This window comes from Melanerpes formicivorus, unplaced genomic scaffold (genome assembly GCF_026170545.1).
Source record: "Melanerpes formicivorus ecotype bairdi unplaced genomic scaffold, bMelFor1.0.p_v2 SCAF_12, whole genome shotgun sequence".
In the NCBI taxonomy this organism is placed as follows: Eukaryota; Metazoa; Chordata; class Aves; order Piciformes; family Picidae; genus Melanerpes; species Melanerpes formicivorus.
The window spans coordinates 13,947,873-14,019,961 of record NW_027142364.1 but is presented as its reverse complement, the minus strand read 5'-3'; the positions used below and the strand labels follow the sequence as shown (position 1 = coordinate 14,019,961).

The window sequence follows — 72,089 nt, the reverse complement described above, 5'->3', positions numbered from 1 at the left end:
TGTGAGTATTTTCATCATAATTGTTTTTCCCTTTTCTGTTGTCTCTTAAAATGGTTGCATTTCATCCTGTTGCTGCTGCTGAAACAGCTAGTGGTTTGCACAAGCCTAAGAATATCATTTTGACAACCTAATCATGTCAACCCTGATTTTTATGTCTGTGTCATTACATTCAAGAACACACATGTCATTATGATTGCATGTTTGGAGTTTTCTTATTACAAACATTTCAGAGATTAGCATAAGCAGTCCTTAGAGGAAACAGTATAGTTGCTCAGCAAAACAAAAGGAAACTGAAGCTGAAAAGAATACAGGTGATGAAGACAGGTAGAAACAGAAAGCTCAGTAAAAAGACTTGGGCAAGTTGCAAGCAAAGTGGGAGTTGAGCTAAGGAGAAAGAATAGTAGGAACCACCACGTTAGAATATTGCACTGGTTCAACAGAGTATATCTAGGTATATTCAGGCTCTTATGGTCTCCTGGTAACAGTTTTGTTCAGGGGCACAACTCAAATAACCACTTTCCTCAAGACTTAAACAGGAAAAAAAACCCTATGAATATATTGCATTAAGGTGGAGTAGTAACTGGTCACATCTTTCTCTCCCCTCCAAACAGAGGTACCAAAACTAGGGTAAGCATGAGGGCACATTTTTCCACAAACATCTGAGCTACCTCAGGACTTCCTCCAGGACTTAATCAATTTGTCAGAGGAGCTGTATATTGTCTTTCCTTTCTAGAATCCTATTTATGAGAAAGCTTTTGCTTTTGTATCTCCCCCCAAAACTCCTTTAATATAAGAGATAATCTTTGTCTGAAATACACGAGGCAGATGGAGGCTTATTCCAAGGTTTATACCTACACCTACAAAAACATAAGCAAAGAAATCTCATAAAGGAGCCTTCCCTGCATACCACGATAACTTCATATTCCAGAGAGTTCTCACCATACTCTGATCACATCATTAATCCTAAAGGCCCCATAAGTAACAAAATATCCTCCTCTTTGGAAAGAACAAAACAATACTGAAAGGTCAATGGTAGTAACAGCATGAATCATAACAGCAGGCAATTACATCCACTGTGGTATCAACACAGTACTCAAAAAATGGTATCAGGAGATCTTTGATCAATGACTGCACCAGAAGGATAAATGAGCTCATCATAGCTGACTGACAGCTACAGCAAATGCCCTGACTACAGGAGCTTCAAGATGATTATTATTATTATTAATAGCAGGTTCCCACTTGAAGGACTCAGTTACAGAATCCCTCATGGAACAAATAGTCAGCAACAAAGATAATACTTCTCAAAGTTTTGTTTGAACATTGATGCATTGGGAGTTAAGATTTAATGGCACATTATATGGTGAAGATTTGGACTGGTAATTTTAACTACACTCATTCACTATTTGTTAAAATCCTTTGTTAAAAAGACTACTGCATTTCAGTTAACTTCAAGAAGTCATCACAAAGCATCATGCTATTTCAGCCAGGTGTTTTAAACAGCTAAGACCTAAGCATTTCACAACATGGAGAGAAACATGGTACACCACCTTTTACACAACCATGGCGTGTTCTCTGAATGTGTTTTACTACAGTAAAAGCATTAGCTACTTGGAGATATGTTTAAGGAGCTTATGAAGAAATGGCAACCCATGTCTTTTGCTAACTTTCCTTCTGTTTTTACGTACCAAGTAACTCAGCTAAGAATTTGTTGCATATAACCATACAAATCATTCTTGTCCTAAGTGTCTTTCACAACACAACCACCGTGCAGTGAGGGTCAGCATTTTTATGAGAATACTCTAACAGATTACAGAATGAAAAACTAATTTTAGCATTAAAAATCTTGCAGAAACTTCCAGAAGCAAAGGTATCTCAGAAAGCAATGCAAGGACAGTCTTCACTTCAGAACTTTTGCAACTGAATTCCTGGACTTTCATACAGACAGATTAGCTTACATTTGTCATCTCATTAGCCAAGAAATTCTTGCAATATCTTACAAAGTTGTGCAATTTCTATGCAGTTTCTTCTTTACATATATATATTTAACATTGAAAAAAAAAGTTACTTTAGAGGCATTTTTAAATGCCACAGATAAGGAATTTTTTTTTCTAGAACATGAAAATATACAAAGTAATATCTTGGTTAACAGTAACCATAATTACACTTAATGCAACTGGGAATAACAATCTGCTAAATCCCACTTGAAGTGATACAGCCAGCCTGACACACTGCTTTGTTGATTTAAATGGTGTCTTGAAACATACTGCAATAAATCTGCAGTTTGCCTAACATTAATCAGAAACATGCACTTGACCAGTGATCCAATGTATTAATCATGGCTACAACTGCAGTAAAATAATGAGCAGCCACAGACTAGATAATGTTTACAGTTTGTTGACAATGTCAAATGTCATCTGTCAATTGCCAAACACTGTCCCCCCCACCCCTCCCCGAATAAAATCTTCACCACAGACTTAGTGGAATGAGCAATATTTAAAGCCTCACAGAGGTGACATTCATGAGATGTTTTCCTCATCATTCAGCAAAAACTTACTCACTTCTTCCATTTTATTCAACCAAATTGCTAGAAGAACAGCTGCCAGGATATTTACATTGTAACATTTACCTTCACATGTGCTTCCCAAAACCATTATTTCTCCACAAAATGGAACACAGAATATTGGATAGACTATGTCTTGAAAATAACATTTACTGCTGTATTTTTAGGTTTGTACATAGAATAAGATTTCAAAATTAGGTCCCTGGGAAAGTAAATGAAGTACAGTAAGCCTACTCCTTGTACAGCAGAAGCAGTATCTCATTTTAATCCCACGTTAATATAATTTTGCCAAGATTTTCTTTTTTAAACTTACTGATTCTGTTCCATTCTGGTGCAAGTTATGCACCCTACACACATTCTGAGCATGCCTCGATAACCACATATTCCATTATGTGTTGAATAATTGACTATTCAATAGACCATTGATGCATTTTTGTCTGGAACTAATTCACCTTTGTCAGTGTATCACCATGAATGTACAGCGAATTACAGATATGGGCTTGAAATGTGAAGGCCACATGCTTTATTCAGCTCAGGTGTTTTTAACTACATATTCATGACAGGCACTGCTTGGAAATTAATATCCTAACTGGTACATGCTAGTATACACATACAATGATTTATTAGAGCAATGATTCATTGAAAAGCACTCTGAATCTTTATCTGGAAAACAGCACCTTCTTTAAGAGGTCTGACCTCAAACACAGAATTACTCCTTGCCGTGTTTGCAGAGATGTGGGTGCGTTAGCAAATAAAAACAGTGGCTGGAGTATTTAGAATGTTGGTTTTAAAAAAAAAAACACATTTGTGGGGAAAAAATGCTTGTCATTTTGCCAAATAAGGGCTACTTTTTTGTCTAACACGTTCCTAAAGCTCTGAGGGAAAAATAAATAATCACGAAGTGAGGGAAAAAAGTCTGATATGGTTTGAAGTGCACATATTAAGAGTAAAAACAACTGGGATGGGTGGAGGGATGGATGGATGGATGACAAAACTAAAAGGTAATCTTGACATCAAGTAACCCTTCATAGCTTTGATTCCATCACTCGAATCTAGTCAAAGTTTCATAGTATCATTCAGGGTTGGAAGGGACCACAAGGATCATCCAGTTCCAACTCCCCTGCCATGGGCAGGGACACCCCACACTAGATCAGGCTGGCCAGAGCCTCATCCAGTTTGGTTCTGTCTAACAATTTTATCTGCTATACTACATTAGAACATACACAGGCTAACATAAATCATGTTATAATATATGCTATACGAGTAATAACATGAGATTTAACATTTTAAGGTATTGCAGCTACAGAATGTGCATTAGTTCACCATTGTTATTAGGGAGCATTTGTTCTCAGACAACTGCAGAGTATGCTTCTGTTTTCAAAACCTCCCATCAAGAATACCTTTAGGTTTTGTCATCCATCCACGCCAGTTGTTTTTAATCTTGCTATGTGCACTTCAAACTGTATCAGACTTTCTTCCCTTACTTTGCAATTATTTAGTTTCCCCTCAGAGTTTTAGGAGTGTGTTAGACAACAAAGTGGCCCCTATTTGGCAAAATGACAAAGGGTATGACAAGCATTTTTTTCCCACAAATGCACTTCCACAGTTCAAGAGGTATTTCATTAAACTAGATCACAGTTTTGCCAAAGCAAAAGCTACTTACAGATGTCCTCCACGTCCAGCTGGATAAACAACCTATCCTTGCTATTACCAAACCAACAAAGCAGAGCTGCTGCGGTCTGTTAAGTAACTGCTGTTTGTCACTCACCTGTGGCTACTGCTGAATAGGGTAATTCCTTCACATGCATGGAAAGGAATGAAAGTCTCATCAGCTGTGAACTATTGGATGGGCTGAGCAGTGGGGCCCTTGCATGTACCCCACTATCTTTCAGGTCTGGATGCTGTGTAGAGAAGAAAAGAAAAAAAAACAATGAAAAGGCCTGACCAGGATTTTTAGGAATCCATGTTCATTGACTTTTAACACATTTGCAATGTCTAAATTTCATTTCCCTCAGGGTTGCTGGTTTGACTACAGAACTATCCAAGTGTTAAACAACTTTATTCTTGATTGGATACTTGCCTGTGATTGCGTCTTATCTGCTGTTCATGGAGCCCTCAACAGGAAAACTCAATTTAGCAATTCTCTGAAGCAAACAGTATCTTATAAGATGTGGACTCAATTCACAGTCCAGTTAAAGTATCAGGAATGTCCCCAGAGATTTTTCTAGATGTTTAATATGGTCCTGGTGTATTTGAAAATATCTCCACTCTTTCATACTTTTCTTTGTGAAGAATACCTTTGAGAGATACCATTGATTCCCAGTGATCTATTTTACTTCATGTTTATTTAACAAGATACGCTCTTTACCTATTTATGTGGTGTTACAACCCTGATATATTGCACTTAAACATCTGTATTTCTGGGTTTGTTGGACTCTGTTATTACAGATGTGTGGGTAACAAAGATACGGAACATTAGGATCTTAGTTACATAGCCTCTTTGTCCTTGGTTTTAATTCAGGACAACTAATGCCCATGTATAACACAGAAAGCTGGTTTGTTTTTTTCTGTTTGCACATAACTCTGTTAAGCTGTCACTGCATTTAGCAAAATTTATCTAGGGAAAATGTTTTAGTCTGAAGATATTGGGAGATGATGCAGGTTCTGCATTAGCTGAAAATTACTGACATTTCACTGCATGAGGGATGCTGTTTTCTAAGTGGAGAGTCACCTTTTAAAGACTTACCACAAGGTTGGCTACAGACTGTACCATTACACACAGATTTTGCCTTTCATCAACAACAGTGGCAAGCAACAACACTGTCCTAAAGCTCTAGAGCCATTTCAGTTGATGATGGCTTCTAGGTAGTGAAAATAAACCAGCAGTTTCTCATTCATGAATTGTTTTATGCTTTTCATAGTTGGCTTGCTTGATTCTCTGTATGTTGTCTAAATATCCCAACCAGGAGTAAAATGAAAATGCACTCAGAAATATGTGGGAAAAGACAGTCTCTATCAAAATATTCATACCCTTAATGAAAAATAGACCAAGACCTACTTATCATAGTTTTCTGTCACTTTCTTAACACATATATATTGTCAATTGTTAGCACATCAGAGTCAGCTCCTCTGTTTTGCAATAATAACTAACAATGACAGTTATGCAAGATTTTAGGGCTCTCCTAAAGGAAAAAACCTTGACACAGCAGTAATTGAAAGCAAAAAAAAAAAACCCCTTAGGTCTGCTTTTCACAGAGCTTCATATAAAATATACTTCTCGGTGAGGGTTTATTTCACCAGTGATCTCTGCAGGAAGAACAGAGCTACAGATAAGTTAGGCACTGCTGTCAAATTCTGAATGGCCTGAGTACCGACAAGCCAATTAGTGAGTAGCAGTAAGTCATCAGGTGCAATTGAAAGGAATATGCAATCTGGCTTTCCCTTCCTCAAGAGGCACTTATCTTCTCATCTACTGCAGCCATAACTTGAAACTCCTCTGCATTTGCCATCTGGCATGGAAGCGTGGATCTGGGCCTAAATGAGAAACAACAAAGATGGATGAAAGCCTTGATACTTTGTGCTGCACAATACTGTTTTGTAAAAGATCCTTTATATTAAATTATACTTAAATCAGGATTTTGAGCATTATATTTATGCCTTATCATATAATTTCAAAGTTTATATAAAACAGGTTAAATAATATTCTAGGCAAGTCATTAAAAACTAGATTGGTGAGGGCTGAGAGAGAAATCCCCTAGCTGACAAATGTAACAGAAACCAAGAAAGATAAATACGTTCTAAAAAAGGTACAATGTAATATTTACCTTAAATGTAATTGTTATGCCTTAAAGTAAAATACTGCATGGTTTTTTTAAGTGTATAGATAGAAGAAGAAATGGCAGTATCAGCTGCAGAGGAAAAGCAGCATCTGCCTGACATGAAAGGGCTGGAGCTGACCATTGCCTGAGGAACACTTTCCACTGCCTGCTGAAATTGTACAGCTTTTGAAAAGCACGAGTACCATCACCATGTGCGCACAGAGGCAACTCACTTGTGGGAAGACTGGAAATGCTATGCCTCCTCAAAACACAAACCCCACACTACTGACCACTTTGTCCACAATAATCCTGACGTACTAACTGTGGGGTCAGTTATGATCAAGCAAAACCTTCCTCAATTTCTTCCTGATATCACTAGGAGAGAAGAAAATGAGGTCGCCTGGGGAAACCCTCCCAAACTGTAGTTTGCTCTCAGAAAATGGCAACAAACGAGCATTTCAGCAAGCCTGTGTGGCTATGGCAGCAGGAATCAAAGCCTGGATTACCTACATTACTTAGAGTGGGGAAATGATGAGCCTTTACAGGAATTCCTCTCAGATAGGCAATAATGAAACCCACGTATTATACCCATTTTTCTATGTTACATAACTATTATGAAGAAGCTGTTCTAAAAATTACAGAGCTCTCTGAAAGATAATAGCTCTGTTTCACAACAAGCCTTCCAGGTTTTGAAATCAATCTTTGTTCTGCATTGAAATAACAAAAAATCCTCTCAGTATCTTTGTGGAATGGAATTGTGGCAGATAGCAAATTTTATGAAAACCCACACATTTTCCAGCATGACACTTGTTTCTTTTTTCTCCCTGCCTTATCTGTATAATAGATAGCAAGTACTATACGGTCACAACCTTATCAGAACAAATATGTCACCATGATACATTTGACTAGTGCTATATTTTAACATAAAGTGTTTTAATTATTCCAACAATTATAGGACTGTTCCCTGCACTTTAAATAGACTCCTAATGCTGAAAGCTTTGTTGTTCCTCTCACATACAGGAGTGTAATGTTAGAAAGGTTCTGTTCAGGCTAAGAAGGCAAAAAAGGAAGCTACTGTGATCTATCAGCAGAATCCAGTATTTCTTTTCAATCCAATTACATTCTTGGTAGCAAGATGTAAAGTTTGTACTGTCTGTACTGTCCTCTCATAACAATCTTTTTTATGACTGCAGTTTTTGCTCTGGAGGTTTTGCTGACTTGACCCTCCTTGTGGAGTGCTGTGCTTCCAACACTGGTCCTGCCACCGTTTCTCTCACCAGGCCACTGTCCCACTCAGCACTGGAACATATGTCTGACCACACCAGCACGCAGAGATCCAATGAGTGCCAATACTGGATCACATCAATGAGAGAAGTTTTAACCTTTCTGACTTACCCATGAGGAAATTACAGAACCTTTGCTGTACAGAAACATATTAAAGTACCAGTAATCTTTGTCCCAGTCCTTTCAGAATTGGAATAGAGCCATACCAGAAGAGGAATGGTTTCCTTTTGATAACAGTATTACTCCCAGTTTCATCTCAGCAGAACTATTAAGCCTGTAACTCCCAGTGATGCAGAGGCTTTAGGTACAGGAAAGCAGAAGTTTCACAAAAATGATGCTGCAGTTTCCATTTAAAAAAACCCTGTGGGTAAAATTCTGTAGATTCCCTGGGAAGAATACAGTTGCATGCTCACATCCATCAAAAGATATCCCAAAGAGTTTTAAGAATTAAAAGCACGGTACCAAATACTTTTACAAAATTCACTTGGAAAAAAAAGTCACTGCCATGATTCTGGTATTTAAAAAATTGATTTTTAAATGATCTTACAAAAATTCTCTCAGACTGCATCTATGGTGTTGGTACTTCCAGATACACTGCACAACTTTTTAAGGAGCCATTGAATTACCAAACATAACCTTAATACTGAGATTTAATCAACCAATAATGCCACTCACTATGCTGGAAAGATAATATGGAGTGTTATCTGAAAAATGGTAACAGAATGAGCTGTTGCAACTTCACTAAAAATCAAAATACAATCACTTAAGATCAATGACCAAAAGGAAGAGACAAAGTGATGGGAAGCCAATGCCTCCCAAGACACAAGTGATGCATAGTAATAGAATTTTACAATGAAGGAGAAGCACACACACACACACACAATTAAAAATGCATGTGTGACAGACTCTCTAATAAAAAGAAACACATGAACCATTCCATTCTGTTCACCTGTGACAAAAGTCTGCTCTGATCATCAGGGAAATTAAAACAAGCCAGAAATCTTTATTTATCTGCCTTTCAGTGTTTATCTTCTAGATAAGTCATCCTCGCAGCCAAGTTTAAAAGTTTTATGATTGTTATTTGAGCCCTTTTGAGTTAGAGCTTTTTTCCTTAGCTTTCAAAACCAGCTTTGTATTCTGTCCTGTCTCTGCCTCTGCTCATTTATCTTCAGAGGAATATAGCCCACTGGAGCCTGCTCTGCCTTGTTTCTGTACTGCAGTTTATCCTTTTGTTTTCCACTGCTCACCACAGTAATAACAGATTTTCTAATTGAGTGATTTTCATTTGCCAGAAACTAACATTTTCTTATCCACCCATATTTGATTTAATGTTCGAACTAACTGTAACTGCAACAGTTAAGTAATTAAAAAACAAAAGCTTGTGCATTTACTTAATAGATTAAGCTGAGTGAATGATCACCCTGTTGTTCAGGCCAAGACGTCAAGCTAATGCTCTCTGATTCTGTTATGGAGGGCAAAGGTTAACAAACACTTCCCTTATGTTTCTCTTCTCTATCTCCTCCCAACAGGATTTTTTTCAGATCTGAATTACACATCAGTAAAGGCCAGATGCCAAGAACACAAAGATTATGCTGACTTGCTGAGTTTCTCTTTTGGCAGATTTTACAACTACAATACCTAATTCTAGAGCCTTGATGCACATAACTTATGTAAGACCCTGGGAGCTCTGGGTCTCAAGAACTGCAGTGAATGCCAAAGTTTTGTACAGCTATTGATTCACAGCAGCTGGAACAACTCTGGCTTGGAATTTCATACTCATAGTTTAACACCTGGACATGGGCATTCTAATTAATGTTTTATTTAATAGCAATAGAAGGGTAACACAAAGGTATTGCTGCTTCAAACTCCCACTGGAACTACTCCAGAATTGAAACCCAAGGAAATAAGGCTAGTGCGATAAAGAGCAGAAGCTGGTCCAGTGATTACCATTATCTTTAGGCAATTTTCAGGACGTTACATGATTTCGCAGAGGTAACTTTGTCTTAATTGCTGGAAGGCAGGTTTTAATTAGTTCATCTTTCATAATCATCTTGGAACTTTCTGTGGTCATTTGTTCCTGCCTTACAGTATGGCATCTCAGAGCTCCAGTTCTTGCACACTTCCGTCCCAGATCTTGCACACTTTGGTCCCAGATCTTGCACATCTCTTCCCAAACTCTCTCTTTTGTATTGCTGTACTTCAGGCACCATTTGCAATTTCACCCACTTCAAGAGTGCTCAATAGAGAACACAGTTTAGGACCAGACCTACTGCTCTATTATTTTTACCATTAGCAAATTATTCTAGATACAACTGAGTTCAAAGAGCATTTCATCTATTAAACAGTTTCTTTAAAGCTCTACTTTTAAACGGAAAGCTTATGGTTAAAGGCAACGACAACAAATGCTTATTAGTACAACTATGATTCCGTTTACAACAAAAATAGCAAGGGACAGAACCTCAGCTAGCGTAGAACAGTAGCCACTGAAATTAGTGAAACCATATTAATTTGTGTTAGCTTAAATGCTCACCCTTAGTTTTCAAGCTGATGCACAAGATTCACTCTTTGAATTGATGATTTGATTTTGTAAATGATGCATAATGTTTCCTTTTATAGAGAATTTTATTTACTTCCAAAACACATAACAGTAATTCCAAATCTACAAAGAGGAGGTTTTAATTCTAGATACTCCTTTCTGAGAAAGCTTTATATGTCAGTAAGATTGCTCAGCAAAAATAACCAATCCATTATGCACTATGATATCAGCTTTGTGCTTTTTTTCAAAGGGGATTTTTACCTCTCAGAGGGAGTTGAGTCCAGTTCTTAACTCCCCAGTTCAAGAGAGACAGGAAACCACTGAAGAGTTCAATGAGGAGGCCACAAAGATGCTGAGGGGACTGAAGCATCTCTCTGACAAGGAAAGGCTGAGAGACTGGAGCCGTTTAGCCTGGAGAAGAGCAGCCTGAGAGGGGATCTTCTCAATGTTTAACAATATCTAAAGGGCAGTGTGGGCAAAAGAAGGGGGCTTGTCTGTGATGCCCAGTGACAGGACAAGGGACAACAGGCACAAACTGGAACACAGAAAGCTCTGCTTAAATGTAAGACAAAAACCTCTGTCCTGTGAGGGTGCTGGAGCCCTGGAACAGACTGCCCAGAGAGGCTGTGGAGTGTCCTCTGAAGAATTTCCAAACCCACCTGGACATGGTGGTCTTGCTGTAGGTGATTCTGCTTTAGCAGGGGGCTTGGACTGGATGATCTCCAGAAGTCCCTTGCAACCCCCCAGTATAATGTAATTCTGTAATTATTGTTTCTATAACACTGTAGATTGCTTGGTAAGAAACATTATTTATACATACACATTAGGTAATTTTAAAACTGGCTTTTCATCGTTACGTAAACCCAGAGCATTTTAAAGCCTGAACACCTATAGCCTAGGCTGCTTATATGTAAGGATTTGTTTGCATAGTTCTTTTGGCCAACATTTTTCCTGTATTAAACGATTTTTTACAAAATTACTCCACTACTAACAATACTATTTCCCTAACATCATAAATTGTAAATTAAATTCTAAATTAAAACTTCATAACAACAGGCCAGGACCCAAGAAGCACAAGGCAAACACCAGTTTTGTCACTGCCTACACTGCCACTTTACTCATCCCACAGTTGCAACTCCAGGGATCATCTGCTTGTGTGAGAAATTTAGCATCAGGGAGAAAGACCCAAACCCACATTCATGTATGCTTAAGAGCAGAAGACCTGATACTTTATACGCTTTTTTTAAAGCATGTATGTTGCCTTGGGAGTCTAATTTATGATTTCAAACTTGGTAAAGTTATGCCTAGAAAGCACATACCCTGCTTCCAGTCATACAGCAAAGACCCAAATGCTGAAATAATCCTTTAGTCAGCCTTCAGCAAGGCCAACCAGAAGTCTGAAGGACAGATCCTATCTCCGTGGAGCAGGGCAGATTTGCTTTGTGTATGCATATTTCACACAGGAAGGCTTAAAAATACAATGCACTATTTTATAGTTTTCACCACAATGTCAGACCAGAAAAGTTGATGTGCTTTAAAATTATTAAAACAGGACATAGCAGGTAGATTCTAAAAACTTAACTGGTGACATTCTGACATCTCATGAACCTGGATTCTGCAATCCTAAGAATTAGAGCAAATGAGCACATTATTTAAAACTCTCTGGACTTTACTTTTTGCTATAATCTATTTAATACACATTTTATGACATTTGTGTATTTTGCAGATTTTCAATAGCAGGTGGAGAAGGTGGTGATGCCAAGGCATACAGTTTAGTGGTGGAATTGGTAGTGCTGGGTTAATGGTCAGACTCGATGATGTTAAAGGTCTTTGCCAACTTAGAGGATTCCATGAGTCTGTTAGCCCATGATGCTACTCATCAGAGAAAGCCGAGGTTCACTATTTCAAGCCTCTGAGAAAGCCACAGTAACTGAGAAACTTTCCGGCTGCAAATCGGGTGCTGCCTGGAAAGCACAACCCTGGAGTGGCAGGGCCCATCCTTAGAAATAGCAGCAGAGATAGAAGTTTGGAATGTGCCCCTGAGGTGAGTATGGGAGTTAAACTATCAACTGCCCTGCTTTCCCAGTGGGGCAGGACGCCTAACAGGTCTGGGGAATAGCGCTATATCCCAGGCGCTGAGCAGGTGGCAGTGCGGAGCTGGCACCAATGGCAGGTAGCACTAGGGGCGGGAGCGGGGGAGGCAACGGCAGTGCTACCCGGCGTGGCGTTTGCCGGCAAAGGCCGACTTGACTCGGCCCGGCCCGGCCCGGCCCGGCCCTGGCGTCCGGCTAGCGGTAAGGAAACGAGCAGGGGGGGGCGGCGTATGGCGGCAGCAGGAAGAAGCCACCGACGGGGGCACGGCACGGCACAGCGCGACCCTTCCTTTCCAGGCGCGGCCCGTCCTTGCGCGGAGGCCGGGCAAGGCCTGCCGGAGCCCCCGGTGCCGCTTGCGCTCGGGCTTCGTGCTCCCGCCCGCAGCCGGGGCTGGCGGGCAGAGCGGAGAGCGTCCGCTGGCGGCTCCGCACCGCCTCTCGGCCAGGCTCCGGGCCTGAGCTAGGCGGCCCGCACAGCGGGGCTGGTATCGCTGTTTCGCGGAGTGCTCGACCCATGTGCCCGGACGGGAGGGCAAACAAAACCCTAACGCGAGGTAGTCAGAGAGCAGAGCTTGGGCGTGCGGTGAAGAGACAGCAGTTTGCTGCGAGTCCATGAGTTCCCCTGTGTCGCCGGACTGGCCCGAGCTGAGCTGCGGGGCTGAAGCTGTCAATCGGCATGGCATCGGTACCGCTGTGTCCCGGCAGCACTGGGGAACCACAGGCACGGCCTGAGATCAGTAACTGCTCTGCTGTACTCTACTTCTCTAGTACACGATAAACATCTATCCAAGAACATAGATAGATAGCTAGATATAATAGCAAAGTAAAGCTTTTTTAAACTTCTTTTTTTCATAGAATGACAGAATTGTTTGGGTTAGTAGGGACCTTTAAAGCTTCTCTAGTGCATACCCCTGCAGCGTGCAGGGGCATCTGCAACTAGAGCACGTTGTTCAGAGCCCCGGAGAACCTAATGTTGAAAGTGTCCAGGGATGGGGCATCTGCCACTTCTGTGGGCAACCTGTGCCAGTGTCTCACCACCCTCACTATGAAAAATGTCTTCATTATACCTAGTCTAAATCTCCTAAGTTTAAAAATACCACCCCTGGGCCTATTACAACAGAGCCTACTAAAAAGTCTGTCCCCATCTTTTTTGTAGCCCCCTTCAAGTACTGAAAGGCCACTGGAAGGTCTGCCCAGAGCTGCCATTTACTCAGGCTGAATAACCCAAACTCTCTCAGCCTGGCCTCACAGCAGAGGCATTCCAGCCCTCGGATCATTCTTGTGTTTGGACCTTCTCCAACAGGTCCAGGTGTCCGTGCAGAGGACTCCAGAGCTGGACACAGTACTGCGGGTGGGGTTTCAGCAGAGCAGAGGGCACAATCTACTCCCTCAATCTGTTGCCCGTGCTGCTGGGGATGCAGTGCAGAATACAGCCAGTTCCCCCAGACACCTACTCAAGTGCCAATGAGAGGAGGATGCATGTTTCATTAAAAAATAACAACAAAATCTTTGTGGCTTTCATTGTGAAATTTACTCATCTTTCTTTCCTACCTCTAGGTTGTTTCCCCCCTTGTGCAACAGCTGTTTCCTGGTTTTATAAATGATCCCTGATGTTTGTTTTCTTTAAGCTCTGTAGCAATAAAGCATTTTCCAGGCATTATTATTATTTGCTTCTTAAGTCTAGTTACATGGTGTGATTCTAGTAGTAAATTGGCTTCATGCCTTTAACTGCAGAAATGCAGATTTTAGAATGTACCATAGCTATGATAAACTGATTAGCATTCAGATGATCTAAAAGATGTTTCAGAAGCCCAGAGATGTCTGGGGAGGGGCACTGAGGACACAATAGGCAACAATCCTGTCAAAGGGGAATTTTGAGTTACTTAACGTTCTGCCTTTTAAAATGATTTAATAAGACAAATCAGATTTCAAGGCAGTGATGATTTCTAAGGTCTTAATTTGCAAAATATTTAAGTAGCTACTGTTGCATGGGGCCTAGCAGGATAAATTGGCTGGGTAAAGCTGTTAACCCACAACTGCTAGCCCTGTCCATAGCAGGATGTATTTGTCCTGAAAGACCTCTGCCTGCATCTCAAGAATCAACTGTACAACTACGCTCTTTTTCCCCCTGTGGCAGTTTAGGCTGGGTCTCTCCTGTTACTGCCACATAAACTACACCTCCGGTGTCCTGAGTGTCCAGCCCAGTAGGTGGACACAGGAAACAGTGTATTTCATACCCATAATATTATGCACACTATAAATCCATCTGCAAAGTCATTCTTTTCCTCTTTCTTCCCTCTCTGCTCTTGGAGATGCTCCCAATTGGGTAATGGTGGGGGAGTTAGCTCAAGGCCTCTTCGGCCTGGCTAGGCCTAATGGTAGGAGGAGAAGGGGTTAGGGGCAGTCTCAGACCTGGCCAGCCTGAGACTAGCCTGGGAGGAGGGAGGGGGGTGAAGAAGGAGCCCTGGGGGTTTTGGGTGTACCCTCAGGTAGGGAGATGGGAAATGTTTGGGACCTCTGGGTATGCTGGAAGGGACTCTGTATACTTTGGGGTATCTTTGTCATATCTTTGTCACTGTGCTTTCAGCTTCTGTAAAACACTAATTGCTTTTCCATTTAAACTTTCCATCACTTCTGCAATCCATTTGTGTGTCATTCTTTTGCCCCTCAGGGGCAAGAGAGGAACTGCCTGGCCTCAAACCAGGGCATCCCCATATTGTTGGTTTAGTGCAATGCACCACTCAAAAAGTGCTGCAGAACCCCCTCTGCCCAGCAAATACTGTCTATTTTTTTAAATATCAAAAAGACACTAAGAAAGTAGCCTTTAGGCTTACAAACTAGAATGGATGTCTTCAAAAACATAAGAAATGCTATCCTGTGTCAGACTAATGGCTTGTGCAGCCCAGTGATCTCTCAGAAGTAGTGGAGAGAGAAAAAAAATGCAATTCAGGGAAAGTCACCCTGGCTGGTTATCTTTCCTTGTGTTCCCTGCCACCAGCCACAGCCGCTTCACTAGGGACACCAGACCCACATGTACTGACCCAGTCTATGCTTCTGCCTGTTGGTAAAATCCTTCAGTTTCAGTGACTGCCCCCTCACAATTGCAGGGAGAAGTTTTTCGTTCAAGTTACCTGGTGCCTTCATCACTTTGTAAAGCTCAGCTATAGCCTAATCTGGTTTCCTCCTCTTGAAACCGAAGTCCCTGATTTCCCCACCACCACCCCTTCAACAGTGGTAGCCCTATTCGCTTGACTATTTGAACTGCCCTTCCTGAGCTGAGACCAGATCTGCTCATAGTAGTCAAGACATGGGCATGTAGGTTTTCTGTAGTGCTAAAAAAAGAGCTCTATCTGGTAGGCTTGATACTTCTTTTCACAATGCCCAGAAATTTGTTGGCATTTTGTTGGCATTTTGTCTCCCACCAAACCCCCAGACTTTTTAAGATTATATAGGTCTATCATTGTTAATGTTTTTTCACTTATTAGAACAGCTTACAAACATTTAGAGTGATAGCTTCAACCACTGTAGTGGTTTCAGTAGCTCGCTTTTTCTTTGGATAGATGGAAATCACCACACAGAGGAGAGATCCTTCAAGAGCAAGCAAAACATTGTGGCTAATAGGGCACACATATGCTTGTATAATGTACTGGAATTCTTTGGTTGTACAAAATGAAGCAGAACTCTGATCATTTCATTAAAACATAAAGATAAGCAATATGAGCTCTTGAGCTTAGGAGCCATTTACTTAAACTGTCTCAATGCTATGAAAATCCTCAGTGGTAGAAGTTCATGTGTTAGTGTAAGAAATGCACATAATGCTTTTCACTTGGATTAAAAATTTAATTGTAAATAGCTGGCTCACTGTCAAGCATGCTACACTTAGGGACACCTGGATGCTGCTTAATTGGTGCAGGAGAACATGTGGTTTCAAACAGCAGCTTTATATATTCATTATTAACCTCAGCTGTTGAATGAGGTTCCCTCTGGCAGTAACTAATAGAGAATTTTCAGAGGGAAATGAGGAGACCTATCAAATACTTAACCTGAGCAGTTCTATATATTGCAGAATTGTAATTGTCTATTTAGAGGTGGTCATGTAAACATCAAAGCATAGAAAGATAGCTGTGTTAGTCAAGTTTGTAATTTTATTTGAATGCATTACTTTGGTAGAAGATCTTGCCTATAGAACTGTAGACTCAGTGAGCTTTCCTTTCCTAACTACACAGTGTCAGGAGATAGTCCTGATTAGCAAATAGTTACCCCTTTTTGAAACAGAAAAGTAAGTGGTGGGGTTATGGGTGTGGTTTTAACTTGGGGTTTTCTGGATGTTCTGGAAACCCTGCACTACCCCGTTGTTCCTGTATATGACTATTTTGCTTCTGACTGTTCAGCAGTAGTACTTTTAGGAGGTTCATTAGTTTGCTACCTTTTCAAGCCATCTTCATAAGAGCAGATTGTAGTGATTGAAGATGCTTTTGTCACTGCTTAGATATCTGCCATCTGTGTGCAAGCTGTATCTCTGTTGCTTAGATTTGTATTGGGTTCTGCTGAATGTAGTTTGCTAATTGTAAGAAAATTGCAGAAGTTGATAGAAGGAAAAATCACTTGGGTTTCTCAGAAGGAACACGTGAAGTTTTAGTAAGAATTTGTTTTGACAGATAAAATGGTATTTCCACTAAATCAACCCATTTTTGTTGTTTAAAAATAGGAACTCAAGGTTGCAGTTCTGCATGTGTTTTCCTTTCCTAGAAGTCTATTGTTCTTTGTGGATGACTGACTCATATATACCAATAGATGTATGTTGCTTACTTCAAATAGTTTATGCAATTGTAGAAGCAGCAGCTTGGATAGGTGTTTTGGTCAGTACCGTTTGCCTAGAAAATTGCTACATGGGCAAAGCTGGAGGAAAAATGGGAAGAACCCCAAAAGCAAGCTGAAAAGAAAAAGCAAGTAAAGAAAACAAAACAAACTGTGCATTACTGAAGACAGTACTGGTTGTGCATTGGGCCATTTTCACAACTATATATCAAAAAGTCCAGGTGATTCTCATAAGGTTCTGTAAGTGGCTCCTCTAGGGAAGACTGCAGTGACCTTGGAGGTGATTAGGTTTGGGGATTTCTTTGAGGCTGATTTAAGAAGTGTGATGGGACTTGCATTTTCTGACCAAAAGGCTAATGTAGGGATTGGAAGGGGCAACTTTATACTTCTGATGTGCAGAACCTGATAGAAAATATGTATCCTATCAGAGACTTTGCCCAATGGCTTTAGAGTGAAAGTCAAAGAAGTGAAGTGCACCTTAGTGACTGGAATTCAACAATGGTGTGATCCATCATGTGGCCCTGAGAAAGCTATTTTGGAGGACTAGGCTGTCATATTAGGCTATGTGTGATATTTATGTGCACCTTATAAAATTTTTCTTGACTGGAGTGAGTAACTTTCTGATGAACAAATAAAATATCACTCTAGTTTATACATTTTTCATTTTTTCTCTCACCCAGATATTTATGATGTGTATTATTAAAGTGGAAGGTGGGGACATAGAGGTAAGTATTTGTCACTCTTGCAGAGGATTGATTCCAGTGACAGCACGTGCTGGGAACTTACTGATTGGGGTACCTTTTATTGTGGCAGTGACTCTCATTAGTAACAGCAGAAGAAAATCTGATAGCCAGTCATATTTTTAAGCAATATTTGTGTACTATGGTTTGCTATGATTTGGGTTTGCCTCTAAAATGTGTTTTTTATTTTCTGACTTTGAAAATCTGTCTTACAACCATAACATCCTTAATGTCACCTGGTGTAACCCTGCTGGGCTCAGTGCAGCTACATGAATTTATATGAGGTAATGATGTGGCCAAGTGAAAGAATTTATGTGGGCAGCTTTGAACTTGCTCAAATCTAAATTTCATCTAAATTAGTCTAAATTCACCCTCACAGGAGGAGATAGCATTTCTATCCTGTGCCAGGATTCACTTTATTTCTGCTCTGTGCAGAAATTTTACCTCAAGGGTGAGTCTGCCTCATAGCATGTACATATCAGTGCCTTGTCCTCCAGTTTACTAATTTAACAGCTCATGAATCAGACTGCACCACTCAGCACTCCATTGTGCTTCTGATAATTAATCAGGTATGGTTCTAATTAGTGACTTTCAGCAGAAATTGACTGGTCATCTGTAATGTCACCTATTATTTGAATATTGTAGGAATATAGGCAATAGAAAAAGAAGTTACAGGAGTTTTCTAATTATAATGAATTTTCTGCCATAAGACTTCTACAGTGGCCTCCTTTGAGTATATCTACTTATGTATGTACAGCCATGTGATATACTCTGTTGATGCAAGCTTTCTAACCTGCAGATGCTCACCTCTAAGATAACAGGCCTTTATAAGCAGACTACTGCTCAGTCATGGCTGTTGGTGCATGTGCCCAGAGCAGAAACTTGGAAGTGCTCACCAGGAGCAGCCATACACAGTTATTACATGAAACAGGAACATCCTTTAATTTGTATTCTTCAAACCTTATTAAGTCATCTCTTTCATCATTAAAACTAATACCTATGATGTTCAAAAGCAAACCCTTCACAGTCTCTAGCCAGAGAGACTGATGTCTCTTTCTCCCAACATTTATGAATTTTAAAGACAGCCAGCCAAGGTTACCTTTTACTGATGAGAAATACAACGAAAGGCAGTGCCTGTCATGTTAGGAGAGAAGCTGAACTTAACAGGAAGTGTATTCATAAAGTTTACTGACTGTGCAGAAATCAAATGTGAGTTTTTTTCTTTTTAAAAGCAGAATTATGTTTTAAAACTTGAGTCAATTATTATACTGTGTTACACTGTTGTGTTAATCACATTAGCCAAAACCACTTTCATAGATCAGCCAGGCATCTATGTTTCTTGCTTTAACAAGCCTTTTTTCACTAACACTCTCTAAGTCTTTTCTTCACAATTCTGAAATACAGTTGGTGGTTTCACCTGGTGGGATTTCAAGTGCTTTGAATTTGGTTTGATCCTTTGAGGTGCACACACAGACATGATGCTGATGCAGCAAGCACTTGAATAGCTGAGCAACCATTGCTAAAATATTGCTGATTTTAAGCAAGGCAGGAGCAAATCAATTAAATCATATGAAGATTGTTCAGAGGTGCAGGCCTTATGGCAGATGGGCAGAGCCTCAGTACAGATGATTTTCTTTCCCTTGTCTCAAGACAACAAGGATTTGTGTGATTCTGTGAATTTAAACTCATTTGCCAGGTAGTGAAATGCCTAAACAGTTTAAAATGTTATTGTACAATTTACTATTTCTGCTTTTTGAATGAAAGTTTGGCAGTTGTGGGGGTTTGTCTCTTTCATTGCCAACATCTAAAAATCATTGGTTTGTACTAATGACAGTGACTGTAAACCAAAAATTACTGTTTTCCTATAGCATGCAATATACCAGTGCCACTTTATAAACTTAATAAGGGAACACTGAGCAAATTCATGTGAAACAAAGCCTGTTCTTGGCAGTTTTGGTTGCATTCCTTCCCTGGAGCCTGTGCTTAATCAGCGTTTAAATATAGTGGGAAGGGACACAGCACTGTTGGGTAGGACAGAAGAGGTCCTAAAATTTTATGTCCATAACAATGTCTTGTTCCCTGTAATGCATAAGGGATGTTTATTAAAATAGGGGGAATACTGGTATTGGAATTTCTTCCAAAGAAGTGCTGCATATTTCTATTTTTCCCTTTGTGGCAATCTCTGAGTTGGTAGAATATTTTAATGTAAGGGTATGTAAGTACAAAAGTGATTCCTTTATAGAATTAATCATCCTCTGAAGATTCTTGAGATCATCATTTACTGTTTATGGAGCATTTTTGTGTCTATAGCTTACACACAAAAGTTTGTCACAGATGTGATAAGGAGAACGAAGGAGAAGACATGATGAAGATGCCTACAAGTACGGTCATTTCAGTTAAGCTATGAGTAAAGTCAGGTCCAGCCTCTGGAATAGCTGAACAGCAGTTCCAGTTTCACAGTTGTGGAAGCATTTTTAATTCTCTTTTCCTGCTGGGGATCAAGATACACATTTGAGTTAATGGGAATTTCTTTATACAGCCTTGCAACAAAACTGGCCTTACAGCTGAGTCACATGTGTACAACCTCTTCAAAAGTACTTCAGATTTTAGCTTGACTTGGGAGCCGCAGTAGGAGGAAAGACTGAGGTTTTATGGGGCACCATTGATGGAATATGCTGGGAAACAAATTCATCACAGGTTATTTATTTAACTAAGTACCCCATTGATGTTACACTTGGGTGACTGTCTGCAATAATGTAGCAACTAATAGGTGCAAATTGATATTAGCATATTTAATTTGATACAGAAATGACTGTCTTGGTCCGTAGGACATCTGTCAGGAGAGACAACTTAGTGAAGTGTTCAGGGCTGTCTTAATGGCTCATTTTTAGGAAACAGATGAAATAGAAATGTACTCCCCTGGCACAATATGCACACTCAGTAAATGCCTGATAACAACGTTGCCACCTACTTTCTTATGGTTTGTATTCAGCTGGTGAAACTAATTAAGGACAATCTGCTTCGTGTGTGTAGGTAAAATGCATGTGACTTTGAATGGAATGTTTGTAGAAGCCTGTAACTGTAGGAATACAATGGAAGTGTGACTGTCTCTGCATCACATAAGATGAGCAGGTCAAGAGGCTTTCTCCTGTTTCAGGTTTTATCCTCTGATTTTCCAGGGAAGTTTAGCTTAACTCTTTTTCTGGTTTTTTTGGGTCTCTTATTTTGGGTGGTGTCTAATCATTTTTGCCTCTTAATTAATGCCAAGTGCGACAGTGGTGGAATCAAAAGGTATTGTTTGAAATCTTAAAAGTTCTAGCCATTGAATAAGTTTAGGATATATATTACAGTTGCAATAAAAATCCTGCTGTTTTGATGACATAGTTATTTTATATATGTGTGTGTAGGGTGTCTATATGTACGAAGATATCTTTAGACATGCCCCTCTACTCTGTACTTACTGTTAGTACATTTGTGGTTTGATTTTATTATTTTTTCCTCTTTTTGTGGTTTTGGTTTGAATTTTGAGTTTCTGTGTCTTGTTATTGTTGCAAATTACAGGTTCAAGTGTTCCCCTAGAGCCTCTGAAGCAAAGTATAAATGGCTATAAATGAGTAAGAACTTCAATCAAACCATTCAGCACATCTGGTTTAGGTAAGAAATAGAGACGTCTGTAGAATTAAAAACTTACTTTCATAAGACAAAATATCATTCCATTTATGACAATCATGATAGCAAAGGGAATGTAAACTACCCTTTCTCTGAATAAGGAATGTAACAGAGCTCTAAGAGCTGCAGCTGCCATTGACATGTGTAACAGGGAAGAAGGAGGGTGTATTTTCCTCCCTGAACACATATTTGAGTGAGGTGATGACTGATACTGCTTGGCAGTTGGCACTGTCATTGGGTTTAGGTTGTCAAATAGGATTGTGTAAGTGTGTTTGCAGGGCTGGATACTGAGGAATGTCATTGTATGAACTGTCATACGAGAGCTGTGGTTCTAAAACATTTCTGTTTCTTAGTCTGGAATGGATTGATTTATTGGGAGTTCTGCATCGACTGTGGGAACATCTAGCAAGAAATTGGGACTATTGAGAGCACTTCTGGCAATTACTTCTTTTTCAGTTCATCACAGACACTCATGTTTTGCTACCTGTTTCAAGGCAAAAAGGCCTATCCCCATACAATGAAGATGTATTTACAGCACTGCTTATATAGATCAAAAGAACACTTTGAGTTTGATCTTTCTGAATAAAGATGGTAGTGCATAAAACCCTTAATGGGAAGGTTGTGAGTTCAAGCCTGCAGTGGGCATAGTGTCCTCCCTACTCTAGTCATGAGGTCTGTGGTGACAGGTTGGACTCGATGATCTTTGAGGTCTCTTCCAGCCTTAGTGATACTGACGTGAAAAAGAACCTGTGAAATCTGCATACAGTTTTCACATATGAGTTTGTTAGTGTCTATGCAGGGATAGTAGATCAGAGAAGAAAGTACTGTGAAATGAAGAAGTCCTTCACCATGAGGGTGATGAGACACTGGAACAGGTTGCCCAGGGAGGTGTTAGAAGCCCTATGCCTACAGGTTTTCAAGGCCAGGCTGGATGGGGCTCAGAGCAACCTGATCTAGTGTGAGGTGTCCCTGCCCATGGCAGAGGGATTGGAAGTAGATGATTCTTGAGATCCCTTACAACCTTGACAATTCTATGATTCTATGATTTTTGCTAACTTTCAAGTGTCTGCACAGCCAGTGAGATTTTTCTGCCTGAGTATGGCTCCCTTAGTATGATGTGAGATAGGAAAAATAAAATGAAAATGTTATAAAAGAATCTTTACATTAAGTCAAGATTCATACAGCATGTATTCTTCAAATGTTTTTGTTTTTTTAATAAAAAGTTTGTAAGCTGCCAGCATGTCACAAGTGAAAATATAAAACTTGTTGCTAGATGCACTGAATGCTGTACAGTCCTAGGCTTCAGAGTTACACATCCTCTGGTGATGAACTGATGGAGTTGGCAGCTGTAAAACATCAGCTTGACATTGACTTAAACCATTACTGGTTTTTTTTTTTCCCCTTTTCTTACTTAGAAAAATAAATGAAGAAGAAAGGAAAAAAGGGTGTGTAAGAAATGGGAACAGTGACAAATAGTCTCTGCGAGACATTGTTTTGGTATACGTCAGGTGCAGAATAAGGTTTGACTAAACAGAGCACAGAATCCTTTGGATTCAGTCTGTTAACCTAGGACTGACTTCTGAAGTTTGGGATGCAAGTGTCTTCTGGAGGAAGACTGTTTTACTTGATGGAGAGGGCTGGAGGCCAGGAGAAAGGAAGAGAATTGTGTGTGTGCGATACATGAGTGTAAGCGTTGTAGAGACTTCATATCCTAGGAAAGAAGAGAGCCCCATCTGAAAATGGGATTCACAGATAATGTATGTAGGACGCAACTTTTTTTCTATCACACCAAATATATTCTGTATCAGCTCTAAAAAGAGCTATGCAAATAAGTGGCTCCAAGCACAGTGACTAATTTTAACTGATTTCTGCTGCTTTTTTTTTTTTAAATTGAGGTGACTGAGAGCTTAAATTCCCAAAGGATTGTTTGTAAAAGCACCTGCAAGGCTTTTAACAGCACTGCTCTTCCCCTGTTCGCCTTATTCATAGTTTCTTACTGTCCCTGGTGTTTTCACAGTATCACAGTATAACTAAGGTTGGAAATGACCTCGAAGATCATCGAGTCCAACCTATCAACACAGACCCCATGACTAGACCATGGCACCAAGTGCCACGTCCAATCCTCTCTTGAACACCTCAACCACCATCCTGGGCAGCATATTCCAATGACGAACGACTCACTCAGTGAAGAACTTCCTCCTCACCTCGAGTCTAAACCTCCCCTGGCACAGCTTGAGACTGTGTCCCCTTGTTCTGGTGCTGGTTGTCTGGGAGAAGAGACCAACCCCTTCCTGACTACAACCACCTTTCAGATAGTTGTAGAGGGCAATGAGGTTACCCCTGAGCCTCCTCTTCTCCAGGGTAAACAATCCCAGCTCCCTCAGCCTCTCCTCATAGGGCTTGTGTTCAAGGCCTCTCACCAGCTTTGTTGCCCTTCTCTGGACACGCTCAAGTGTTTCGATGTCCTTCTTAAACTGAGGGGCCCAGAACTGGACACAGTACTCAAGGTGCGGCCTGACCAAAGCAGAGTACAGGGGCACAAACGTAAGGGCTATAGTAAGGGCTATAGTTTGTCCTCCCTGCTCTTCCCTGTTGTTGATGAATCATTGCAGCTCAACTGGACAGGCAGTTGCTGATAATCTAGTTAGAAGTATTTCCTGGCTGGCTGATAGGCCACCAGCCCACCTAAGGAAGTCAGACTTAGCTTTCAGTGGTGCATGTGGGGGTTTGCAAATGTCCACTCTAAGAACTTATTTAAAAAAAAAATACAATCTAGCCTGTGGGATCCAAAGTTATTAATAGGGTTAACAGATAGAATGAAACTTTTCTTTTGGGGAAAAGCAGGTTAAAAATATAAAAACATGTGAAAAAGATGACAGCAGTTTGTAACAGTGACAATATGAATTTCTGGAAATGCTTTCTAGCCATCTCTGTATGCGGAGAAGCAGAACTTGTTGATGCTTTCCTAATGAAGATGAAAGAACACGTGTTTCTGAGGTAGTTCTTCCTGCTTGCTGCTCTACTTTCCCAGTGTTCAGGAGTAGGGAGTTCAGAACGCAGTGCTTTTAGATTGAGGAACAATAGGCAGGCTGCTCTTTATTGTGTTTGTATTTTATTTTAATAATTTTTTTTTTCTTTTTTAGGGTGGATTTTAATGTTTTGCTGTCAGAATGAAGAGCAGGATACCTGTCATTCTTCTAGCCTGTGGCTCCTTTAACCCCATCACAAACATGCATATGCGTTTATTTGAGCTGGCTAGAGATCACCTGCACCAAACAGGTCAGTAAGGTGTTAGGACCACTCACACACCACATTTTACTGAGAAAAAGGAAGAAAGCCTTTCTCCACTCACTGTAGATATGCTATCATTTTGCAGCTGGCTTAATCTTCATACTATTTACTGACCATTCAGTGTAAGATTTTTATGGCATATTCTGTATAGGAAGTCCATCATTACCCTTTCGTTTGACTCAGTACATGGTAATGAATATTGATGCAAATGAACTGAAAGTTTTTTCAGCAGTTTTAGGATTGTATTAATGGAACAGGCTGAGCTGTGAAGGGTATGCTTAGTAATTTTAAAACTGAGAAGAAACATTTGTGTTTGAGTTTCATGCTTTTATGATATAGTGTGTTTTAATCTGAAGAAGTGTTACAGTTAGTGGTTTTGATAGCTGAGTGAAACTGAAGAAAAGAAGAATCATCAATTATTCATCTTCCATCTTCACTAAGATGTACAAGTTATCTCCCATAGCAAAACAGTTCACTCATAAAGGAGATTAGAAAAGGTAAGTGTCAGTGTGCTGGAAAGTTTCTGTAGCAAAGGAGAAAAGTAGGTAACATCAGGCACCTAAGCAAGGATCAGAAAAGCTCCTGAGAATCACTGAACTCTAAGTTTGATCAGTTCCTTAGCTGCTGAGGTGTTTTTTTTTCCTTCCCTATCTGGCAGCTAAAATATACACATACGCTTCTGGGAGAGGTTGGAAGGGAATCCTAGTTTACTGGATCTTGGCAGGGAAATTCCTAAAGAGGCAGTTCAGTTGGAGTCTGAACAGAAAATTATACTGAAAGGAATTTGACTGTCAAAGGAGGGGGGTGAATCTGGTAACCCACTAATATTGAGCAGTAAAAGCAGCAGCTACATATTCTGTGGCTTTCATGAGGAAGAATTTACATAGCCAGCTCTGATGGCTGTCTCTATGAGTCTCTGCTGTAACTGCAAAAGGCTTTTGTGGCTCCCACAGGACTAGAAGTAAAGGGTTAAAAAGAAATTTGAACTGTCTTACTGTAATTTTGTAAATGCTTCTGCTATTTAAGTGTAGAGCAGAAAGGAAATGTGAGAGCAAAGTCATATGTTACAGTCCAATAACTTAGTTCTTTGCCTTGAAAGAAGGATTGAATTATGATTCTGTCTGAATCGCAGCATATTGTCTGTTCTGCTTTAGGGTCTGTGACAAGACACCACTCACAAGCATTTTACTTAAGTTTAGTGGAAATCAGATTAAAAATGAGAATTTGAAAGGCTGAAATGAAAGTTGTGTATTGCATTGCACCTCACAAACATGAGTGTTTCATTCTGGATAGGACTTGACTTGTTTTTTGACTTCTTGAAGTGTGGAGTCTTACTAGTGTAAGTACTTTGTGCATTAAAGAAAGGAATTTTGAGTCTGGGATGCCTGTGGTCTTGTCATTTCATGTTTTGAGTGCTTTACGCAGGATGTCTGCAAACCAGGAATTCTGAGTTTGCTTGTGGAAGCTTCACTTACCCCAGGTAGAAGCAGCTTTACTTGAAGCAACTGTAAATGTAGATATGTATGGGTACGTGGTCTGTCTTTCTATAGTGAACCCAGTTTCTCAAACAGAAAGGGTTGGCAACATCTATAAAAATGATCAATTCTAGGTGCCAGTTTTGTGGCAGAACCATTCCCACGCAGGAAATTGGTCATTCTCTCATGTTTTTAGTCCTCTTTCTGCATCTGCATTTATACAGGGCATGATAGGAGAAATTGAAGGTTATTTACTGAGAAGCAATAGTTGCAGACTTGGGCTGGAGGACAATGGTTATACATAACTAAAGCTTGTGTGACATGAGAACAAAGCCAATTCTGAGCTAACATAAATACTGAATGCCTGAAAAAGTAACTTAGTGAAGAATTATCACTAGTAATAGCATGGTGAAGAGCCTTAGGAGAATGGTCTGAGGGAACTGGGGTCATTTAGTCTGGAAAATAGGAGGCTCAGGGGAAACATTGTCTCTCTCTAAAACTACCTGAAAGGAGCTTGTAACAAGGTGGGAGGTTGAGTTCTTCTCTCAAGTAACAAGAGATGGGATGAGAGGAAATGGTCTCAAGTCGTACCAGAGGAGATTTAGATTGGACATCAGGAAAAACTTTTTAGTGAAAGAGTGGTTAAGTCTGCCAGGAAAGCATGCCCAGGAAGGTGGTGTCCACTATCCATGGATGCATTCAAAAAAACAGGTAGATGTGGTGTTGAGGGATGTGGTTTACTGGTGGACTTGGCAGTGTTAGGTTAATGGTCTTGGAGGTCTTTTCCAACCTTATATGACTCTATGAGGGTTGATGCTTCTTAGGCTATGAGAATTACTTATGGTGCCACTTCAGTATTTCTGCTCAATCACGTGTTGGACAGAAATGACAACTCGTGCAATAGCTTGGCAGGAGTTGGCTTCACAGTCAGGTTTTACTGTTATGAGTGACATGACTGTCCCTGATGTGCACACTGACTGACATCTCCAGTAATTGTGTCTGCCAGCTTTTTGCACATCACTTCAGTTTCAAATTCTGTCTAATCTTATTTTTCATACATCCCTATTTTAAGCAGGGCTTTTATTGACTGTCTGATACTTTAAGTAGTATCTGCAATTTCATTGCCACACGGCAAGTAATTCATCCTTTTGCTGTTAGTATCTGTCAACAAATCTTGTCATGCCACTTTAAATACCACAAATCTAACTACATGTGACTGAATAATGATTCTCTTTATCTGGCTTTTGTCTCTGCTCATGTGAATTTGACTCTTTACACATCCTTGCACAAAGTTAGAATTTTCTAAGATTCAATCCAGTGTTTTAAAATTGTTTCTTCAAACTTGCACTGACTGTGGCAAATGCCTTTCTAGTGTGTTAAGATCTAAAGCCAAATGCTTTTATTTGACTGTATTTCTTATCTGACCATAAAGTTCAAAGAAATAGTGTTAGAATCAGTCTGTGGAAGATGTTTAGAACCCTTTTTCCTAGGTATTGCCAGTGGACGATATTTACTCTAGATAAGACCAAAAGGTGAAGACGAAAGGGGAGATGTTTCTTTCTGACAAGACAGATGCAAGGGGGAAGTGAAGGAAAATGAGGTAACATCTTAAGGAAACTTGGGAAAAAAATGTGGCAAATCGATGGATTGTGTGAAATGCAGTGCTGGGCAGTACAGCCGAGAAGTCCAAGGACTAATTAGTCACTCACCAGCCTTGGGAATTTAGGATTTTATGTTGCTCAAGGGCTGCATCTGATTAAAATGAGGTAAAGGTTCAAGAAAAGGGTAGGAACAGGTTCTAACAGCAGCCAGTCAGCGTAAAGGCACAGACCACAGTCTCAGGCTGCATCACAGTCTCAGGCTGCGCCAGGGAAGGTTCAGGTTGGATGTTAGGAAGAAGTTCTATACAGAAAGAGTGATTGCCCATTGGAATGGGTTGCCCGGGGAGGTGGTGGAGTCGCCGTCATTGAAGGTGTTCAGAAGGAGACTTGATGGGGTGCTTGGTGCCATGGGTTAGCTGTTTGGGTGGGTTGGATTGGTTGATGGGTTGGACACGATGATCTTGAAGGTCTCTTCCAACCTGGTTTGGTTTATTCTAATGTTTATTCTACTTCAAGTTGTTTTCCTGCAACAACTCTGGTGTCAGGGATTTGAGAACAATGCAAAATAACCCTGGTTTGATACTACTCTTTGGTAGTGTGTATAGTAATACAGATCAGTCCTAGTTACTTACTATATATACACTAACTATTCACAGACAGGTAGTCAAAACTAACTGAACTTTAAAAATTAAACAAATGTTTGGTTTGCTGGCTCGTGGGGCTTTTTAATTACATGATTTACAGTAAAATTTTTAATTACATGATTGAAGCAAGCACTGCTTGCAAGAGCAGTACTTGGTTAACTATGTTAGGCTCTAACCTTGAAAGTCACATGAAGAGGGGTGCATGTGACCCTTTCAGAAAGAGTTAAAGCTATAGAGAGTGCTTGCAGAGGTGCAAATCAAAGAAGCAAAAGCATAAATGTTATCTCAAGGTATACCCCATCCCTAAAGAAAACACTTCTGTTGGATAAAACTTGGTTTTCTGAGTACAGTTAGCTGTGCATATAGTTTAGATCTTAGCCTTTTCCTGAATTTAAGGAGTGTTCTTCTGGGTGGAAGAAATGTAGGTATCTGTTCCCTAAGTTCTGTTGGTTTTCTCTGAAACCCAGCAGGTTAACAGGTGGGCATCCCCTGCTTGCAGCAGTGCTTGAGTTGTGCCCTGTATTGGACACTGGAATCCTAGTTGTCTGTTTTGTAGCATCCCTGAAGAGAGCCATTGCTTCCAGTCATGCTACGTGGCAGAATTCAGTTTGGATGACAGCATTTCAGAATAGGGTATCCTGTGAGTAGAGGTACAATACTTTGTTGTTCACATGGATACTCTCAGGGTGATGGATTTAACTTTCCTTTTCATGGCTGTCAAGAAACTGCCTTTCACTCTTGTTGTCCAAATCCAGTGAACGGTATAGAAATTGTATTTTGAGGTCTGGATATGGAATGTTTATTGTAGATGTGGTGTGTGGACATCAGTCACCATTTATCTGAGGACTGATCATTGTGTGTGCTCACTTAGCTGTTAAAGGAGAGTTCCTGAAGTTGCTGTGTATCTGAGTGGCTGGCCGACTGCAAAGGTAAATCTGCATCCTCAGCCCTTGTAGTTCACTGAGCCAGGTGGATATGATTTATGTATGTCTCAGTACTCATATGGCATCTGTCACTACAGTATTTGCACACCTCATCTAATTCAGTGAGTGCATCTTTCAGGCACTCTGAAGTGAAGGTGAAGTCATCCATCCTGTGGAGAGCTAGCCTAAAAGATTGTCCATTACTGCTCTGATGTATTTGTGTTTATGTTGACTTACAATGCAATGATTGCTGAATTGTTTACCCCTTTGATTTTCCTTCTGTTGAATTCTCCTCACAGAAGGTGACCATCCAGTTAAAGTCTTGCCTATTTTCTTTTCTTTTTCATGCTTGGCCATCTCTACATACATGTCATGGGAAGGTAAGCACAGGATGGTATCTTTTTTATATTTAGTTAGTAAATTGCTTTGAACTCAACTAGTTGGGATTACATGTATCTGGTCATTATGTGGTGCATTTGTTTTCATTTTGTCCCCTAGATAGCATCTGAACATCCCTCCACCCTACTTAATTATAATGGAGCAATGAAAAATCATTGCCTTTGTTTTCCTAGCATTGCTAGGCTGAGAGTTTTGGGAGGATTACTGTTGATTTCTTGTGGGTTCAAGGGAAATCATGACTATTGCTCCAATACAGAAGCTGTTTCAAGATACTAATACAATATTCCCCTATAATTTGAGTGATAAAGCTTGTATTTTGAGGTGGGAGGTTCCCATGCGCATCATATTTGCTTAGGGCTGGGTTACTCAGTTGCTGTGAAGTTTCTCAAATGTTTTTGTATTTGACTTTGGTACCTTAAGTAGTAGCAACCTTATTTTTTTTCCTCCATTTGGTTTCATTTCTGCTTTGGAACAAGCTAATAGAGCATCTGAAGCTGTTAGCTTATTCAGCATGTGTGGTGCTAGGCCAGACAAGAGACTGAAATCTTTACAGCTCACGAGGGTATGGGAGACTTGCAATCATTCTTGGCTAGCATGATCTCACAGTTTTCATTTTTTAATTTAATATATTAATTTAAAATAGAAACTGAAAGAATAACAAAAATTACTGGGTAAGAAAACCCTTTTAATAAAGGTAATACATTCATTTAAACTCTAATTTCATTCCCTTTAAATGAGAATTTGTTCTAGCATTGTATAATATCAAAGTATCAGAGAATAATTCTTGCTTATATGTCAAGTGATAATTTTTCCATATCAAGAAATGGACTTCATTGTTGCATGTTTCTGGAAAATTTTGTTTCTCTGTTGATCACTTTGCCTGTAACGAGAATGTTTTAAACAAGGAAGAGTTTGGACTGACGTTTTAACAGGCTTGTAAATCTCACAGAATTTTAATGCTGTTTTGTAAGTCCAATCCACTTAAGTTCTTTTGGAAACAAAAAAAATTACCTTGTAACACCAAAAGTGAAGTCACTAAATCATCATTTTATACTATTAAATGCTCATATGCCAGTATCAGAAATTATGGGTCTAGAAGTATCGTTTTCAGTACAAGGCAATAGAGGCAACTTGCTGCGTTCTTGAAGTGTCTCTGTTGAAACAACTGAATTAGAAAAAAAAAAGGAATAGGATTTTTTTCCTCCCTCAGTATCATATTTATCACAGTTCTTTAAAATGCAGGTGTTAACATTAGAAATCATTTTGTTTCATTTGTTTGTTTCAAACATTCTCTCTTTGTTTCTTGAGGGACACAGCTCATATTTCCTTGTTGATTTATTAAAATGAGAGATACATTTTTGTTTCCTGATTTGAGATCAGAACTGCAAAGTCTTAACAGAAAGAGCTTGTGGTGTTAATGATTACATTATATTAAAAGGGATGGAAAAATATGAGAGTCTTTTCAATCAGATTAACCTAATAAAATAGACAGGAAGGGTCATTAATATTTCTAAGCTGACATTTGGACCATAGTGCTGTAAGTCTCAATTTGGATTGCTTTAGCCCCATCGTTATTCTTCAGTCCTCTTATTTGTCTGAATTGCATGAATCACAGCTGCAGTAATACCCTATAATTCTTGCTTTAACACAACAAAAAGCACAATGATTTTGATAAATAAGAAACATCAGATGCTTAAGAACAAAGCAGTGGTCAATTAATCCATCGCTCTGGCTATATAAAAGCTGTACTTGCTGGAATATAAAACTGAATTATATCTAGCAATGTTAATAGCTTGTATCATAAATTATAAACATCTATACTTGCTAGAAAATTGGAAGATCATCCAACTTTCCTTTTTTGAATCATCTAATAGGATAGACATCTTGAACAAGAAGGCTGCTTTTTAATTTAATTGCTGTTTCTGTATTAAAAATAATACCTAGATCAGGTTGTTCATAGCCTCTTATAACTTTCAAATTAACCATGCTTTGAAGAGGTTGCACTGGATCACTTCCCAAGGTCCCATCCACCCTGAATTTCAAGATTCTGTGAAGGTTACTTTTTTTTTTTCTTTCTTTTTTTTTCCTAAAGGAAGATATCAAGTGATTGAAGGCATAATGTCTCCTGTTAACGATAACTATGGAAAGAAAGGCTTGGTTTCGGCAAGGCACCGCATAGCAATGGCTAAACTAGCGCTGGAGACATCTGATTGGATTCGGGTTGATCCATGGGAGAGTGAGCAGGAGACATGGACAGAGACAGTAAAAGTATTAAGGTATTTACTTTTTTTTTCCTTTCTTTATGAAGTTGCTGATTGCCAAAAATGTGTCAGACTACCAGATCGATGCACGGAACTCACTCATGTAAAACAGCCAAGCAAAGCAGAACATGTCTGTGGATGGGATCGTCTGCTGTGACATACAGATTAGATTTGTGAGAAGTGAAAATTCACATCACTTTCTTTCAGAAAGGCTGTGCAGTCAGTATTCCCCATCTGGATTCTTTCCTTCCCTAGTGTCAAGTACAGACTTTCCCCAGAAACGGAACACGCAACAGTACTGCACTTGTGCCATTTAAGTAGTTAGATGCATGTGGAAAACCTCTGACAAGGAAGAGTCTCGAAAAATTGTAGTCACTGAAAGAGTTCTGCAGCAGAGTTTCTGGCATTCCTGTTACTCCTGTTATTTTTAAGTCTCTGAGCAAGTCATGTAGAGATCTTAATCAGAAAGTGAGAGAGTTTACAAGCAAACCTATTCTTCAGGAGCATCCCTATTCCAGATGAGCTCCATTGGGTTTATTATGCCTGCAGGTTTATCTATTTATGCATCCTTGAAGAGATTTCTTATTAACAGTAATGGCAAGTTAAACCCAAGCCATAACTGCTGATGCTTTCTTCAGAATCACTGAGTTTGCTGGGGGTTATTGCTGGAAGGAAAAATAAAGCAATTTGTCCAAAACCAGCTGATGTAAGGACCTTGAAACATATCTTTTCTCCGTATGGTCGGTCTTGGTATTATGGGACAAGGTATGATACCACTTCTTATGCTAGTTACTCTTTGGAAAGGGAGACACTACAGAAATCAATAGATACTGTTAAAGACTGAATGTATGCTTTCAAGAAAGCAGGTGTGCTCTAAGATCAAAAATGCGGACAGAAATGAAGAATCATTGATAGAAGTCACCTTCTAACTGGAAACAGTTGTTTGTATAGTGTGGGGCTTTAAAATTTGCCTTCCAACAACTTCTCCTATGGCTCAATGTGGAAGCAGTTAAAACCCAGACCTGTTACTCTACAAAACCATAGAATCACAGAATGTTTTACACTGGAAAAGACCTTTAAGGTCCTTAAGTCCAACCACTTACCTAATGCTACCAACTCCACTGCTAAACCATACCGTGTCCCTAAGCACTAGGTCTGCACAAATTTTAGATATCTCCGGCATACACAAGACCACCCTACATATGTACAAAAAACATGAGTAGAGCCTTTTAGTTCTGCTTTTATGTACTTCACTGAGTGAATGTAGACATCTCGTTGCTTCTTTTGCTTCTTCCCTTCAGCCAGCAGCATAGGATCAGGGCGGGAGGAAGACTAGGCAGTGCTATGCTGTCTTTGCAGAAAACATCTCTGTTCTTAACTCTAGTCACGGTTTGTGTATTCTAGTGTGAGAAATCACCAAAAGATCTGTCCTGCACTATGCTTTGGGTACAGGATTTGTCTCCTAAACTTCAGTTTTGTAAAACTATTTTCCTCCAGAGAAGCAGCCATAAATCTTACAGGTCAGATGATCCTACTTAAAAAGACTTGGATCTCACACAGCTGCAGTGAGTACCGCCTGCTAGATTGGGTTTGTAAATTGTAAATCCACTTCTGAATCCTTTAGTTTAAGAGGTACAATAGATGAAACCTGCATGTACAGTTTTCTACTCAGGGAAAGTAGTATCAGTGTAGTATGAACAGCCTGGTTTCCTGCTACCCTAGGAAATGAAGCTCTGGTTTTATAAATCCACAAGATGTTAAAATGGATGCCTGTTACAGAGAGAAACAAGCATAAAGCATATTTTTCCCAGTTGGTGACCTACACCGATCTTAGCCAGTGCCATAATCTAATGCTGATCCCTGTCCCTTGAATGGGGATGTAGCATCCTGATGAAATAGCAGATGTAGGTATTTGGGGTTGATGTTGTATTTTAACTGTCAGACATGAATATTTAAATAATTCAAATGGCAAAATTTAGGGCTAGATCCTTACCACATATAAATTGATAACGTTTTGTCATGGAGTTGTGCTGCTTCATAAGTGATGAAGTTTAGGCTTTCGCTTCTTCTCTGGTTAAAGAATCAGTTGCTGACCTCACTATAAGCTCCCCCAGGTAGGAAACCTTAGTACCAATAGAAAGAGATTTTGCTATTGCAAGGCAAAAAATTTACTGTACTTAAATGTCTCTTCTTATCAGTATTTTGAATTGTATGCTTAACTACAGCGGAACATTGTGTCCCAAGACACACGAATGACTTTCTCCTACAGTACTTGTTGTACCTGAGTGCAATGAAATTGTCATATTTCATCAACATCTGTGGATTTTTGCAAAGGCTCCCACATAGTTATGACATAAAAGAATTTTAAGCAGCAAAGCTCATATCCCACTTGTGGTGGTGCTGTTAGCTGACTGTTCCATTGAGTATGGAGATTTTGGAGACTATGTCAAGGCTGGTTTTAGAATCAGATAACAAGACCTATTTTCCTCTTAGATACTGTTCCTGAATATTCTTCCTACACAGCAAAACAGTATTATGTTAGTAAGCAAAGAACTACTTCTATTCTGTTGTGGTGTAGATTTGATTGTGGTGCAGATATACTATGAATTTATTTAGAACTGGCTAAGATCTCTCTTACCCAACTTCCATTGAATAGTGCTTGTGATATAATTGCATCGTTACTCAGAGCTTCCTACACAGTTCAGAAAGAGCTCGATAAACTGGCAGATTGCTTTGCCCTTTTTGGTGTATCTTAAAAATAACATGTCCCTCCCTGCCCCAGCACTTGAAACAGCTGTTGAACAGGCCTTCTGGCAGTTCAGAATTTGTAGTACTTGTAACATTAGTCCTGCAGTTAGCTCTTTGCCAAGAGTTCTTTTTGCATCATGGCTCAAGAATGTCAGTCCATGGTACGAAGATAGCGTACTTTATACATAGCATCAACCTATTTATTATAAGGAAGGATTTAAAATAGAAATATAGGGAGGCACAGGCCAAGTTACTGCTACCTGCTACCATTCTGTCCTTCACCTCTTGCCTCTGTTGCTTCTTTAGCTAATGGCTGAGCATCAGAAGTTACTGGAGATACTTATGCAGCCTATCTAGATGTATATTCTTGACACTTGGCAACTTATTCCTGTGATTAGAAGTATTTGCTTGCTTTGAGAGTGTCCATTTAAATCACTAAGGTACAAATTAATTCCTTAGGACCTGGTGGTCACTTAGGCTATATATGTGCTACAGAGACATCGCCTTCACTCTGTGTCTGCCTGTCCTGTTTAACCATGAGCTTGTTTCCTGAAACAGTCTTGGCTTGTGCCAATGTGAGAAAGGCCTCATGATGGTGCAAGTCAGGGATCGTTCTGAACACATGCTGATTCGGATGGAAGTGAGTTTAGGTGTTTGGATCAAAGATTGCCCTCATGATCAAAGAAGGGACTACTACCATCAGTACCAGTATTGCAGTGGGGCACCCATGATCAGGAGAAGAGAAAGAATGAAGTCATATAAACCTGGAAAAAAATGCCAAAAGGATCCTTGCTTGCCTTCATCAGTCTGAATTCAGTACAATTAGAAGCATAGCAGATGTAGAAAATCTTCTGAGCTGTGTATTTTGAGTTTGTCAGGATTGTGATTCTTTTAATTAAAATTAAAGGGTAAACCACAAGGTGAAAATACAGGGAACATCTTTTGTGGAGCAGAGGAAGCTCTCAACAAGAATGGCTCCTCCTAAAAACTGAGCACACATTATAGAAACATCATCATGAGGGGTTGTATTTAATCCAGAAATTAAATCTAGTGATTAAAGTGTGCTTTAATCCTGTTTCACTCCACACTGTTTTGAAGGTAATGTTGCTGCCAAAATTGTCGTAATGGTAGAATTTCAAAAAGGAATTGAAAACCAGAGTGCAACTACAGAGATTTCTTGGGAACTCTGCACAATACTAACCACACTGATGCTAATGTCATGGTAGAATTAGTATGCTAAATTCTTAACAAATTGCATTCACATCCAAAGTGCATTAAAGCAGACTGTGCTTTTGAATCTGAAAGTAACAGGTAATCGCTTTGTGCATCTCTGAGAGGATTACCTCACACAGAAGCCTTTCTTTTAAATGCAGGCACCATTACAATGAATCGCTCAGATTGCTCCAGTCCAAGAAGGAATTAATGAAAAACAAACAGCCCATAGAGAGATCTGCAGAGGATTCCCTTTCCTACCAGCACCCAGGTTGGTTCATGACTGTAACCACAACTCTTTATTTAGCATTAAAAATTATATAGCTATACCAAACTTAGACTGATGAAAAGGTTGACTGTAATAGCTGGCAAGTTTTGTGGGTTGGAGCTGCCTGCCAAAAACCAAGCCATGCCAAATGCCAATAGGGCTGCTCTGCAGTTACTTTGTTGTGACTCACATAGACAGGAGACTTATTTTGGAATTGTATTAGTTCTTGGGTTTATAAGCATAGGTTTAGCTGTGCCAGAGCTTTATGTTGCAGCCCCTTTGGTTTTGCAAATTGCAGAATATATGAATAAAACATATCAAGATGTATAAGGATTACTTAGAATTGAAATTCTAGTTGAGGCAAGGAACAGAATACATGGATACCACAGCAGTAATTCTGATGCATTGGTGTTTACTACAGTTCTGGACAGAAAAGCTTCTGTGGACAGCAAAATATGGCAGGTTCTTGAAACATTGTTGGTTTTTGGTCTGCTTTTTGATCACATTCCCTAACCTTCTGACTTGCTAGGATGCTGCTAGATTTTTGATACAGCACATATTTTCCTGTAGTATTACAGCACAGTACATTTATGTTGTTCATGGTTACACAAAAGTTTCCAGAAGGTGAGGTCTTTATATAGATGGTAACGGAAAAAATCTCAAGGCATTTAGTGTAGTTGAATCTTGTGTCTGATGGGGGGGTACTGATTGTTGGCAAGTGACAAGTCAGATTATTCTACATTGCCACACTAAGGAAAATCAGTGTGAAAGTAATGAAGACTATTTTCATTTTCCATTACAAAAAATCTGGCTTGGCTATTTTTCTGTAGTTCTTTCAAGCTATGTAGTATTTTATGTAAAAATGGTCAAGAAAACAAATATTAAAACTAGTCTTTCTTTCCCAGAAAATAGTCTTAGTTTAGAATTCATCAGACATCTTCACAGAATTCCTCTACAGTCAAAACTAAAAGGCATAGTGAAAATGAGGTGAGAAAGAGGATGGGCAAGAAATAGGTTTCTCTGTCTAGTACATAGTGGCTGGATATTTCTTGTTTTATTTTTGTTCTGTCTGGCAGCTATCCACAAAGAACAGTCCATTACTTTGAACAGAGGAAGGCTAGCATCCTGCTGTTAGTTTCTGTGACTTCAGTGCTTTAACTGACTGGACAGTGATGTGGATTTGGCTGCATTAAGCATGTAGCCCACCAAGAGAGGCAGGATGGTGTCATCCCACTTTTTTTGGTCATTAGCATGGTATGGCATGGGCAATAATCAAGAGCTACTGAGAAGTGCAGAGCAGAATAGAGTTCTTTCCCATTATGAGAAAGAAATGCTGTTCAGCACAAACTATATAATGACAGCCAACTGTTACTCACCTCCTCCTCCCTTCTCACCCTTCTCCTCCTCCCTAAGACAACCTTCCCAACAATTAAATCTGTTTAAGTGGGATTTTCTGTGAAGCTTGCAGAAAGGCTCAATCACCTAGTGGAAGCTTTCCCAAAGTTCAGCTTGATGGCTGAATTTAGTAGTGGCAAAATTCCATAATTACTATTTTTCTACTAAATGTATGCCTGCTAAACTGCAAGGCTTCTTTGCATGTGATGAACTTCATGATTTTTCATTCCACATGAAATAACCATCTCCTTTAAATATCTAATGAAAATAAAAAGGCTCACTGAGGACAGGTATAGACAAACAATTGCAGTTTTAATAAGCTTCAAATTTGTTTGGTGAGAGTTGTTCAGGATGAAGCTAAAAATGACAAAATTATGGAGTTCTTGTTCTCTGTATTTCAGCATCAGGGATTTGTTATCCCTCCTTGATTCACCAAATACAGCTTCACATGCAATATTTCTTCTGCTTAGATGGTCGATTGTCTTAATTTCATTTTGAATTGAATCCCTTGCACCTCAGGTCTCTCAGCTGCCTTACAGGAACAACTTTGTTGTTGCTTCTTGAGTGCTTTTTCTCTGGCACATTGCAACAGCAGTCTCCCTTAATTAGACTTAAAATTCAGCTACTTCCATTATGTTAATACTTATTTCTCCTTTAGCTTACCCTCTCCTTTCTCCCTGCACAACACTTTAAAGAACTGCAATCCATTTCTGTCCACCATCATTGACTGAGCTATGCCAATCAACAGCAAGCAGAAATTCCCCTGATCCAGATATACCATAGCCTGAAATAAAGGCTGTTGTACTTATCCAAAAGAGGAGCATTGCAGCAGCCATTTGACTTTTATGCCATTATCTGTAGTGGAATATGCAGATCAGCATTTACTAAAGTGCCCTTGAAAGGCCAATGACAATTTTTTCTCATTGGCACGGAGGATGCATAACAGGCAGAGATGTATGTGTGGAATTGACAGCCTATTTGTGAAGCTTGAGATCTGTTGATTTAGCTTCCAGTACCCTAGGACTACAACGTGTGAAACCCCAGCTCTGGTGTAACTGGCTTTCATACAGCTTGTGTTAGAGTACTGTTTGATTGTGAAGGTTGCTGTAAGTAAAAAGCTGTGACTTGAAACCCAGGCAAGGCTCTGGAAAGCAATGGACTGGCAACAGTCTAAACAGGAAGTGAGGACAAGGAACTGGAAAGCATGAGTAGAATCTATGAGTGGAAAGACAGTAAGATTGGAACTGGCATAAGGAAATAGATGAGCGGAGGATGGCTTGGAATGTGAATCCTAAGGTTCTTGGTGTTGCATTGTTCATCAGCTGTCAAGAAGTACCTGGGACATTCTTCCAGAGTTCAGTACTTCTGTAGCCCTGGTCCCAACAGGGATCATGGACAGCTGTTTCAAGTGCTTCTGCAGTACCTCCAGTGTGGGAACATTGAATCTAAAGGTTCCAACTGTGCAGATGTGGGTATCAAAAATTTTACTGGGTGTTTTGTGGGGAGTGTGGTGTTAGATATTCCTACCAAATATGCTAATTATAAACTCTAAAAAAACACCCCATAATTATACTTTTAAGTATGGGGACAGTCTGTGAATGTTTCAAACTAGTCTTGTCCCATACCATTGTCCTGTGGTGATTCTGCATTCAGAGCAATGGAAGTGCAGTGCAGTACTCTGCCACCTTTGTAGAGGTCAGAGGGTGTGTAGTGAGGGGTGTTAAAAGAAATGCTTGCTTTGGTTAGCTCAGTGGTATATACTAAACCTCTGCAAAATTGAGTCAATCTTAAGACACCTACAGTATCCTTTTTGTGCCTCTTACTTCTCAAATAGCTGATTTAAAGTTTATGTATAAGAGTTGCATATGTGCTAATAGTCTGTATTCACAAATAAATGTAAAATGGAGACAATTCCTCCATCCTTCCCCTTCATTTTACATGAATGGAAGGCTGTGAGAGTCCCTAGTCAATGTTAGTGAAGTATTTGGATGGTATAATGATAAGTGCTGTAGAATAGACTTTGAGGAAAGAGACAGTTCTGTAGGCAGTGAGCAGCAATTAAGAAAAGGAGAGAAAAAAAAAAAATGTACAAGTTAGGTATTGTTCTTGGTCATTGTTCAGGGTAGAGATCTCTGTGCAAGAACAAAAAAGCCATGGCCACATGACACAAAATATTATCTGTTCAATATTCTGCTGGTTCAAATGTCTCTAAAAATAAAACAAACTTGTTTAACTCAACTACTGATCTCATTGTACCAGTAAGGGTAGTTAAAGTCCATCATGTTTTAGATGATACAGGTGGACAAAGCCAGGAGAAATTCTGGGTTGTTGTCTGGCTGATGTGGCAATATGTATTGTGTCTGTCGTCCCCTAAGGGCTGTGGAGCTGTTCGTGGTAACATGCAAGGGCTCACTAGATGAAGTTGGTCTCACAGTACCTGAGCAAAGTGAGCAGGACAGGCTGGGGTGTGGTGGCCAGGTTCAACCAAGGCCAGTCTTTGTGCTGCAGTAATTCTCTTCTTTATTTGCTTCTTCCCATTTTTGGCTCACTAGAGTGGAGAAATAATTCTCCTTCAAAATGGTATAGATAATATTTGGTATGATGTGAGTGATGCTGAAGTAGATGATAATTGTGACCAAACACATAAAGTCTAACTAAGCTGAATTTGTCTTGCAAGCTTGTTGAAAGAAAACTGGAGTAAAAGTAAATTGTCTTTTAAAAATAATGATGCATTAAACCAGTCTAACTTCCTATAAAAACAGGCAAGTATAGAAATATCTCATTTCCTTTTGTCTTTCCAGTTCTACCAGAAGTAAAGCTGCTCTGTGGGGCTGATTTTCTACAGACGTTTAAGACACCCAATCTTTGGAAGGAAGAACACATCAAAGAAATAGTGGAGAAATTTGGTTTGGTCTGTATTAGCCGTGCTGGCTCTGATCCTGCTCAGTACATCAATGAATCAGACCTCTTAACTAAATTTCAGCACAATATCTTTCTGGTGAAAGAATGGATTCAGAATGAAATCAGTGCAACACAGATACGCACTGCCTTGTGCAGAGGACTAAGCGTAAAATACCTCATCCCAGACTCAGTTATATCCTACATTTCACAGCATAATATCTACACTGAAGAGAGTGAGAGGAAGAATGAAGGTGACTTGCTTCAGCCTCTGAAGTTGCACAGCGCAACAGTAAACCCACTCAATGACTGATGTCTGCACTGTGTGAGTGGACTCACCTAATATGTTCTCATGTGAAGTCCTTGAGAAAGTTGCTTGTTAATAAAGGGAATGTACATCAGTTTCTTGAATTCATGTAGTGTTTTAAATTCATGTTATCAGGAAATCAGGATGCCCAGCAGCATAGCTTAAAATATCCAAAGAACAGCTTCCTTGTGAAAATAAAAGAAAGACCTTAACAATAAATATTAATCTAAGTATTACTTGAGAGTAAAAAATATTACTTTCTTGAATCTTATTTCTGTAATCCTACAGATAGCTTAGCATGCAGCAAGTTTAGCAGCAGAAGAAAACTTTTCTTTATATATATAGATAAGGATACATAAGTACACATTAGTGGCAAACTTTGACTTTTTAGGACCCTGAACAAGTTTTTGTGTTTTGGCAGTTTGGAGAAGAGATGGAAATAAATACTGATTTCATACAAGCCCTTAAAAATGCATGCATCGTTCATGTCACTTTTAAGCCTCCAGATGGATGAATGACACATAGTCCATTAGAAACTACTCAGTGAAAGAATAAATCAAAATAGCCGAGGCTGTCTCAGTATTCATGCCCTAATATTAGTCAGAAAAATCCATTCTCTTACACTAGTTGCCTATGCTGCTGTTTCAATCTATTTCATTTTTGATAGAAGATGCCTCTAAAGAATATGGAATCACTATAAAATGCTATTTCTGTGTTTCAGCATTGTTCAAATTAACTGAGAGCATGCATTTAGTAGTGGTGTAGCATTTGTCAAGCTACAGAGTTAACCACTGCTCCTTAGTAAAAGTTTCCACCTAACTGACCCTTTTTGAGCCTTCAGTTGGCCAAACAGAAGCCACTGGTAGTTTAGAATTAAGGATCTTGTGGAACAAGTTAAAATAATGGCAGACACAAACTGCTTTTACTGAGAGTCTGTATGATTGTGTTCTGCAAAGAGAGGCACATAAAGTAGCTGGAAGATACTCAAGGAAGAAGGATTTGCCTCTAAACCCATATCAGATAATCACTTGTGGTTTTTTGGCTAATACCCTAAACTGAAGCTATTTAGAAGGTTGTTTTTTTTCCTGAGAGGCATGGAAAATGAAGAGTAATGTGGTTAAAAATGAGTCTTCAGATTATCAGTGCCCTTATAGAAGTTACACGGAAGGTGAATGTTTCGTTCTGTTTGAATCAAGTCATCCTGCTGTCATTAGAAATATTGGAGGTTCAGCCTTGTGGAAGGATTTAAAGGCAACACTTCAATAATAATCGGATTAGGAGGACTCGCATAGCTCCATGGTCTAAAAAAACCATAAAAGAAACCAGAGTTCAGACTTGCCCCAAAGACAGGCAGTGAGCCCTGTGCTGCAGAACCAACACACTGCTCTGAGGCTTTGATTGGGACAGTTACCCAAAGCGGGGATGCCTGCAGATTTCAATGGCTACTGGAAAATGGTCAGCAATGACAATTTTGAGGAGTATCTGAAAGCGCTGGGTAAGGTTCCTTTGATGTTTCTTTAACACATAATAAGTGCAGCCTATCTTTCTCTTCACATAAATCTGTTTTTTCTTGTGCAGTCATAAATCATTTGTGTGAGAAACTTTTTTTCAGGAATGTACTTAAGAAGTGCTCTATCCAAAATTATTTCGTCTTAAGGAGCTTCTACTTTTTATTGGCTTGAAGCTTTCATTAACAGAGATTAAACTATTCAGCTTGAAGGTGTGACAGATTTTGAACTAAAAAAACCCCGTAATTTCAAAAAGAGTAACATTTTAATGCGTAGTAAAGAGGCAATCATGTATTTAACATACACATGTTTGCGTGTTGTCATTTGCTGCAAAGTGCTACGATTTCTATAGAAATATTGAAGGCCTTATCAACTGCCAAACCCAAATGGTATTTTCCAGGATTGTACATTATCAGAAAATCAAAATATAAACTTATTGAAGTTATAAGAATTACAAAGGACGTTTTCCTCGTGAGAAGGCAGGTTTGAAAGACCTGGACATTTATTTATGTTGGTTCCTTTTAGCTCTCCCAGCAGCTACAAGTTTCTCTGTGTCGTGGAATTTCTGAATTGCAATAATTATTTTTCTTTTCCAGATGTTAATGTTGCTGTAAGAAAAATAGCCAACTTGCTAAAGCCCGACAAAGAAATCCTTCAGAATGGGGATCATATGATCATTAAAACGCTAAGCACTTTTAGAAACTACATCATGGAATTTGACGTAGGAAAGGAGTTTGAGGAGGATTTAGCTGGGGTGGATGATCGCAAGTGCATGGTAAGAATTAGAACTGTAACAACGGACGCACACAAAAAACGAATGGTCTGAGGCCTTTCACAGAGCATATCTGTTAACTCTTTTGTGTGGCTATCCCTAAAATGCTGTCTGTATTTCTCAGTTTGCCGAGATGTGCACAGTTTTTTGGCATATGTTTACATTAAAGGAACGGTAATTCTGATCAGGAGCACAAAACAGTCTTATCGACAACTGAATGGTAACTTCAGTAAAAGGTTGCTGAGTTATACTGGGACATTTGTTTGTCAGTAAAGATTTTTAGCTTCACGCTTTCTGAATCTCTTTTCTGAGCAAAGTTTTGCAGCAAAGGAAATTCACTGAGTGCAAGGTCAGGCACTGTTCCCCATGTGTAGAATGGCCAAGAGCTTAGAAACTGCAGCTTTTTTTCTGTGTTTTTATTCTTTTGCACCTTCCTTCCTGGGTATATTTTTGAGAACAGAGGCATTAATTAGCCTACTGGAACAAATCTTATTGCAATCAATAAGCAAACATGGAGGACTCTGCCTTATGAGCTCTTTATCCTTGCCAGGGAGACAATATTTTCTAACTTATGACTGATCAATACCAATTAACAGCAGAAAAACCTGAGAATATCAAGTTTTTTCCCATTAGTTGGAAAATATGATGCCTGCAATATCCTACCGGGAGAAAGTTGATAAGAAAAAGAAAACTATTTCAGGAGAGACTATAGAGGAGAAATCACATAAAAGGGAATTGATAGGTTTCAGTTGTTACAAAGATAGTGCCATTTAAAACCAATACTGTGCTCTAACACTGGAATATGCAAATTTCCATGGCAGGAAAGAGGAAGATTGTGAAGATGAGAAAATAATAACAGCTAGCTAGTGAATGCCTCAACCAATCCTTCTAGACTCCTTGTTACAAAGGGTAGAAGTGTGACAGAGTGCAGAATACAAAGTTCACAAAAGGGAGAAGCAATATTTGTTTGTGTATAGGGAAGTGCTCCAGTGCCATAATGAATTTTTGACTGCTGGAGGGCATCAGGATAATGAGGTACACTTAACGGTTACCAGCCCAAAGAAGGAATTAGGCTATCAGAAGATAGCAATGATCAGAACATCTGCTTAAGTGCTGAAAATGTCTGAAGGCCTCAGTGTTTGAGTCAGTGAGGTAACTGATTTGGGAGTGTACAGAACTGTCTCCATTTAAGCGCTATCTGTACTTAAGTACCATTACACTCCATTTAAAGGAGGACTAAAGCATCTACATGGTGGAAAGAAGTAATTTTGCTCTGAGGCTGTCTAGTATATATCTGAAATGAGTTCTTGCAAAATGTGTCTGACAATCAGATTCAGAAGGTGTAAAAACGTGGCCCTTGGCTAGTCCTGTATTGGAAATGATTCAACAGACAACTCTTAATTCCTCATGATTGCCCTAAATATTCTGTTATTTGTAACAGGCCAGAATTCCGTATTCTGTTTTACTAAACTGCATGATGGGGAAGAATTTAAAATGTTCAACCAGAAAGAAGAAATTAAAGATTATTGTAGTCACTGCAGCAGCTATTTGACTTGGAGTGGAATGTGCATCATGCTACTTCCAAGAGTTGCTTCAACATTTTATCTGTTGGCTATTTAGGTCAAAATTCTGAGAGCCTTGGAAGCAGAAGGTAAAGCATCTTCTTGCCTTTTCCCAAAAAGCCCAAGGCATTGTCACTAGCCCTAATTGTTTTAATAAGAATGACTTAGGCACATCACACAAACTTACAGAAATCCTCCATCTCCCTTGATGGCCTCCAACAACAGATGCCAACTGCAGCTCTACATTTAAGGTCACTGGTCCTCCACTTGCCTTCTAGCAACGCCTGTTCAATTTTCTTGTTAAAGATTTCTACATGAGACCTCAGTTTTCTCAAAGGCAAAATAGTACAAGAAGCTGTGGGAAGATGCTGCTTCAGCCCAAATCTGATAATCATAATGTCAGGCTAAACTTGCAGTTGTTAAGCAACAAAGTAGCTCAAAGGGTCCAGAAAAAGTCTCATAATAGAAGGGTCATGGTGATATAAGATACTGGACCACTCCCTGAGCAGGCTTATGAAGAAAACCACCATAAAAGCAAAGGTTGAATGTCATTCTTGATGTTTCCTTTTCTTTTCTGTAGCTTGCAAAACTGCGAGCCATAAATGGCTTAATCATTAATAGTCACCCGGTGTAATGGGTGCGATTGTGGATCAATTTTTGTTATTTATATTGTGGACTGAGCAGACCACTGGGCATGTTTTATCCAAGCAGCTCAGTGTATGAGAAGTACAAAGTAACATGGATAAGACAAATGGCAAATTAAATATTAATCTATATAGCAGAGCAATCATCAGGAGACAAACAAAAAGAACCTTAGGAATAATCCATCCAATAGGAATGGATCTTTTTTTTCTTTTAATGAAGAATATATCATCTGACTAGAGTTAAAATATCTGTAAAATAATATTGGCATATAACTCACTGAAATTGTGTTCACCTTTCAGTTGTAAAACACATCTTTGAGTCGCTCCGTAGAATTTAACTATAGTAATTCCGAATCAATACTGGCTGTGGTGAGTGAAGGCTAAAGACAGCAGGAATTGATGCTCCTGTGACAGCCCAGGCCCTCTCCTCCCTTTCAGTAAGGACTTTTTCAGTTTTGTAGTTGGTCACTCTGGAAGCCTGTCTGAATTTTGTGGAACAGTGAGTTAACTGAAGGGGATAGACTTTTAACAATTTCAGTTTCTCCTGGTTTGTCTTCAACTGTTGTTTTCCTGCATTCCACATGTTCTTGGGTAATTCTGTTTTCTTGAGGGATATAGGTAATGGCAGTTAGTGACAATTCCTTGAAGATTTTGTTTCTGTTGGGAAGTAAAAATTTGCTCCTGTGGAATCTTGAGAAACCCAAGCACCCTGCTACTCTGCTGCTGCAGTTAAGGATACTTTTGTTTTTTTCCCCCATAGAACTTGAGATTAGGATAATTGACCACATAGATGTGTGGGTACAGGAGAGATCCCTAATCACAGCACAAGATATTTCCAGGAAGACAGTTGATACTCAGTGCATTCGAAGTATTACTGGCACCTTGTATGGAGGCAGCTGCAGCACAGCTTATCTTTAAGAACTGCAGACAAGACATCTGCAGTCACTTAGCTCCATAGTGCCACTGTGCTTCTCCTGGAGCTTTTGCCCAGAGATTTCTCTCCTAAACAAACAGGAGTTTCTCTGGTTTTGTGCAGTTTCATGAAAGTGGTGTTTCTGCAGGCTTGATCATGCTTAATATTTAGGGTTCTTAAAAACTTAGCAGTTTGAACTACCAAGTAAAATGAAAGTTTGATGTATTCAGGAGATTCTTTTATTCTTTGCAAATATTACAAGGTGCCCATTAGATGGTGTAGAAAGAAGTTTAGAACATTAATAATGCATTGCATTATTTCTTAGCATGTAAAATTTGAGTTAGATTGTGTGACAAAGTTTCTGCTGCTTTCAAGAGTTTGTTCAAGGCTTTAATTGGTAACACTTATCAGACATATGGTGTACAAAGAAAGTTAAATGGATAACTATGGCTTTGATATTTCCTGAACTGAGTATTTGATCCTACCATCTTCATTCACAGTGAAGTTTTAGTCACATAATGCAATTTCCTCACCTTTACAAATATAGTCTGTAATTTCTAGTTGTGATTAATTTAGCAAGTGTCTGAGTATTGCACTATATGTAAAATCCTGTTTGATGCAAATAAACTCTACCGTGGAAAAAAATACTGCTCACAAAAGAGGGAACATCATACAAAAACAATAGCTAATTGAAAAAGGTCTCCAAAACTATGTCTTATTCATCCCCAAATAATTTTGTCGTCCTTTTTCATCATCATTAATAAACAGTGAAGCTGAGGAAACACCTGTAATGTCCAACAGGTACCAGTAAACCTAAGAACAAGGCAGGATCTGACCCTGAGCAGAGAAAGTTTGCTTTATGTACCTTCACTGTTTATTGGCTTAGTACAGCAGTAAAAACTTAAAAAGTTAACTGAAAAAAACTGAAATGCTGAAGTTTTGTGTTCTAAGTCTTTGCCCCAAACGAATCAAAGGAGATATAGAATGGGATAGCTCAGATGCAAAAATTGCTCCTCTAAAATTTCTACTTTTCTGAGGATTTTGCTGTTAAATCACAGAAAGTTTTTGCTTTATTTTTCTCTGCTGTTGAAGTGTTCAAATGAGGCTGGACTGCTTTAGCTCACACTATCCAGAATGAGTCTGTCTTTTGACAGAGACTAAGAGCAAGTGATCTGCTGAAAACATCAAGGAACAGTCTGTTCTCTATATAGAACAGCGGAACCTCTTGGATAGCTAGAAACAATCTTAGTTACAGTCTCAAGCTGCGCCAGGGGAGGTTTAGACTCGAGGTGAGGAGAAAGTTCTTCACCGAGCGAGTCATTCATCATTGGAATGGGCTGCCCAGGGAGTCACCGTCCCTGGAGGTGTTCAAGAGGAGGTTGGATGTGGCACTTGGTGCCATGGTCTAGTCATGAGGTCTGTGGTGATAGGCTGGACTCGATGATCCTCGAGGTCTCTTCCAACCTTAGTTATACTGTGATAAAATTGTATATTTGGCTAAGCAAGTGAAGGTTGCTTCAGTAATTCAGAGCCAACTATGCTCTTTGACATAGTAATTTGTGTCTTACATGGAAGCAGGAAAGGCAATGGCAGTTGACTGGGGACTGGTAAACAGATAAAACAGCAGGAATTAGGAACTGAAGGTGGGAAATTTTACATGTTAACCAAAACAGAATACAACAATGGATATGTTACCAAATGGGTGTTTAGGTTCCATTATTGGAAATAATGGAAAATGGAATTTTAGCCATAGTTAAGACTTGCTGTCATGGGGTAGGGTGTGGGGATTTGGGAGTTGCGTCAGATTTATCATACATCTTACCATATGAAATATCTTCATTGAATGTTTAAGGCAGCTACATAAGGACTGTTCACAGGCACCTTACCAATCCTCCTCTCACAAAACAGTGCTAGTTGCATGTTTCATCCTTGTGAAAAGAGATAAGTTGTGTGGCTCTGTTTTACATAACAAACGTGCCTAGTGCGAAACTGATTCCTCTCCAGTTTGTTTTTAGGAAAAATGTGACCAAGTTTAGTTCTTCTTGACATTTTACTTATACTGCTGCAAGGTCAGAATAAAGCCCTGTTATAAAATCACAAGGCTTATGGAGGTTATTTAACTGTGTAGGCAGAGCTACTCTGTTCCACAAAATGGGATTGCCAGCTGTTAATCTAGTTTAGAGTAGGTATTGGAATGAAGACTTTATTGCCAGAGGAACAACACCAAACAACAGTTCAGCACTTGGACAGTCAGTAGGGATCCCCCACAAGGGTGAGAAGACTCAAAATAAATTGTGCTGTCTGGTAAGATGCAAGCTCAGCAAAATGTCTTTACTTGAGCTTTCTGGTTCTGCTGGTTTGTTTATTTTATCTCTTCAAATGCTGTCTGGTTTTTGGGTTTTGTGTTGTTTTGGCTTATTAGGGCTTTTTCATGTAGTGTTGCTGAGAGGTATTTTGATGTCAATGTCTTTTCTCAGATCCAGTGCCATCTCCCTCTCTGCAGCTCTGTACATTCCCCAGGTCCTCATTGGAATAATCTGTCTTTTTCAGGGGGTTAATTTAAAGGAGGTAGTCTTCATGTAGTTTTCTGTTGATACTTCTGGCCTTTAGCAAGCTGTTGTCCACAAATGAGGAAGAACTGTCCTCCAGAGAACAGAGGTTTACTCTTGGATCTGTCTCAGAGTCTCTAAAACTCTGGTTCATTCTGTCTCTGTGCATCAGTGAAGAGAAGCCATTTCCTTTGCTCTGCCTTATTTCACACAGTCTGGGCTTTTGGCATTATTGCTTATTACCTGTAAGTGATATGCTCAGCACATTTGTGCAGTGATATAAAATGAGATCTCTAGAATCTTCTGCCATACAATTTAAGATGTCATTAACTTCAAATTTTGCAGTGCTGGATTCATGTCTAAAGCCTGAGACTGATCAGAAGCTTTGAGCCAATTATTCATAAAACCTTTCCTAACATACAGAGTTCTGTAGGGAGGTGGTTTCAGATGGGCTTAGCATTTCAGGGTTCTGTGAATCCTAAAAAGCTCAGATTCATGAATGCAGAAAGTGCAATCAGAAAGAATCAGCTGAAAACCTGTGAACCAGACTTCCCAAATCCAATTTTGAACGAACCATTACTGTTATGTGCAATTGTATCTTGCTAAAATTGCACAGAGGATAAATCAATTATTACATGTTAGTTTAAGCAGTAAGTGTCTTCAAATCGATTCTGATCCTTGCACAAAGTGAATTGGATGTTCTGCTTTGTATTTTGCTAGCATAAGATATACACAAGTCTTCCTATTTTTTGTATTACTCACTGTCCAAAATACTGATCTTGCTTACTTAATGCCTTTGCCTCAAATTTTAATAGCAGGATAGGTTGTATTCCAGACAACTGGCCTCCTGCGCTGGCAGATGGAGGCAGGGAGCAGTATAGTTCCCCTGTAATCCAGGAGGAAGTAGTTAAAGACCTGCTCAGCCACTTGGATCCCCACAAGTCCAAGGGACCGGATGGGATCCATCCTAGGGTGCTGAGAGAGCTGGCAGATGAGCTGGCCAAGTCACTCTTCATCATTTTTCTCCAGTCCTGGCTTACTGAAGAGGTCCCAGGTGACTGGAAGCTGGCCAACGTGATGCCCATCAACAAGAAGGGCTGGAAGGAGGAGCCAGGGAATTACAGACCTGTCAGCCTGACCTCAGTGCCAGGCAAGATTATGGAACAGGTCATCTTGAGTGCAATCACACAGCACTACAGGATGGCCAAGGGATCAGGCCCAGCCAGCATGGATTTAGGAAGGGCAGGTCCTGCCTGACCAACCTGATCTTCTTCTACGATCAGGTGACCCACCTGGTGGATGTGGGGAGGCCTGTGGATGTAGTCTACCTGGACTTCAGCAAGGCCTTTGACACCGTCCCCCATGGCAAACTCCTGGCCAAGCTGTCAGCCCACGGCTTGGACAGCAGCACTCTGTGCTGGGTTAGGAACTGGCTGGAGGGCTGAGCCCAGAGAGTGGTGGTGAATGGTGCCACATCCAGTTGGCAGCCAGTCACTAGTGGTGTCCCCCAGGGATCTGTGCTGGGCCCCATCCTCTTTAATATCATTATCAATGATCTGGATGAGGGGGTTGAGTCATCATCAGTAAGTTTGCAGATGACACCAAGCTAGGCACAGGTGTAGAGGGTAGGAGAGCTGGGCAGAGGGACCTTGACAGGCTGGACAGATGGGCACGGTCCAAGGGCATAAGGGACCTGGGGGTACTGGTTGATAGTAAGCTGAACATGAGCCAGCAGTGTGCCCAGGTGGCCAAGAAGGCCAATGGCAGTGTGGCCAGCAGGAGCAGGGAGGGCATTCTGCCCCTCAGCAGTACTCAGCACTGGTTAGGCTACACTGAGTACTGTGTCCAGTTCTGGGCCCCTCAGTTTAGGAAGGGTGTTGACTTGCTGCAGTGTGTCCAGAGAAGGGCAACAAAGCTAGTGAGGAGTTTGGAGCACAAGGCCTATGAGGAGACGCTGAGGGAGCTAGGGTTGCTTAGCCTGGAGAAGAGGAGCATCAGAGGAGATCTTACTGCTCTCTATGACTACCTGAAGGGAGGTTGTAGCCAGCTGGGGGTTGGTCTCTTCTCCCAGGCAACCAGCACCAAAACAAGAGGACACAGTCTCAAGCTGCACCAGGGGAGGTTTAGGCTGGATGTTAGGAAGTTCTTCATAGAAAGAGTGATTGGCCATTGGAACAGGCTGCCCAGGGAGGTGGTGGAGTCACCATCACTGGAGGTGTTTAGGAAGAGACTTGACAAGGTGCTTGGTGCCATAGTTTATTTGATTAGATAGTGTTGGATGATAGGTTGGACTTGATGATCTCAAAGGTCTCTTCCAACCTGGTTAATTCTATTCTATTCTGTATTGTCACATGGATAGCCTAGAGCTTAGGCACATTTACTTCCTGCCTCTTGGATCATGTCTGTAGTCATTGCTTTCCTTCATTGCTTTTATAAGCAAGGAATCAAAATGAGCAATTTGAACATTTAAGGTCTGATCCTCTATGCCAACAGCTTACTCTTTGATCTAAAATTTGTCAGTCTAGTCCTAAGCCCCTCTGCTAGCAATGGAAGTGCTGCTTCTGGAAGTGCCTTATCTTTTAACTACAGTGAACTTTCTGTCAGGTACAGAATGCTCCCATTCCAACCAGCTTGTCCTTCAGTGACAGTCTGAGCAAAACATATTTCAAAGTCCTATAGCTATAGATACCTGCTATGAGATGTCATTTGCCATTGTTTAATCCTTCTAAAATAATGACTATGGTTGTAAAATGAATGACTGGTCATACTCGTAAGCAAAGAATTACTGGACTGAGATGGAGCATGGAGTGTGTCATGCAGTTGTAGTGCATTGTAGTCATTTGCTGTACTACATTATAGAGGCAGCACTCTGAAGAGAAGTAAAAGAAAACTACAAGTGGTGCTACAGTGTTTTTCAACAGATGGGAAACCAGTAACATATTTGTGATGAAAAGCAGTAGCTGCAATTGATGTTTGTAAATGCAATGTGTCAAAAATTTGTGTAACACTAAAAAAGTGCTCATGGACTACTTTAAAAAGGTTGGGTTTTTTTTCCATTCACCTGTAAAATGCATTATATGCCTCCATCTGCAGAGCACACAACACAAGCAAGCACACTAGGAGTAGCCAGTGTGGGAGTAAGAAACATTACACAGAGCAGTATTAAATGTTTTTGCACTTAGACCTCACTGGGGAATGCAAGCGTCTCTCACAAAATAGTTTGACTATTTCAGCAAGTTACAAAAGCAGTCTTTGCCTGTGGGTCAATACAACTTGCCATTAGAAGCTGGAAGTAACATCTGTTGTAATTCTGAAAGATATTACTACTAGAGAAAATGCAAATGCATAGTCAATAGATTTAAGTTTACTCGATATTTCATCTAATTGATCTACCTTATCTCTTAACTGAAAACAGCAAAGAGAGTACTTCATCATTTCTTCTAGCTTTACTTTTCAGGAAGATTGTGTTGCTGTGCACACATATTTAAATCTTCATATAACAAAGAGATTAAATCACTAACAAATAATAGAAGGAAAATATCTAAGCACACACCAAAAAAAAAAAAGGGTTAGACTACACAAATCATGTCATAAAACCAAAGAACATTTGAAGTTTTTTTATGTTCTCAGGGTTCAAAGGCTTCTTCACCTCCCAGAGGAGCTCCATCCTCTATTATTATACCTCAAAAACAACAAGTATGTAATCAGAAAGATGCAGTGGTTAGTACTTTTAAGAAACATTAAATGGAGGCAAGAGTCACTCTTTCTTGTGCATCTTCAGTATTACTTATGTCAATATTTGCTTAATCACATTCATCACTATTTTATCTTCATGTTTCCTGGCATGATATACATTTGACCTAAGTAATATTAATCTTAGATTTAAGTATTATTAATTAGTAAGTAAGCAAAGGTTAAGGTTGCTTATGATGAACTAGATTCTGTGCTACCTATCTGAAAGGAATAAATTATGTACAAGATGCTCAAGAAGGCGGGATCCTTCAGTTTTAGAGAAATACTACATTTTCATCTAGTTGGTTCTGTTACCATCAGGAAACTGCAGTTTTTGAGCATCCTCCATTTGTCTACTTCTCCTCCTCTTGACTGTGGAGGAAGATGAAGGATTGGACTGTCTGCCTGAGGATGCTGTCTTCCCCAAACCCTGGCTGGGTTTTTCAGTCATTCTATCTGTAATCAGGCAAGCTTTAGGTAATGTTACTATCAAAACGGTGGCAAACAAGGTTAATTATAAAATCCTACTTTTGTAAGAAAAGCAGCTTTACATAAATGATATATATTTTTTTTCTTATCTTGATAGTGTGTGCTGGGATAGAAGAACAAGAGCAGGAGCAACCACAGGTTCATATGGAACTGCCTTTCTGGTCTATTCACATGCTTGACTCCTGATTGTACAATGGCCATATCCTGATCCAATCTTTGAAAATAAATGTTTGCTCTTAAAGAGATGACATTTACCAACATTTCCCTTACACATACACATATATACATAAAAGGAATATATATAAGGAATATATATTTATATATATGGAATATATATAAAATGTACACAAACATATTCCCATTTTGGGAATATCATTATTTTTATGTTCTGACTCAAACTGGGAATGTTCCAGGGCAAGCATTGCATTACCTTAGCTGCTGGTGGAATATTAGTAGCAACCAGTGCATATATAACAGCTATAGTAACTCTAACCTCAACTAACATTCATTGCAATAGAGTTGTTTGGAAGGGAAGAACTTATTTCAGTCTGAGTTAGAAGTTTCTGTCTTCTGTGTCTTTTATTATATAAGACATTAGAGTTTGACCTAAAGAAAGAAAAGATAAAAATGCTACTGATTAATCTTTCTGCCATAAAGTGGTTGTTCCTGCTAACAAAGAAGAGGACATTATGTTCTCCTGCAATATAGTCTGTCCTTAATAACCTTCATAGTAAAATAGTCATGTTCAAAAATCAGAAAGTGTATGGTTTACTCTTACACCTTTAGTATTTGTATTTCTGGAAGGGAAGGCAGAGAATGATAACCAAGAATATTGGCTGATAAAACAACTGGATTAACGGTCTTTGGTGTTATACTTAGGCATTAGATGTATTTATCACCAGATTCCCAAAAGCAATATCTAATCTTGACTGAAAAATAAGTAATCCAGAGGGAAAAAAATAAAAAAGGGTGTTGTTTTCTCAGCTCAAACCATTTCAGTTACCCTGGGAGGCTGGATAAGTTAACGTTTCCTGGCACTGCTAGAAAGATTGCTCAGTTGCCCCCAAGTGAACTAAGCTAGTGAATATTATCAAGTGTATTACTTCCACAACTGACTGTGAATATCTAATAACTTCACAACTGATTTTGACTGCTAGTGGTACTAATAAATCTGGATCTTACATTATGCTGATACATTGCCTTTGATTAAACTATGCTGAACTAATACTCACTGGATAAATAAAAGTGTGGTGACTAAGCAAAGTTGCATATACAAATGCTCCTTCATTCCACGGTATCTGTTAAATCTACAACTCATGGGTAGAACTTAGGTTCTTTTTCTAATGTATTCCTTTTTTAGAATCATCAGAAATTCTTAGCTATGTTAACCTATACATTAAACATTTTTCATTTGGTACTGTTTGTTATCTTCTGTCTCCAACTGGCCAGCAACAGATTCAGAACAGACACACATTTAGACTTTAATCACAACTCTTCCCAGGCGTGTTGTTCCTTCCTGCTTTAGCATTTTATACAAAAGGATCTGGGCTTTTTTAAATGTGATCTAGTACTTGTGTTAAATACATCATTTTACAAGAGCGAACAGAAGAATCTGTGAATGCATTTTCCAAATCAGAGATTTTTAGCAAGGATACAAGTTTGTCTTTCAGAGTCCACATATTGTGCTAACAGACTACATGGGATCAGTAACCATGCCCTGCCTATGATTTTCTGTCTTTCTAGTGATTCATTTTCCATGCTTGTTTAGTCTAAAGCTTCCCAGGGTGGAGATTGCTGGCTGCATTCATTTAAAGATAGTGGCTGTCACGGTTATCATTTAAGAATTAATTGTTTGTGACATACACAAATTAAATAAATAGGGCTGCATAGTTCTTGAATTTGAACTGGTTTTAGCTCCCAGAATGACAAATGTAGGCTGATGATTTTTCTCAGGTACTACATGGGATGGATGCAGGAAGTTTTCTTTTAATGATAGATCAGAATTCATTTCTCTCCATATCTGACTACTCATAAGTGTAGTGGCTGAAGACTTGTACAAGGTAGACAGTAATTCCATATTTAGTCCTCAGATTCACTTCAAACAAACTGGTTTAAAAGCCATGAGCTACCACTGATGCTAAACTATCCTCATGCAATAGAAATTGTCATTATTCCCTCTTTCTATACATGTACAGAGTATATTTTGCTTCTCTTTATCTTAGAGAGATGGAAAAGGGAAATTTGCACTAAAGGCTAAGCAGAGCTGCAACCTTTAAGATGCACCCATACACATTTAAGTAGTTTTATGAGTCAGGTTCTACTAAACCACTCAGGACAGCAGCGTTCACAAAAGCACTTGATTGAATCCTGCAACATTTCAGTCTCACTCTCAATGTGCCAGGCCTGGCTCAAGTATTTCTGCAGGTAGTGCAGAAGCAAGATGCTGGCAAAGTTACCAATTTGCTTTTACTTCCAAACCACTCTCCTTGAAAACAGAAGGCAGATTAAGACATGGGAGGAAAGGATTTAAAAGCCTTGTTCATCTGTAGCTGCCTGTTGGTAGGTACTTTTTCCAGGTACAACATCTGGGGCATGCTTCTTACAGTGGAGAAAACAAACTGAATCTCAAGTTTTCATCTCCTTTTGTAAATACAGTGTTAGGTTGCACATCCCTTCTGCTGTTCTGTTTGTCAGCAGGGAAAGAGGAGTGTGCTTCTACACTTTAATTTTTATGATCTTTCTTTGTGCATTTCAACAGCTCTATCTTATGCTTCCAGGTTTTTACAGGCAGTCAGGCAGCAACTTTGTATTTACGCTCTTCTCTTTTGTAATTATCCTAAGTATTACAATACTCTACAACTATTATTCTTATGAGATATATTAATTATTTCTTATATTAGAAGTTTTGCTTCTAAGGGAACTAATCATAATACCAGGGAATACCACAGTAACACTGAACATGTCTATTTGTTAGACCACCGTATCATGGGATGGAGATAAGCTTCTCTGCGTGCAGAATGGAGAAAAGGAAGGTCGTGGTTGGACCCAGTGGATTGAAGGAGATGAAATGCACCTGGTAAGATCATGTGACAGGTTTTTAATACTAGCCCATTAAAATGGTTAGATGTAGTGCAGCAGGCTGTCTGCTGTGTTATCTTGTTTTACTTTGACATAATTATATATTGGTGTGACATTTGACTTGTTTCTAAGCAGCTGTTTCACTTGGAGCCATTACACTTTTATGTCCCTTAAAAAGACTGCCTGATTTCAAAGCAGAACTCTCTGCATTAACTGTCTATGCAGACATATCAGTTCGAAATGTTTACACTGAGGAACACATTTAACAATGTCCTTTGTACAGTCTGTGAAATACATAGTATGGAAGCTAGTTAAATTATGCATCCAACAATAAGCCATGAGGGGAAAATGTACCATTGTTGTTTTAAAATAATTGCAGGCCAGGCTACATTCTAGCCTAGAGAACTAAAACAGCAATTAAGTTTTTTAAATGTTGTGTTCTTTCAGGTCATAATTTGTATCTTTCTTGACAGGACCTGAAACAAGATGCCTAGTCTTTTGTCACATAGTTGTAGCTTCCTTACTCTCTCATCAATTTGGAAAAGGCAGATTCCTACTGAGATAATAAAATTTAGGCCCCATTTTTGTTCACTGCTCAATTCTATTAGCATTCACAGGCTAAATAGATTTTCTCTAAATATTCATATCAGTAGCAGAGTTATGAAATGTTTGCAAAAGTACCCTAAATGCTTTGCTACTGAATAGTTTTCAGGCAGTGTTAGAAGTGATGAAAAACAGTTTGGGAAAGGAACATATATGACAGATCATACCATCTCTACTACATACTTCACAGAATGCAGTTAGGGAGAAAGTTACTGGGCAAGTGCTCACTATAGCTGAGGCTAGGGCTCACTGAAAGGAGGGAGAAAGCTGGAAGCAATAAAGAGGAAACTCCAGAATTTCCCATGTATATGTATTCCCTCTATCTATATACAAACACCTTCTGCACTACCTCCGAGCTTCACAATAGCTGGGCGTATATAATGCCTGGCCTAGTTCAGCTTACACACTGCTGCACTCAGTCCTACACATCTGTGCTTTTATCTATACCTATATGAAGCAATACCACTAACTGCTCTTGAATTTCTCTGTATCTTGGTTTCTGTCCCTGGCCAGCTCTGCAGTCATTATTTCTCCCATTTCCTGTGTCCAACACTAAGGTCTTTAGCCCTGATTTCTGCTCTCTGTACTCTGATTCATGCTTACCATACCATGTCTAGCCATGGACCTCCAGGGCAGACAGCTTCCTGTACTTGACCCTGTCAAGAGTTTGATTTTAGAGGTCATAAATTTAGATTCAGTTGCACAAACATACATGTCTGGTAGCACTGTAGGTACCCCCAGGTAAACTGGCTGATCTGAGGCTGCTTTTTCGAAAGACTCTGAAGAGTTCTGTATCATACCTGCCAGCTCATGCAGGCATCCATGCAGTCATTGGTACTTGTACAATTTAGCACAATTGGTCTCATGTGTACATGATAGTCAGTAGAATAGACCAGACCAGGTTGGAAGAGACCTTTGAGATCATCGCATCCAACCTATTATCCAACCCACCTAATCAACTAAATCACGCAACCAAGCACCCTGTCAAGTCTCCTCCTAAACACCTCCAATGATGGTGACTCCACCACCTTCCCAGGCAGCCCATTCCAATGGGCAATCGCTCTCTGTGTAGAATTTCTTCCTAACCCCCAGCCTAAACCTCCCCTGGCACAGCTTGAGACTGTGTCTTCTTGTTTTGGTGCTGGTTGCCTGGGAGAAGAGATCCTTCCTAAACTGAGGGGCCCAGAACTGGACACAGTACTCAAGGTGTGGCCTAACCAGTGCAGTGTACAGGGGCATGCAAAAGAAGTATCCATGTATTTTAGATGCCAGTCCCCAGTATTTCAATTTTATCACTTTTTATATTTCAGGAACTTCAAAAGATGTCCTCTTTATTTCTCTGAATCCTTGTAATGTAACTGTTTCCACTGAGCACACAGTGAAAGAGTCCCATTTAGTATCTCATTTTTGACCACCTAAGATTACTAGGTCCTGTACTCCTGTGAGTCCTTTGATACAATGGGCAGTTACCTCTAAAAAATTGATACTTTGATAGCTTTATGATCTTGTGGAACTTTACACAGTGAGCCAAGTGTTAATTTAATTCTTTCCACAGTTCTGTAGAGAGTAGTACCACATCAGTTATTAGTTTATTGCCTCCTATTTTCTCCATTTCATTCTATGGTCTGTACTTTGTAGTTCTTTTTTCCTCCTTAGATTCTGCTTTATGTGAGTGGCTTATTTGACCATTCTCCATTTCCTTTTGAGTTTTATTGTCCTTTTCTATTGTATTGATTGCTTCTGCTCTGTATGTTTTTGTCACTGTCAGCAGATCTCTTAGCCCTTGCTGCTCACTCCTTCTGGGTTAACTATAGAGAAGGGAACAAAACAAGTCCTAACTAAAATCCGACTAAGATACTGTATCAGTCTGTTTATTTCATCAGTTCATCATGAAGCACTTTCTCTTGCTAGGGCCTAGCAATATAGGCCAGTGATGTTATTGATTCAATGTATGGTCTTTTTAGTATTTTGTTTTAGCAAAGTTCCCCATGAGGAAATGTGCATAACTTATCAGGAAACTCTGCCTCTTTTTTCCTCTGAATATTCTGACAGCTTTATGTCTTGCCTTGAAATAGAAGGTACATCCCTTCTGCTAGCTCATACATAAACTTTTGGTTTTGTGTTCCTGAAGAAGTTTTAGTCCTTTTTCTCCTTCCACCAAAACCAGGAGTCCCTGCACACATCCCCATACATACTGTGTATGCTTCTCAAGTCTAGCTTAGTTTCAGGAATGGAGAGGGTTAAACTGGATCTTCAATGAAGTTATATGAACAGCAGGCCTGGCAGATTAGTGTGCAAGGTGTAAACATCACTGCACCCACTTATGCACGGTTCACGACGATCCAATGACTAGTAAGCCAGGATTTCTGAGAAGCTCTTGTGAACACAAAGGAACAGTAGAGAGCGTCAGGCACGTAGTATGGTCCAGTTCAGTGCCTGCTCTGCTGTGAGTTACAGACCTAGATTGCATCTTCTGTACACAACTACCTGTCCTTTTCTGGCTGTGATCATAGTGGGCTTTCAGCTGATTTCTAATTTTGTCATCAACACACAGATTCAGAACTGGTTATTCAAATCCATCACCAAATAGAGAATGCCCATTTCAGAGACCTAAGCAGCTGCGCAAACTGCAAATTGAAAACAGTGCACCGGGAATATATTTGGCCCTTTGAGATCTGAAATCCAAAAATCACTTGCTCCACTTTTTACCAGACAAAAAAATAAGAAAAAGCCAAACCAGCTGATTTCTTTGAAGGATTGAAAGTAGGCTAAACCATGTAAAGATACCCAGTGTGATTTGATAGAATACTGTGGATTCAAATTAAGATGGACATACAGGTGAATGTGTGATATACATGCCCTATGTTAAAATGGTAATTTTTAATTCTTTTGTCTTCCTAGGAAATAAGAGTGTGTGGAGTCAAGTGTAAGCAGGTCTTTAAGAAGGTCCAGTGATCCTACTGCTGCTACGTAACTGAAGAACCGTAGAATTTACACTTACCACCAAATCCCCAAACGCTGTCAATGAGCATCATCAGTGACAATAGCAAACACAGAAATGAAGATCACATTAGAAACATATGGCTAGAATGAATAAAATATTTTTGACAAATAATTTTAAAGAAATAACTGCAAATAAAACTGTTTTTAGAAATGCCAATTAAAGATACTAAACACTATAAAGGTGTGCGTGCCATACTTCTTGACCACACCAAAATAGGACTGTTTGGTATAAAATGCTGGAATTTAACACATTCTTTATGTAGAGTTGAAATCACCATTCCATAGCTTTAGCAAGGGGCCTTCAAGTAGTCTTGTTCTCCAATGTTGCACTGTAGTTGTAGAGATGAGAATGAGAGCTTGTGGTACATCGCTTAAACTTGAAACCTGATTTCAGTGAAGCCAGTGAGAGTTATGCCATCAGCTCCAATGGAGCAGTACTTCACTGACAGCATTCCATCAAAAAGAACAATCTAATTTCTCCAAATAAGTAAAGGTACAGATCAATAGTCTGGAAAACCAGTACTTACAGAAGCATGGCCAAGGGGCAGTTCTTTTCTGAATGCTGTAGCCAATATCGACCTATTCAATTTTTTCCTTATTCTGGAAAAATTAACAGATCGCTGCTAGGATCTGTATATAATTGTATGCTTAAATTAGGGGTTAAGGCTTGACCTGCTGGAAAGCAGCTCTGTGGAGACAGAACTGGGAATCCTGGTGGACAAGAGGTTCACCATGAGCCAGCAATGTGCTATTGTGACTAAGAAGACCAATGGCGTCCTGGGGTACATTAAGAAGAACGTGACCAGCAGGTTCAGTTCTCCTCTCCCTCCTCTGTGCCCTGGTGAGGCCCTGTCTAGGGTATTGTGTCCAGTTCTGGGCTCCCCACTTCAAAAGAGACAGGGAACTTCCTGAGAGAGTCTAACAGAGGCTACAAAGATGCTGTGTGATGAGGAAAGGCTGAGAGATCTGGGGCTGTTTAGCCTGGAGATGAGAAGGCTAAGAGGGGATCTAATCAGTACTCATCAATATCTAAAGGGTAGTCGTCAAGAGGATGTGTCCAGACTCTTTTCAGTGGTGCCCACTGGTAGGACAAAGGGCAATGGGCACAACCTGGAACACAGGAAGTTACACCTGAACATACTTTTTTTTCAAATTCTTTTCTAAATTACTGATTTTATAACCATGCAGACCATTCAGATGCTCTCCACTCTTCAACCCCAAGCAAAACATGAGAGCAATGGAAAACAAGAAATGAACCCCAACTTCTCATTTATAACAGATCTGGGGGGTTTTCCCTCACCAATATTTTCCTTCTCATGAAAATTGAAACTACACGAGATGGCTCACACCACTATCCACAATTCAACTTTGCATCATTCTTTTAAATGTTCAGCACTAAGACCTTCTCTGAAATGTAGAATAGAACCTGACAGTTCATAACCCTTAATTCAGCAGATATCTTCAAGTTTTTGCCTTCAGGTCCCTGTTGTCTTGTGTAACAGTCACAAACTCTTTTAGCAGAAGATCGCAGGTGGATCAATTAACATCAAGCTAAGTAAACCCAATTGTTAAAAGCTATTATTACTGTAATCAGACAGTTTTTCCCCTTTGGGTCATTTGGTGCCAGGGCATATTTAGCACCATGCTAGTGACAAATGGTGTGTCAACCAGAAGGAATGTAACCTGATTCTAATAATGGACAAAAGGCAAGCTCAAGAAGCACTTCCACAGTTCACAGATGTGAAACAGAGAAACTTCAGAAATATTTAACTCTGAATATTCTCTTCAAATCATCTCAGTTGCTTGTCAGTATAATTGTAACCTCTTACCTCTATTGCAGCAGCCGTTTCCTTTGGAAAAGATAATTATGTTAATACATTGCTTCCATGATGATGCTCTCCAAATAACGCATATAAAATGACCCATGCTATTTCCTCAAACCTTCAACATCTTGTTATAAAATATAATTTAAAACTTCCTCTATAAAGTAGCAGCTTACTGAATGCATAACATTCAACAGTTACATGACAAACTTCAGCCTCCCTATTTTCAAAGCTACTTAGCCAAGACCTTTACACTGATTTCATACCCAGATTTGCTCACTTCTCAGGAATGAAACTTCATTGATTGTCCACAGAATTTCAGCTATGGTTGACAACACCAACCCTGTATTTCTGAACAGCTGCATTACTCAGATAATGGACATTTTAAATTTGCAAGGATTTGCTGCTTACAGCAGCAGTGTGAATGGAAATGCAAAAGGGTTCATTCCACCTTTTCTAAATATTAAATCTACTCTTCATGACCGTTTGAGGCTGTCCCCTTAAGGAAGGGGACATTGTGGTGGAATGTCCCTACGACACTCTTGATAATATGGTCAGTCCAGAAAACTCTAGGTGACACAAGTGTTCATAATCATGATTGTTCTACTTTGGTTCCCAGAGTTCTGTGGGCTTTTCAAGGTGGATATGATCTTCTGAATATGATTAAAGAGCTCATTGCCATGCTTTATGGTTCTGTGGCTTTTCAATGAAGGGCACAACAGAATACATACTTGCATATGAAAAAATGTGCATATGAAGTTTCAGCTTTATGGAAGTAGAGAGATAATCAGGGTTTTAGCATGCATAGTGCAACAGAGCCACATTCAGAGCCTGAAAGTTCAGGCTGGCCAAACACACATGAAAATGGGCATCAATATGTAATACAGCTATAAGCAACCTGTTTAGCTTTACTGAAGACACAGAGAATTAAACATTAGGGATAAATCAAACTTAATTTATCTGAGGTATGTACTAGTATTATAGCTATAAGGTTATCTGAAATTTCTCAGATATGCACATGATTTTTCCTGGGGGAAGAAAAAACAAAATAATGAGGGTTGATAATGTCACCTTCAACTTTCTGCAACATTGTGGAAATATTTTGTGCAGATCTTTTCATTGTAAGCCTACTATAGTTATGACATGTCTACTGAAATGCATCCAGAAGTTTGGATTTGCATATCTTTCTAATCTTGCCAATTTATTTATTTGCCCAAAATTCAGTCCTTTCCTTATAGATCCAAGTGACTGCTGCATAGATGTTAAAATTTGTTCTAGTCTTAGGTATTCAATCTACAAGTCACTTTGTGCTCCTCTTACTTCCACCTGTTCTTCTCTCTTCAGCTCACTCTCCAATAGTGGTTTTTTTATATATATATAGTGTAAGAAGGTCTGGAATTTAGCTAGTTTTCTACTGGCTTGCTTATAATTTTCCATCTTCACCCAAATTTCAAGTTTTTTTTTTCCCATGCATTTCTATAATTATTTGCTCAGGAAACAGCCTTACTGAACACAAAGCTCTTTCCTCCAGGAAATGCTCCCAGTGACTAGATCGTATCTTTTCCTGCCCATCAGGTACAGAACTGAAACCCTTTGAGTGGCATGATCCATAAAGAAAATAGCATGGTCTTTTATGAGCAGGAGGAGAGGAAAGGATGAAAAGGAGAGAAGAATTATCAATAACATTTCTAGCAAGTTGATTATTTTTGATCTAATAGCATAATCTGTACAGATTACATTTTCATTTGGAAAATTATTTGTCTTCTGGTTTATATGAATAATTCAAAAGATATTACTTTCAGTGGGACAAATAAGGGTATAAAATATTTCAGTACTTGAAGACTGGATATTTGATATGAGTGTAAATCAAATCTAATATAATTGATACAGATGTATGTCTAAGGACTGTTAATTTTTTGTTTCTGTATTCTACAAATCCAGAATTTTTTAATGAATACCAAAATATTTTGCTGACACAAAAGGATACAAATTAAAGTCAATTTAATATTAATTAATATTATTACATGAGTGGTATTCATTAGTCTTGTGAACACCTTTAATGTTGCTAAAGCATTTAATCTTCAGGCATATTCTGTAGAGCCATGCATGCGTAACAGCACTCTCCATGATTTCCACATAACAGGGCTAATGCTGCACCATAATGTTCTCCCAGCCTTTAATGATCTGTAGCTCAAGAGAGAAGATATTAGCTCTGTATGTAATAGCCTTCACCATGTTTTTCTTTCATAAAACTCTTCAGTCACTTTTGGGATCAATCTAAGCTTTTGATAAACACAACAGCCTCTGTCAGTTGTTGAGAGAACACTTATTTTTGTTTGCTTAAACGTTGTATCTGCAATTATAATGTAATTCCTCCTAATTCTTGTCCTCTAAGAAATGTGAAACAGCCATTCCCTATTTTACCCATGCCACTCAGATTTTCTTTACCCCCCAACACCTCAGTAAGATGTGTTCCTACAAAATCAGAATCACTAGGCTGATTCCAGTGTATAAACCTGACTGTTTTCATTCCTAGAGGCTTTTCTTTAAACCACCAGAAAAGTACAGGGCTCCCACACCACTGAAATATTCCATGGAGACACATGGACTAATAGCAACTCATACAATTTAATCCATGAAACCCAGAACTGAAATAAGAGTTGCAGTCTGTATTTATTCAACTATGGAAGATGGGATAGAATTGTTTGGTGAGATCTGTCTGACAGTTTTATTGTAAAAGAAGCATGAGGAGGCTGAATGGCAAATATCTTACAACAAGAATGATAGAATGCTAAGGATTAGAAGGGATCTCCAGAGATATCAAGTCCAACTCCAATGCAAAGCAGGATCACTTAGGGCAGGTCACACAGGGAAGAGTCCAGGCAGCTTTTGGAGATCTCTAGAGAAGGAGACTCCAAAACCTTTCTTCTCCACTGCTCCATCAACGTCACAGTACCAAAAATAAATAAAATCTCATATTGAAATGGAATTTCCTGCGATTGAGTTTACATACATTGCCCCTCATCCTATCACTGGGTATCACTGAGAAGAGACTGGCTCCATCCTCCTCACAGCCACCCTACAGATATTTGTAGACACTGGTAAGGTCCTGTCTCAGCTTTCTCTTCACCAGACTAAACAGCCCCAGGTCTCTCAGTAAGAGAGATGCCTTAGTTCTTTAATCATCCTTGTAGCCCTCCATTGAATTCTTTCCAATAGTTCCCTGTCCCACCTGAATCGGGGAGCCCAGGACTGCATACAATATTCCAGAGGTGGTCTAACCCTAATTCCTAAAGAAGCTTTTACGGGACTGAGCAGTAGAGGGTAATATTCTGCTGGTGTGTCATCAATGATGAGCTCAACTAGATACATCCACTTTCATCAATGTCCATGATTTGGTTGACTCCACTGTATTAAATTTAAGTGGACAGTAAAAATCAAGAGTTCTCCAAGACAATATTAATAAAACTTCCCAGTATGTATCATATTATATTCTTTGTTGGACAGTCTCATCCATAATTGCATAACCGATTCATGACTTTTCATCCTCTATTAGTAATACATTTGTCTTCCAATTACTACCTATGTGTTATTGCTGTTTCTGTTTTAAGGAGGGTGGGTTTTTTACCTCAAACCAAATGTTTATTGAAGTAATTTACTCCTGCCTAGCAGAATTGCAGGCAAAAGTGGAGTTCCTTCAGTACCACATATAAGAACTTTCTCTGTATTAATAGTTATTATTAACTATCCACACTGAACACTTAAGAAGAATAGCATCTCAGTTCTTCAGCAATCCTTGCCTGAGGATTAAGTTTCTACTCCATGGAGGTATGGAGGCAGCCTTCTCTGAAGGGAGGGGAGGAGTGGAGGAAAGAAGGACTATAGAAGAGAGGAAAGAAGGATGGGAAATGCTCTGTGGTTAACAATTCTACTGTTATTTACATAACAATAGAGCATTTATTTCACAGTAAAAGCTATTCAAGTGCTGAATAATTTAAAAGGTCAATATTGTGACAAGAGCATTTCAAATTTAAAATGTCTTATTTAAGTGTTCAGCTGTTAGGCAGTTCAAGACAGGAGCAGAAGCATGAGCAGTTGGTTATGGGTGCATACATATTACAGAGTAGCTAACATTTAGAACTTGTTTGTGCATGTGCAGAAATGTACAGAGCATAATTATCAGTGGCAACCTGCAGTTCTTAAAAATGCTTTAGTCAACATTCTGGAATTATTTTAAAAGCCTCCTAGTAACTGCTTGGCTGGCCTTTCTTTCCCTCCCCCTTTCAGCTAAACAGAACAACTATAGACAAGTGCAGAGCTGAAATATAAGAAAATATGAAGGAAGAGCTAAAGCAGAATTCCACTGGAATTTGAAGTTACATTTGAATTGAAAGGTCCCTCGCCATCCTGATATTCCCACCAAATTTTTCTCAAGTGCTAGTCCACAAACTTCCTACAACAGAGAGGTATTCATAACACAATGCAGTCACCATTACAATTTGTTAGGGCTTAGAGCCATAGCATATGGGGTGAGCTCACTGCAATTTAACATTTGATCAAGTGCAATGAGACTAACAGCAGTTCATTGCTCACCTTCTCTAATTCCAAATCAGCATGATTCAATTTATCTTTTCTTACCAAGACATTGACACTTATTATCCATAACCATTATAACTTCCAACTCTTCTCTCCAGCTGGGCATGTTAAGGGCATGCAGAAAAAGTTAACACATTTCAGTAGTACTTCTGTGAAATAACTGTGTGATCTTTCATTCCTCCTGGCAGGCTGCTATTCTTGGTGCTGACATTTCCAGGTTTATTTTTTGAGAGGAAAAGAGGAGAAAAGTGCCATTTTATGTATGTTACAGCAAAGTACATACTCAAACACACTAGCAAGCAACTCCAAACACTTATTTTTAGGTACACCGTAGTCCAGTCAGTCCTCTCCACTGTATCTCTGATACCAGTGTGCATCACAGACCCTAAATTGCTCAAGACAATCCTCAAGGGCAATGTATGATCTAAAATACCACCACCAAGTCATCAGCACTCCTTTATTGCAACACATATGTTCCATTATTTCAGATATAAACACAGATACTTTCTCAGTTCCTAAGAGCTGCTCATATTACTCTGAAGGAACTCTGAAATAAGTACTTCTGCATTTTAGACCTATTATTTCTAAGAAACAGCTGAAAGCACAGAATAGACTTTCACAACACTGCAGCAGTAACACATCATACCAACTTCATCTGAGATTGACTTCAACCAGTCTCAGACACGGGGGCTGACTTACGAGCTAGACAAACAAGAACTGCAGACTAGATTTCACACTGTCCTAAATGATGCAGAAACAGATGAGTCATTCCTTATGAAGCAAACCAGAAAATAAGTAGAACATCAGAGTTCCACAGCAAAACGGTCTCTGAACAGTCTGGTCCAAATCTCTCTTAGAAAATGTCCTTGTCATCTTTTATGCAATGGAACACAAAACTAATGTCTCCTAAAACCACATGCAGAATTATTTCAGGGAATGGTTTTGCAACATATGTATGTGTTTTTATGTATTTATAATGTGTGTTTTTTCACACAGCAAGTCTGTCTGGTAGGCATTTAAAATATCCCTTTACACAAAATTCCATTTCTCTTTCCAACTCCCAGCATGATGGCAGATACTTTTTACTGTATTTTAAAATGTGTTTTAATGATGAAAGAAAAATATAAGCAATTAAACTGCTGAAGGTCACTCAAAAACCTTACCAGGTGTGTGATTGTTAGTTAAAATTAACAGGTAGTAAGCACCTAATTTGCTTGAATACCACATGAATTTTTTAGGAGAGCCTTTTCCCCTCTCCAGCCATATAAACACTATGTAAAGCTGGCCTAGTGTCATGCAGCACGTCTCACTCAAGCTTGAGTAATTTCAGTCACATGTTCCCCTGAAGTAAGTTAATGGGTTTCAGTACAAAAAAAACCAAGATCAATTTAGATTAATCAGAGTCTCTCATCAGACACTAAAGATGTGAAGCTGAGCTGCCTAAATCTTAGTGAAGTGGAGGTAAATGTAGAGTAGCACCACAATTAAAACAACTTAGTTCTTTCAAGTCAGGGGGGACAATTTAAAAAGCACCACCACAACAATATCATCAAAAGCGAACTAAATACAGCTTTCAACAATAGAGCTGACCAGAGGTTTGCTAAAGTTCATCTCTGAAGCATCACCACAGTTCATCTGAAGCATAAAACATCACAACATTGGATCATGTACCTAAATACAGGATGGCAGACTTACTTTGCCTGATAATTCCTCCTCCTAAAAATGTCTGTATAACTCATGAGGGAAAATCTGGAAATGCAAAAAGGGAGTGATAGTGAAATGTTTAGATGTCCTCCATGTCTAGTTGGGCATGTCCCTGCTTACTGAAGTGGGGTTGGGCTGGACAACTTCTAGAAGTCCCTTTCAACACTGCATTCTATGATTCTGTGATTCTATATTTCTCATAAAGCTGTACCGTGGGTTTAATTTTGATGCTTATTTGCTGATTATTTCATCTCTCTGCAATGAAAGATTTGCTGAAATAACAGATTTTGTATTCTCTTTTTTATCCTGAGAGGACAGCAAGGCTACCTATAATTGTACCAAGAATTTCAAAAGCAGGTATTTCCATGTTTAAGATCAAAGCATGTATTTTTACTTCTTATAATCAGGTACTTAAGTTCAACTTACTCTCTGCACTGAAAATGTGCTTGAAATGTGCATGGTATTTAGACCTCTGCCTTGATATGAAAACTATTAAAACATAATGCTATCCACTGGCAGAAAGCAAAACATAACATAGGGGTTCTGTCTAGATAAAAGGCTGATTACTCAGCAGCCTGCATGGTCAGACACTAATGAAAAATGTACTAATGGGGGAGAAGAGGTACAGTTTGGGGCTGCTTTTGATAAATCTGAACTTTGAAAGCATCCCATCAGAGACTCAGTCTAACAAGTGTTGGTTTAATAGACACTATATAGAAGGCTATAATAATGATATGATGTCTTATTTGAAATTTCTGATATCTCTGCTTGCCATGCAGCACTATAACCTTTACTCACACGGGAAGGGTATGTTGTTGAACAGAGATAGCAAATCAGCCTTCAAAGGCAATGAGTGTATTCCAAGAATGGGCAGGCATAACGCAGTTTCACATTTCTCCATTAGTAGGGCTCATATACCTTCCAAGCATGTTGTACTTTGCCACTGTCACTGTTACAACGTGGTGTTTTTTGCATCCTTAGGACTGCTGGCTGAATATGTAGCTTTATTAGGCACAAGGAAGAAAAGGGATTATTTTTTTCTCTTCTCATGATGAATGTTGTTCTAACACATTCATTTTTTCTACTTTTAGATGCCTGTTAATTGAAGTCTTTTTATAACATCTAATTCAGCACAACATTACTTTAGCAAGACAGAGGTAAACATGCTTGTTCTGTGTTATTCATTCAACTGCCTTTTTTCTTTCTTTTATTTTTCTAGTAAAATCAGTCTGCCATTCTAGTATACTATATATATATGTGTGTATGTATAGCTATACATTTTCTTCTAAAAACCACATTCTGATACACTCTGTTTTCATTTGTATCTTCTATATTAAAAGTACTTGGCACTTTTTACCAAAAACTTAAATGGCTGTATTTATCAACTCCCTATTTCAGTTCAGACATCCAGTAGCAACATCAATAAAACAGGTAGAAAACCCCTTCCCTCCACTTTTCATGCACACACATCCGTCTCCTGGACCCACATGGTAGCACTGCTACTAAGAACCTATTCTGTCAGATGGCTGGGAGACCTCTTCAGCTATGTGTTCTGAGTTTTAGTGCTTAGCCCACCACCAATGATTTTCAAATGACTGAATGATTGCTTAAGGAGCCACCTCACCATGCTGAGTATGTTGCATTTACATTTTAGTAACACAGAGTTACTGATTCATTTAACTGCATCAGACAGACAGTATCTGGATGTTTTGAGTTACATTTTTTTAAAAGATGACTATACATTTCCATCTTAAATGCTATTTCTATCAAATAACTGCCAACTTAAAGCCAGAAATGCACCACAGTGAGAGACAAGTAATTGACCATTGGAATGGGCTGCCCAGGGAGGTGGTGGAGTCACTGTCCCTAGAGGTGTTCAAAAGTGGATTGGACGTGGCACTTGAAGCCAAAGTTTAGTTAGTCATGAGGTGTTGGTTATTAGGTAGTAGGTTGAACTTGATGATCTCTGAGGTCTTTTCCAACCTTATTGATTCTATGATTCTATGACAGACATCTGAATGCCACTGTTACTATGACAAATTATTTTCTAGTTAGTTGCAGGATACATTGGAGAATTAAACACTGGGTGTTTCTCCTCTCTGAGCCTTGCCCACAGCAGAAGTCCAGTTGTGGAGCTGGAGAAGCAGGCAGAAGAGAATATCTGTACAACACTATGAGAGGAATAAATTGATGAGATTTATAACAGAAAGCATCCCTTAATTAACAGGAAATGGAGACTTGGGCCTATGTTCTAAGAGATATGCAACAAGACAGGGTGAGAGCATTCCTTTGTGTAGATTCTGCTTCTAGGTTACGGAGCTAATAATTGTTTTCTAGCTGAAACAATAAAGCTGATTTATGGCAAAAAGCAGCATTCAGGAAAGAGATATACTCATTTGTCTGGGAATTTTCCTAGGACTGGGATAGCAGCTGTGCAACTGCTCTACTCTGGTACCAACTCAGTGAAAGAAAACAGGCAGACTATTAGTGTAGGGTTTTATCAATATATCTGGCCCTAATTTACAGTCCTTCTAGGACAGTGGCTCTAGGACCTTAGGGTTATCACAAGAATGATTTAAATCTTTTTGTAAAAGGCTACAGTGAATTGTGCACTAATTGCAGCAGCTGGTTTGAATTTTTCTGTTCATCTGGATTCCAGAAATTTAAGCAAAATCTTTCCATCATTAAATTATACTAATGATGAGGTATGTAAAAACTTGAGGTCTAAGATATTTCAAAGTATGCTTATAAAGTGTTCTCAAATTGAGGTAACATGACTACTTCTGTTTGACAAAATTTATTCTTTCAAATGCCCTTCTAGTAGATGCATTAAAATGACATTTCAGCTGTTTTGGTCAGGCATGAACAAGCTAAAGGAGACACATTTTCTTGGCTAAATTGTGCTTGTCATAGAAGCAGCAAAGAAAAAAACACACTGCTTTCTACAGATTCTTTTAATTCAGAAACCATCAATCAGTATTCCGGTTCAGTGTCTGAGTAATGCAACCTTTATCTGATGAAGATAAGAAGTGGCAGTTGCAATTACAAAACTTTGCCACAGAATAAATACAATTATGTTATAGATTACAGTAACAGATATTAATGCATAGATCATGGAGGGAATTCAGGTCCTGAAAAAAATCACTGAAGAGAAAATGTAGGCAGCCCTAGTGGCAATGACAAAACACCTATACTGGGTTCAGGTTTCCAGTTTACAGTACTCAGCCCAGGAGGAAGCATGCTTTAGTGAATAACACGATGGGTTATACTTACTAACTTGCTCTAACCAGTGGCTTATTTCATTACCTTGGCCCAACCATGTCACTCCCTAAGTTTTTCTGATTTTACAAAGGCTAAATAAATTTAGCATTCTTCATTTATTTTGAAAATTAAGCTCAGCTTTATCCATTGGCTGTTTTTTCTCTATAACATAATTCTTCCTAACATAAACCACTTTATTAAATGTGAGTTCTTAAGCCATCTCAAGCCAATGACTTTTTACTATTATCAAACCCAGCAACATTATTATTAATGACATTATGAAGCCTCTAAGGGATAAGTCAAAGTCCTTGGCTAGAGAGGAGGAAGGCTTCCAGTTAACAAAGTGTAACACATGCACTTCATTGGCAAAAGCAGATGGAACAAGAGAGGTAAGAATGACTGACGACAGTTGTTGGTCAAAAAAAAAAGGGGGGGGGGGGGGGAACTATCCAATGGCAGAAAGCCAATTATTTTATTTCTTAAAGAGTGATTGAAAACATATTTTGTGTACCTTTTTTTAACTGGAACATAAACATGTAATGTGCCAAACCAGGATAACTGGCATAACTGCAACTTGCGTGTCCTCACTCTCCTACAGCATTTGCAACCTTGCAACCTGTCCCTACCATTCTGTCAACAAGGTGTCAACAGAAAGTTTGTTCTTGCAGATTTGTTTTGGCACAATCAGCTAAGAACTGACATTAAATAATGAGTATTTAGCCAACAACCATATGTACAACTGGTCAAACTTCCATTCCTTCTTGGTGGGATCCAGACCTGAACAAGCAAGCTTTAAGAGTCAGAAGCAAAAGCCCTAACTAACTCCAAGAGGCTGAGGTAGGTTTGATTATACTTTGGTGTCTCTGACTTGGCAAGAAAGCTTATAAACTAGGGATCTCCAAGGTAATTAGT

General features: G+C 39.2%; 2 protein-coding genes across 5 annotated transcripts; both read left to right on the top strand.

Moving 5' to 3' along the window:
- Nucleotides 1–12,377: 12,377 nt before the first annotated feature.
- Nucleotides 12,378–43,132, top strand: NMNAT3 (nicotinamide nucleotide adenylyltransferase 3). Of its 4 annotated transcripts, none has more exons than XM_068145462.1 (8): nucleotides 12,378–12,492; nucleotides 17,790–17,834; nucleotides 21,411–21,503; nucleotides 24,662–24,797; nucleotides 31,944–32,127; nucleotides 36,234–36,343; nucleotides 40,537–40,958; nucleotides 43,045–43,132. In XM_068145462.1, exons 4-7 carry the CDS (start codon nucleotides 24,689–24,691, stop codon nucleotides 40,944–40,946), a joined length of 813 nt encoding a protein of 270 aa, XP_068001563.1. In that variant the 5' UTR covers nucleotides 12,378–12,492; nucleotides 17,790–17,834; nucleotides 21,411–21,503; nucleotides 24,662–24,688; the 3' UTR covers nucleotides 40,947–40,958; nucleotides 43,045–43,132. The 4 variants fall into 4 exon arrangements, with proteins under 4 accessions (XP_068001563.1, XP_068001562.1, XP_068001564.1 ...); XM_068145463.1 differs by lacking the exon at nucleotides 12,378–12,492 and adding an exon at nucleotides 16,428–16,570; XM_068145461.1 differs by lacking the exon at nucleotides 17,790–17,834.
- On the top strand, nucleotides 41,824–59,984 carry RBP1 (retinol binding protein 1). The gene is made up of 4 exons (XM_068145465.1): nucleotides 41,824–42,435; nucleotides 43,045–43,223; nucleotides 56,084–56,185; nucleotides 59,692–59,984. The coding sequence occupies exons 1-4, from the start codon at nucleotides 42,363–42,365 to the stop codon at nucleotides 59,743–59,745; spliced, it is 408 nt and encodes a 135-aa protein (XP_068001566.1). The 5' UTR covers nucleotides 41,824–42,362; the 3' UTR covers nucleotides 59,746–59,984.
- The last annotated feature ends 12,105 nt before the right edge of the window (nucleotides 59,985–72,089 follow it).

Excerpts from the sequence above, each read along its gene's own strand:
- RBP1 (XM_068145465.1), top strand. The coding sequence starts at position 42,363 with ATGCCTGCAGATTTCAATGGCTACTGGAAAATGGTCAGCAATGACAAT. Across the intron at positions 42,436-43,044 it reads GGAGTATCTGAAAGCGCTGG|ATGTTAATGTTGCTGTAAGA; the intron begins GTAAGGTTCCTT and ends TTTCTTTTCCAG. Across the intron at positions 43,224-56,083 it reads TGGATGATCGCAAGTGCATG|ACCACCGTATCATGGGATGG; the intron begins GTAAGAATTAGA and ends TCTATTTGTTAG.
- NMNAT3 (XM_068145461.1), top strand. The coding sequence starts at position 24,689 with ATGAAGAGCAGGATACCTGTCATTCTTCTAGCCTGTGGCTCCTTTAAC. Across the intron at positions 24,798-31,943 it reads AGATCACCTGCACCAAACAG|GAAGATATCAAGTGATTGAA; the intron begins GTCAGTAAGGTG and ends TTTTTCCTAAAG. Across the intron at positions 32,128-36,233 it reads GAGACAGTAAAAGTATTAAG|GCACCATTACAATGAATCGC; the intron begins GTATTTACTTTT and ends TTTTAAATGCAG.